Consider the following 72,089-nt stretch of genomic DNA (forward strand, 5'->3'; position numbering starts at 1 on the left):
AGTTATTTTTTTGGCTTTGATATATATATTAAATCTTGTATGTTGATCTCTAATTTTAAAATACTTATTCCATAATTTATCCGCATCAAAACAACTTGCAGGGGACTTTTTAATCAAATAATAAAAATCTTCTTTAGATATACCCGGAAATAATACTATATCGAATAATGTTCTTTTTAAATCTTTTGGTATAGATTTCACTGTTTGTACACATACAATAACATTAATATTGAAATGTCTTAACTTTTTTAATGATTTCATTAAATCAGTTTCTTTATTTTTTAATAACATGTGATTTGCAAAATCATCTAATATTAATAACATCATGTGATAATATGTTTTCCAATTGTAATAAGCTAATTTTAATGATATATATTTCAATATCTTTTCTTTTGAATTTAATTTATGTTTAAAAAAGATTCTTTCCAATTCCTCATTAATTTCCTAAAAGTTACTGTTAATATATTTCATTATTGAGTTATATTTTGAGATACGCCTCATATATTTGTTTAAAAAATCCAATAAATCGTTATCAGATATAGCTATAAGTTTACTATTTTTAATTAATATTTTAAAAAAATTTACTGTTTCATCAAACTTGTTACTTGTAGAACATATACATATTAACTCATAAAAAGGTTCATTAAATAATACTTCTTGTTGAGCTACTAATTTTAAATAAGTATAACTTTTACCGCTTCCCATAGGTGCAATGAATGCGCAAATACCGTTTTGTGCAAATGGATATTTTTCATGTATGAGTTTTATCAAAGCATTATCTAATAATATTATTTTTATTACTAATATTATTAAAATTGTTATCTATTTCTTTAAACTTTTTGTCAATAGATTCATATTTATGCTTCATTTTGTTAAAAATAAAAACACATCATATTTTTAATTGTTTTAATATTTTTTCCTCATATAAATATGGAATCATTTAAAAGTTATTTGTTAAGTGATTTTGAAAGTCTTAATTATAAAGCCGTAGATATTAAATTTAAACACTCTGAGAAACCTGGCTTTGATAAAAAAACTAAAAAACCTTATATTCGTCACAGTATATTGGTAAATATGAAGTTTTATAATCAAAACCTAAAATTATTAAGTGCTGTTAACATTAAATTTATTAATGATAAATTAGCTCCTGTAAGTGTCAAAAAATTAAAAAACATATCCCCAGATGAGTCTAATAATAAATTTATTGACGCTAAACAACATATTGTAAGTGAAATATGTAATGATATACAAAATAAAATTGATCATTCAACATCAAAAATAAATTCTGTCAATAATTATTGTCAAACATCTAATATCACATCTAATAAAACATCTAATAATGACCTCGAAAATGATGATATTATAAAATTTACTAAATCTAAGAAGAAATTTGATATGTAAATCTAATATGTGAGAATAATTTCGTATTTAATGATTTAATTCAATCAATATTTTTATAGGATCTTCACTATTAGAACATATATGTTTATATTTGTTATTAACATGATATATATACTCGTTACCGATGTTTTTACCGATCCAATTATCAGCTGATTTGATATATATTTCTTTAAATATATGTTCAATTTTGAATTGTCCTAACTTATCACCTATATATCTTAAATCCAATAATTTGTTATAATCTTTTTCAGATATTAATAAAGAATCAACTTTTGAATAATATACTCCAGATATTACACTTTTAATATGATTCATTTTATCATTAGAATTATTTAATACAGACTTTGCAAACTGCGGGAATGTAAAGTGTTCTCTATAAGGTTTTACTGTATATACATAATTATCGTTATGATCATTACATGATCCGACATCATTATATGATGGTTCATATTTAATAACGTAAGGAGCGAATTCTTCAATATATTTATCAACATTAGTCTTAACCTTTTTATTGAAATTAGGAGGTTTTCTAATAGATGAACCCCAACAGCTGTTCATCATAAATTTCAATGTTGTAGATAATTAATTATTGTTATTATTTTTGGCATTAATCCTTAAATTATATAATATTTCAATAAATTCTTTTATTTTAGTATTTTGACCTTTAAAATTACCGTTATTATCAGGTTTACCTATAGGTATTGATATTACAGATGACATATATGCTCCGTTTAAATCTATATAATAATACTTACCCCCATTGGGGCTAAGACTATCGGGATTACCTGTTAAATGTATTTGTTGCCAGATAGTTTCAGGAAATATACATTCATTACGTATTTTATTAGCAATATCACCTGATAACTCATATACATTATCAAAACAACCGTATTCATACATTATTTTTAACATTAAATCACTGTATCTGTAATAAGATTTTACATTGATATCTAAACCTAAATTATTAATAATATTTTGTAATTCATTTAACCTGTAGTTAACTTCATTATCATCAATATTATAACCAAATGATTTCGTACCGTGTTTCATTCTTTTAACAAAATCAGGTATATACTTCTTATCAGGAATATGTATTAATCTATAACTGTTATAAGATTTATTAATAGTTTTATAACTCCAACACAATTTATTATTAGTATTAATATCCATAGGTTTTAATAAATTATATTTTTTCATAGTATCAATTAAATAATATATAGATATTGGTTTAGAAGTATGTTCACCCGAAGGGTTCAAGCCAATAAATTGACGTTCTATTGTTTTATTTTTGTCATAATTTTTAATACTTTCAATTGATATATTAACAGTATCATTTAACATATAATGATTATCTATAATGATTAATTTTATGAGTTTATTATATTGTTTACCGTAATCTCTGTGAGTAAAACCTTTATTAGCCATATATCTTACATTGATATGTACTTTTAATAAATCTGATATATCATTTAATTGTTCAAGAGGTACTGTTCTGGTATTTATAAAAGATCTTAACATATTAATCTCATTATCACTAAATAAATTACTTGCGATAAATGATTGTGTTAAACAAAATTCATTTATATGTTCATTGTTGATGTTATTAAATATACCGTATTTTGTAAGGTCTATATCAGTAGTATTAATATATGGGAAGAATCCCGGATTAACTCTTTTTCCGTTTTTCAAATCTCTAAACTCAAACTTTATGAATTTAATATTTTTGAAAGTTTCTAATGCTAAAGTATTACTGTCACTAATATCGTCTTTTTCATTAATAATATCATATAAGAAATTAACTGTATTCATATTTCCGTGATAATAAGATATATTATTGTTATCGTCAATAATTGTCATCCTAATATCTTTATTAATTTTCGGTCCAGATGATTTTATAGAATATATTAATGCATATAATATATCTTTTTTGTCATTATTATTGTAAGTAAAATCTTTTTGTAATAATAACTTTTTAATTAAATCTTTAGTTATATTGTTAACAGATTTATTATGTATAGGTTTATCAATAGGTCCGTCTTCAGATAATGCCATATTATAATAATCATCGAAATAGTCATATTCACTGCGTTTATTATGTTTAATTTTATATTGTAATTGATTATATGACAAACTAACATATCTATTATTCATTTCATCATAAACCTTATATCTGGTTTTAGTATTTGTGTGTTCAAAATTATCTGGTAAAGTATAACCGTAATTATTAAACAATTCTATTACTTGTTTTGTTGTTAGTTTTTTGGGTATAATATATTATATTAAAATAAAAATAAGAAATAAATTTTATGAATAATCATTATATGAAGCTCAATGTTCATATGTTAATCCTGAAACTGATTTAACAAACTTTAAACTTATATGTCTTTTATCTATAAACTTCATTACGTCAGGAAAACTATATTGCAAATATTATAAGTCTCACCGTCTTTTTTAACGTATATTTCACTGACATAATCATAAGTATTACTTCTACAACAGAATGCATCAGTGTCAGCTTTTAACAACTCTACTTCTGAAGTATCACATAATAATTGTATCAATTTGATTAACTCGTCTTCATCAGCAATTATAATATATTTATTAACTATTAAGGGGTTATTCTCTATAATATCTAAACATTAAACTAATGCTTGTATTAATAAATCTTTGTCGTGAATAATGTTTTGTAAATTATTATTTAAATCATTAGCTGTTTCGACAGATCTGTTAACAGTAAGTTTATTATTATCAATGTTGTTGTTGTCAATATTTGGATCAAGATATTTAATTGAATAGAGATTTACTACGGCATTCACATTTTGGTTTGTTGTGGGGCTGTTGATATTAGTATCAACTTTTGCTAAAAATCCTTTTGAACAAGATAATACATTGGAATGAGGTACTGACATATTTTATTATATGTAAAAATATACTATTGTAATGGAATTGTTTGACTAAATTAAAGAATCAAAATATAAAAAAGTATTTACTATAAAACAAATGCCTTACATCGATTTAATCAATTTTTATATTGAGGACTTAGTAATATATAAATATGTAATAATTGCTAACAGTAATACTTTAAAAAAGTCTAAAAAATTAGGTTTAAAACCTTATGTTATACATGATAATGTTAATATGAAAATAGAAGAACCGTTAACAAATACGTCTAAAGGACGTTATATTTTAATGTTTGATCCTAACAAAAATGAAATAACTATATCAGAAGGCGAAGAAAAATATTAATTATAACAATATTAATATTTTCAAATTAGATCATATCGTTTTTTAAAATCAGAATAATGAATATTTACTTGCTTATTATTATTAATACCTTCCATATTAACAAATACATAATTTTGTTTAGTATAATTTATTTTTCATTTACGATAATTGATTCCGTTGAAAAAATAAAATATATCGATTTTTTTATCATAATAATAATTTCCAAAAGAATGGTTATTATAAGTATCGACTAAAATAAAATCGTCATCAATTTCATCAACATATTCACATTGATAACTTTTATATGATGATTTATTATTACAATTTTCACTATTAGAAACCCAACGCAGGTTATTAATATTGTTATCTAATTTATTATGATCAATATGATCAATTTGTGTTTTATTGTCAGGATCATCATTTGGTATAAATTGTAATGCAATTATTCTGTGTTTATAATATAATTTAGTATTTAAACAGCATCTAACATAACCGTGATCCTCATATTGTCTAATAATCCTTTTATTTGATTTCCTTCTAAGTTGATATGGAAATTGATTACATATTTCATAATCATTATCAACAACACATGTAAACCAATGACATTCAGTGTTCATTATTTATATAGAAATAGAACAATAGAATTTTAAATGATTTATATAGATTTTCTTTTAAAAACAATACTTTAAACATAATATATATAAAAACAATACTTCAAACATAATACTTTGAACATAATACTTATGAAAACAGTACTTTGAACATAATACTTATAAAAACAATACTTTAAACATAATACTTTGAACATAATACTTATGAAAACAATACTTATAAAAACGATACTTTAAACATATTATTTTTGAACATATATGAGCATGCGCAAATTCGCGCAGGCTTCTTTTTCATTATATTATTTTTAACGTATTATTTTTGAACATAATACTATAAACATATTATTTTTGAACATATCTACAAAAGCCTTATTTTATACACAATCAATATCACAGTAAATTAACCTTGAATTTATTGAATTTTAATGTGTGCTCTCTTGTACCCACATGTTCCCGGTTTTCAAACTTCATATGATTTTCATAGGGCAATTCGGCAAAGGGCAACATTTACAGTTTTATTTTTAAAAAGTAGTTTCTAAAGCCTCATTTTTGACGTATATATGCATAAAAAGCCTTATTTTTAGGGGGTTATTATTAAAAAATGCCTTTTAAAGACCCTGTTTTTAAGAACACTTATTTTTGATTAATATACAATGTGCAAAAAGTACGGTAAAATAGCTGAATTTATAATGTTTTTGGATGTTCTCCTTGTTCCTTCTTGTACCCGGGTCTGTAACATTACCTTAAGAGTTGAGGGCAAAGGGCAATTGGGCAACAAGCAATTTATTTTTGGGCAATTTGGCAAAGGGCAACATACATACATGCGGTAATTTGTATATATATTGTTGCCATTTTGCCCGTTGACAGTTATATGTTGACAGTTATATTGTTGACAGTTATATGTTGACAGTTATATTGTTGACAGCATACATACATACGGTAATATGTATATATATATGTTGCTATATGCTATTTGCTAACAATTTCTATAATAATATACTCTCATTAAAGAACAAGGTAAGTACATACAATAACAATGTATATATATATATGTTCTCTCCTGTATCTCATATGAGACCTTATAATTATAGAAATTGTTTATATATGCAAATAGCATTATCGTATGTATGTATATATTGTTGCCATTTTGCCCGTTGCCCCCAACTTTCAGAAGAATGTTGTTCCCCAAAACATCCGAGAACAGGGTACACGTCAAAAACATTATGAATTTAAGGTCAATCTACTGTAATATTGAACTCTTCAAAAATTCAACTTTTAAAACCTAATATTTCATTATTATCATGTAAGGACATATATTTTCAAAATTCAACTTTTAAAAACCTAATATTTCATTATTATAATGTAAGGACATATATTTTCAAAATTCAACTATCGAAAACCTGATATTTCACATTGTCATGTAAGAACATATATTTCAAAATTCAACTTTTAAAAACCTAATATTTCATCATTGTCATGTAAGGACATATATTTTAAAAATTCAACTTTTATTTTCGAAGCGAACGCGAGTGAGCTGAGAACACACACCGGAGCGAAGCGGAGTGCACAATGAAACAAGGTGGAGTTGTGCTGTGTGTGTGTACCTCAGGTTTATGATAAGACATAAATAAAAATGAGTCTTTTTAGTGATATATTATGTTTTCCCTAGTTACTATGCTTTCCCTATGCGTTCGTGTTGCCATATTTGGATATGAATTTTGTAATAAATTTAGACTATATAAGCTCACAATAGGTTCTCCTCTTAAGTATCTTTCAATCCAGTAAATCACCCGTGAAAATTCAAAAGCATGTAGCCTCTTGTAATGTTCGAATACCCATTCATAAGGGTAACGCAGTATATTCATCATATCTACTCCCATCTTCAAAAAACATATTGCGTGATACACACAGACATCCCATAGTATTATTTCTTCTGCATCCATATCAATATTCTCGAACTTTTCGATAGGTATGTAATGTAAGTCTCTTGGTTGTAATTGTCTTTCAGTTACAGAACCAGTGAACATAAATTCAAAGTCACCTAAAATGACATCTACATCGAACCATACCCTTGCATTGTAAGGCTACACTTTGTTAATAATAAAACTTTCTATGGTCCGGGGACCATAGTTTTCTTCAATCAAGCCCATTGGATCATAGAATCCTCTTGTGCTGAACCAGTCACCTTCGTCGTCGCTGTCGCTGCTGCTGTTCCGCTCCATTTATTAAAGTGAAATAAAAAATAACTGTTTTAACATTATATCAAAAACTCAGTGTCAGAAAATGTTATTCCATAGAATTTTTGAGACTAAATTATGACAAATGGGACGCAGGCGTTCTTAAAGGACGCCTGGGATTTGGCATAGTTTAGTTTCAAAAATTCAAAAACAATATATAAATAATATTTTATCATTCTTTTGACCAACTAGCGCATTTGCTACACCATTCATAACAGGTGTAGATTTATCTGCTATTTTAATTCCTTTTGCAATATCACCTGCATGACCAGGTAAATTTTCAATTCCAGGTATTTTCCCAACAGTATTTACAACAGGTTTGGTCACTTTATTTCGAACATTACCGATAAATTTACCGACTGGTTTGATAATTTTATCTCTGATCCGAGCACCTGCTTTTTTGAAACCATTTTTAATTTTGTTCCACAAACCCCACGCCATAAATTATAATTAAAATTAATTCATTGTTTTATTTTTTATTTTGTAGAAAGCCTTTTTATTGAATTCTGTAATATTTTCTCATTCCTATCTTTTTCTGTTACATCCATATATATTATTTTATCGTTAGGTTTATATGGTAGAATTTTATTTTTATTAGCACCTAAATTCCTTTCATGTTCTAACCATTTTTTCACATTTTTGTTAAATTTTTCTTGTTGTTCTTTACTTAACTGAGATTTTTTCAAACCTTATTTAATTTTATTCCAGACACCCCAGCCCATTTAAAAATTATGAAAATATTTTTTCATATTTATTAATGTATTATGATAATACGCAATCTAAAAATGAACAAAATAATCAATATAATGTTGGAGCTTATTTTGATCGTCTTACAGATTTAATTGCTAAAAATGACGGTACTCGTTCTTTTATTTTAAGAACTGAAGATTGTCATGATCAAAATGCACCATTTAATCAATCACAAGAAACTAGATTAAGAATTACTCATGGTGATCATATGATTTCACAAATTTCTGAAGGTTGCATTAATTTTAAAATTATGATAACTATACAATTATCAAATGCTATTAATTCTAGTAATTTACAAGATCCAAAAAAATTTGGCTAAAATATTTATAGGTTTTAAGAGTTCTAATCAATTATTTGGTCAATTACAAATTATGTCTAATAATATTTCTACTGGTTATCAACAAAATGAATGTTGTCGTGAAGGTTATTGTTATTATACAATTAAACCTTATGCTGAGAAGAGAACTAGAAAATATACACATTTTTTATATGAAAATGTTTCAGAATATTCTCAATCCGTTTGTGGTATCTATGTTAATCTGAAAACAATTGCAGATGGAAATAAACATGATATCGAATTTGAAATGAATCTTCCATTTGAAGATATATTAGCTTTACAAGCATTTGATTTATATCCAAATAGATTAGTTGGTGATATTGAATTAAAGTTTTATGTTAAACAAAATGGTTTAGTATGGTGTCAAGTAGACCCACGTAAAATTAAAGAAGTTGAAGAATAATTAGAATTTTCTTCTATTAATGCTACATTTAATAATTTATCTTTATTTACTCATGGTTTTACTCAAATTGGTAATTCTGCTAATATAACTACTACATTTAAATGTGATACTGAGTCTACTCATACTATTGATACATCATGGTGATCCTACACAAAGAAAACAATATGTAGCAGATGGAAATACAATTAGAACTTTCAATGAATGGTTAAATTCTGAAGTAAAAACAGTAAATTATTCAAAACCATTTGATGATCCAATTGTTCAATATAATCCTGAATATGATGACTTTAGGGCACGAATGATAACGGCTAATGATAACTTCGATAGAAGAGATACTGGTGTTATGAATATTTATAAATTACATAGTACTTCAAAAAGAAGGTCAGCAAATGCAGTATTTACTAGTTTACTTGTTATAGAAGCATATAATAAATTCACTGATCGTTTTATAGATAATAGTGAATATCTTGCAAGAATTAAGGGTTATTGTCCAATGCTTCGAGTATCTTGTGAATTATTTAAAAGATCAATTATTCCTACAATAGAAGTTCTATTACAACAACATAATATTTCAGATATTGCCACAGGTGAAAAATATAAAATGCCAGACACAGGTGAATATTATTATTCAACTGTCTGTAAAAAAATTGTTACTGATATGTTAGATGACCCTGATCATAAAGATAAAATGGTTGCGGCAATCAAAAGTTATGTAGAAGAAAAAATCGGTGTACCCCTAATACACTAGATGCTTAGTAAGTTAATAAACACAAATTTTTTAAATCATTATTTTTTTATGATCAAGATTAGTGATTTCTCATGCCATGTAGGGAAAAATAATACTGAATATAATAGTTCTAGTGCTAATTGTAAAGTTATCATTAATAATAACAATAGTGAAACACCAGCACATTATTATGAAGTTAATGAAGAAATACCAAAAATTATTACGAGAGATACTGAACTTGATACTGATAATACTAGTGGTTTATATAAACATATAGTTTTAACATTTAGTGCAATATTAAAGACAAATGATATGAAATTAATAGCGAATTTAATTGATAATAGTGGAAAAATTATGATTAATGCTAATGATTTAGTACAAGCTATGAGTACAATTTCAGAAATTGATTTTAATCAAGTTAAATTAAGTTATGAAGATTCTGATTTTGGTTGTTTAAAGCATGTAAATCCAATTAAAAAAGTTAACTCAATTAAGATTAATGGATATGATCTTAGTTCACAACAATATAATAAAGAATATAACACATTAATGGATAAATTCAATATTACATTAGAAATAGTATAAATGCATTAGTATCAGGATTTGCATACCAGTCATTAGTATCAGGATTACTATGCCAATACGGAATTTCGCCAGCAGATTATAACAGTTAACTGTTAAATACCTTGGCAAAGGAAACAATGTTAAGATTCCACGTCTTGAGTGGGGCGTTGGAATGAGCTATAAGCACATTCATGGTGCTTTAACTTTTGTGAATAACGTTAGAAATGGAGAAATTACTCCAACAAAATTTATAACTCATCGCTTTCATGAAATTGAAAAGGTTGAAGATGCTTTGATGCTTATAAAGGATAAACCAGCTGATTTAATTAAGCTAGTCGTTGAAATTACATACGATGACTATAAATAAAAAAAAGCTAATTTCAATTGTATGTATTTTTTCATCAAATATTTGGAAATTTGTGGAACATATATCAATATTTTGCATAACAACAAAAAAATTTTATTTTACTATTTTTATCAGTAAAATTACACTTTGTTTAATTACTACAAAAAATTCGTCACATCATTTAAATACAGATCAATGTAATATTGTATATAATTGCTAAAATTGCTTATAAAACGATAAATTTAAAACAAAATTCTTTATATGTTTAATTGAAGAAAAAAAGCAAATTGATTTAATATTTTACTTTACAAAAAAAGTTTTATCACAAAAGAAAATTTCATAAAATTATATATATAATATTTAATAAAAATGATTTCATCATCAAAATATTTAACCCCTTTTGTTTAAATGTTCTTCCACATATTTTTACCAAGAATTTAACAAATTTTTTATCTCTGAATTTCAGTGCTTCTTTATAAGCATATATAGGTACATAGCTTCCATACAATACGTAAATATGTTCACCTTTTTCCAGAAGGTACTTTGTCATTGTTAAATCTGTATGTAATATGATCCATGTCATGCGAATAAGCTCAAAAATTCTTCTTTCCTTTTAGTAAAATGTTTTTTGAATTCAGAAATATTATTTAAAATAAATGCAAAACGAATAGATTCATCATTTATATTATATTTATTGATATTTTTGAAGAAGCTTTTCTCAAGAGTTTGACTAAACATGTATGTTACCATAAATGTATTTTAGAAACAAGTTTACGATAGAGTTCAATATAAAAATTTTGATTGAAAATCCATTTCCTTTTACATGAAAATAAAGGTTTATAGGAATTTCATCGTCTGTGACTTTTAAATCATTCCCGATACGGGATTCACGAACTTTAATAAAATGAAACCCTGTCTGATTAACGGTTCCTAATAAGTCACCCCCAAAATTTTCAACTTTAACGTACAAAAATTGCCTTTGTTTGAAGAAGGTGCAAACTAATGGATTTACTAGAGTTTCCTTCTTCAAAATATCCCAATAACATTACTCCACAAAACATTTCATCACAATCAAAATTTGCGTTTAGATGTTGTCATGCACTTCATAAGATAAAAATATCTCAAAAAGAAGCATCTGATTATTTGAGCATTGATTTTCAAAACTCACCATCTAACAAAAAGCTAATTGAAGAAACACAGAAGAATATGGAAAAAATTACATCTGCGATTAAAGAACAAATGCAATTCATCAAACAAAATGGTGGAATACAAAAATTAACAGAGCAGCTAGAAAGCACCAAACAATTAAAAGAAAATTTAAAACAAAAAGAAAAAGAATTGGCAGATTTTAAAAAAATTCAAAAAATTGAACAAGAAATTGAAGAATTAAAAAAGCAAATTGATCAAAAAGCGAAAGACATTTCTAGGTTAAAATATGAGTTAGATCAGGAAAAAGAAAACATTGATGATAAAAATATAATCAGCCAATCCATTTCTCTTTTGGAAGAAGAACTTGAGGAACTAAAAGGGAAAGTACAAAATATGACCCAAAATCCCATCGAAATTGAAAATATAAATACTGATATTGATGAACTGTTCAAAGAAAAAGAACAAGAAATCGAAAATTGCAAAGAAATTTTACAAAAAATTGATCAAAAAATTGAAGAACTCAAAAAAGAACTTATTATAAATGAAGATGAACCACTTTTTTCTGTTGATGAGTTCCTTGCCCTGAAAAGCAATCTTGAGAAAATAATCAAAGAACTTGAAGAAAAATTAAATAAAGGAAAAGAAGAATTCCAAAATGAACTTAAGGAATTATTAAAACTGAAAGATTTAGAAATTGAAGAACTTAAAAATAATATAAATCAAAACAATGAAACATTAGAACAAAAGCAAAAAGAAATTGAAGAAAATAATAATTCCTTAAACCAAGAAAAGGAAAACATGCAAAAAGAATTAGAACAAAGCAAACAAGAAAATGAGGAATTAAAAAAAAAATTAAGTCAAAATGAAAATGAGTTAAAGGAATTAAATGAAAATAATAACGAACTCAATGAAGAAATTCAGCAAAATAAAGAACGAATTGAAGAACTTAATAATAAATTCGAAGAAAGCAAACAAGAAAATGAGGAATTAAAAGAAAAATTAAGTCAAAATGAAAATGAGTTAAAAGAATTAAACGAAAATAATAATAAACTCAATGAAGAAATTCAACAAAATAAAGAACGAATTGAAGAACTTAATAATAAATTAAGTCAAGAAATTAATGAATTCGAAGAAACCCAACAAGAAAATGCAGAGTTAAAAGAAAAATTAAATCAGAATGAAAATGAATTAAAAGAATTAAATGAAAATAATAATAAAATTAAAGAAGAAATTCAACAAAATAAAGAACGAATTGAAGAACTTAATAATAAATTTGAAGAAAGTAAACAAGAAAATGAGGAATTAAAAGAAAAATTAAGTCAAAATGAAAACGAGTTAAAAGAATTAAACGAAAATAATAATAAACTCAATGAAGAAATTCAACAAAATAAAGAACGAATTGAAGAACTTAATAATAAATTAAGTCAAGAAATTAATGAATTAGAGCAAAATAAACAAGAAAATACCGAATTAAGAGAAAAATTAGACCAATATAAAATGGAAAAAGAAAATTTAGAAAAAAAAATTTTAGATATTGCAAAGACTCAATTTATAAATGATAGTCTCGAAGAAGTATTGCAAAATAAGCAGAAAGAAATCGAAAACCTTAATCAAGAATTAAACAAACTCAAAGACAATTTGGATGAATACAAAGGAATTGAAGAAAATCTTAAACAAATTGAAGCAGAACTACAACAACATAAAGGAAAATTAATTCAGAAAGATCAAGAAATCGAAGATCTTAATGATGCGTTGGGAGAATTAGAACAAAAAAACAAAGAGCTCAAAGAAAAACAAGAAAATGAAGAAGAATCAGATAATTTACACAAAATCGAAGTGAATCAAAAAGATAAAGAAATTGAAGACCTGAGCAATAAATTTGCAGAATTAGAACAAGAAAACAAAAAATACAAGCAAAAATCAGAAGAAAATGAGGAAAAACTCAATGAATTACTTGGTGAAATAAAGCAAAAGGAAAAAGAAAATCAAAAAATTAAAGAACAAATGGAAATAAAAGAATTAGAAAAATTATGTGAACAAAAAGACAAAGAACTTCAAGGACTTAAACAAAAATTAAACAAATTGAAAGAAAAAGATAAAGAACTTAAAGATAAAACAGAAGAAAATGAAGTGAAACTCAAAGGAATTAAACAAGAAATTCAACGAAAATTTGACGAAGGCGAAGATATTAAATATGAAAACAATAAATTAACAGAAATCGAAGAAGAAAACAAAGAACTGAAAGAACAAATTGAAGGAAATGAATATGAAATCGAAGAAATACAAAAATTAATTGATGAAAAATCACGAGAAAATGAAAATGTTCATAATGACATCAAAAGATTAAACGAAATGAATCAAAATAACAATGAACTTCAAGAACGAATTGAAGAAAACGAAAAGGAAATCAAAGAATTCCAAAAATTAAATCAACAAAAAGATAATGAAGAAGATTTAACGAAAATAAGGGAATTGGAAGAAGCAAACGAAAACTTCAAAGGAAAATTCTTACAAACTCAAAACGAATTAAATGAATTAGACAACGAAATCAATCACAAACTTCAAGAAATTGGAGATCTTAAAACTGAAAACGACAAATTATCAGAAATAGAAGAAGAAACTTCGAAAGTTAAAGATCAAATGGAGCAAACAGAAGCAGAAATAAAAGAATTACAAAAATTAATCCAAGAAAAGGATCGTGACAAAGAACATTCAACTAAAATATCAGAATTAGAAGAAGAAAACAAATCACTTAATGAAAAGTTAGAAGAAAATGCCGAAAAACTCAATAAATTTGAACAAGAGATTCAAGATAAAGAACAAGAAATTGAAAATCTTCACAACGAAATTAAAGAATTAAAAGCAAAAGAAAACGAAAACAAAGAACTCAAAAATCAAATCGAAGAAAACGAAACAGCACTCAATGAAATAGATCAAGAAATTCAACGACGAGATAATGAAATTGAAGAACTTCAGGACAAATTAAAAGAAAAGGAAAAAGAAAATCAAAAAATTAAAGAACAAATGGAAATAAAAGAATTAGAAAAATTATGTGAACAAAAAGACAAAGAACTTCAAGGACTTAAACAAAAATTAAACAAATTGAAAGAAAAAGATAAAGAACTTAAAGATAAAACAGAAGAAAATGAAGTGAAACTCAAAGGAATTAAACAAGAAATTCAACGAAAATTTGACGAAGGCGAAGATATTAAATATGAAAACAATAAATTAACAGAAATCGAAGAAGAAAACAAAGAACTGAAAGAACAAATTGAAGGAAATGAATATGAAATCGAAGAAATACAAAAATTAATTGATGAAAAATCACGAGAAAATGAAAATGTTCATAATGACATCAAAAGATTAAACGAAATGAATCAAAATAACAATGAACTTCAAGAACGAATTGAAGAAAACGAAAAGGAAATCAAAGAATTCCAAAAATTAAATCAACAAAAAGATAATGAAGAAGATTTAATAATAATGACAGATTTAGGAAAATCAAATGAAAACTTTAAAGAAAAATTCGGACAAATGCAAAGTAAATTTAACGAAATACCAGAAAATAATGAAAATGAATTTTCAACAAAATTAACAGAATTGGGAGAAGAAAACAAAGAACTCAAAGAAAGATTAAAACAAAATGAAGAAAAACATGAAGAATTGCGCAAAGAAATCAAGCACAAACTTCAAGAAATCGGAGATCTAAAAACTGAAAACGACAAATTATCTGAAATAGAAGAAGAAACTATTGAAAATAAGAATCATTCAGAACAAATAAAATCAGAAATAGACAAGTTACAAAAATTGATCCAAGAAAATGATCGTGACAAAGAACATTCAACTAAAATATCAGAATTAGAAGAAGAAAACAAATCACTTAATGAAAAGTTAGAAGAAAATGCCGAAAAACTCAATAAATTTGAACAAGAGATTCAAGATAAAGAACAAGAAATTGAAAAATCTTCACAACGAAATTAAAGAATTAAAAGCAAAAGAAAACGAAAACAAAGAACTCAAAAATCAAATCGAAGAAAACGAAACAGCACTCAATGAAATAGATCAAGAAATTCAACGACGAGATAATGAAATTGAAGAACTTCAGGACAAATTAAAAGAAAAGGAAAAAGAAAATCAAAAAATTAAAGAGCAAATGGAAACAAATGAGCAAAAAGAAAAAGAAAAAGAAATCGAAGAACTTAAAGAACAATTAAAGCAAAGAAAAGAGAAACTTAATGAATTAGATAACGAAATTAAACAAAAAGACAAAGAAATTGAAGATCTTTACAATGATATCAAACAACTACTTGAAGCTGAACGAGAAAGCAAAGAACTCAAAGACAAATTTGATGAAAATAAACAAAAACTCAATGAATTAGGTAATGAAGTTCAGCAAAAAGATGACAAAATTGAAAATCTAAATAATAAATTAATAGAATTAGAACAAGAAAGCAAAGAACTCAAAGACAAATTCGAAGGAAACGAAAACGAAATTAATGAATTACAAAAACAGTTCCAACAAAAAGATAAAGAAATCGAAAATCTAACAAACAAATTAACTGAGTTAGAACAAGAAAACAAAGAACTTAAAGATGAATCTCTTCAATTACAACAAGAAAAAGAGAATTTAACAAATATTTCTTCATCGCTTTCAGATCGATATATTAAACTTTGTGAAATAGCGGGCGTTGATTATAATGATTTAGAAAATGGAATCGAAGAAAAACTAAAGAACGTAATGTCTTTGGAAGGAAATGAAGAATTCGATAATGTAATTGTTCGAGATGTTAATGATTTACTTGGTTCGTGCGGAAGGAATAAAATTATTCCAAAAATTAAAGAAAATTCGAATCTAATTAAACAAATTTCAGAATATTTCCCGAACATTGATCCAAATAATATTCCAAATCAAATTAGAGAATTGATTTTGGAAATTAATAGATTAACAAAGTTGTGTATGGAAATGTCGAGATATTCAAGTCGGATTCGATTACAAATGTTTGTTTCTATTTTGATTCTTCTCCTTGTTGCTTTCCAGAAATAAAAGCTATATATGTGAACATATTCTTTTTTATTTTAATATTCGAATCTGTTACATACAAGAAAAATCTTTTCTTTAAGAAGATTTTGCATTTTAACCCATACATGAAGTAAACGATCATAATACACTCAAAACATAACCAACACGATCGTTCACAATTGAATTATTTTTCATGGCAGCTGCCAAAAAGGGTCTTCTCTCAGATCTCCTTGGCATTACCGAAAATGTACATGCTCAGGTCAAGTTCTACCGTCAAGAGTTAGAAGCTAAAAGAAAGTTTGTCGAACACTTGACAAAAATTGTTGAACAAGAAGCACCTGAATTCGAGCAAACGATGATCGAAATTTCCAATAAACTCAATAGCTCACTTGACAACGAAGAAGCTCTTGTTGATGCATACGAAAGATTTGCAGAAGATTTTAATGATGTTTCTGCAAGGTTTGAGGTTATTTACCGTCTTTCTGAGGAAACTTCATCATGCAAACGTCATTTAAAGGAGTGTAGAGCCAAGGTTGAAAAAGCTAGAGCTGACTTAGAACTCGATGAACAAAAAGGATCACCAAAGAAGATAAAATTACAAGCTGAACTTGAAAAGGCCATCCAACAAAAGCGCGATGCTCTCCAAGCTCTTCAAGATAAGATGGAGGAGTTCATCCAAGTGAAAGTTCGATACAATAAATTTAAAGTTAGAAGGCTTACACATGCATACACATACCTTGGGAAGGTAATCCGATCATCTCTTACCGGCGTTTCAAGTGATTTAGAATCTGTTTTGAGCCAATCTTCTGATGCAAGATCAAAGATTGATTACACTATTGAAGGTAAAGAACCACCAAAACCAACTCAACCTGAAGAAACGTATAAGGTGCCAGAGGAAGAAGGCGTTCCAACCTTTGACGAAGCTCCTCTTGAAGAAGAACAAGTATCTCAACCAACATTTGTGGATGACTCTCCTTTTGCAGTACCAACCTTTGATTAAGGGTAAGGTTCAAAGGTCACCACAAAATTTTTATTAATTCTTGATTATTAAAATATCTTCAAACCAAATATCTATTTTTTGCGAATAATAATAAATATTATTTTTAAGTGACTGAATACATCGATGGAAATTGTTATGTTTTTTCATAGAAAGAAATATATTCAGTGATTAATAATACCCCTCACTTTTAATAAACATCAGAAAACAAAAAAATTTTGAAAAATGTGTTTCCAACTGTTAAACATTATACGAGAAACAATTTGGGAATTAAAGGATGGGAATTTTGATGAATCTGTTGAAGCGGTCAAAAAAATATATGATTCAAAATTTCCAAATTCTTTTATTATAATTTTTGCTCAAATGATTTATTCAGCTATAATCTCACGTATCAATGATATTGATTTATATTTTCAATTAATGAAAGAAATTCAAAATATAAATGATAAATTATATGATGTTTTTCTGCAATATCTTCTTCATTTAGATTCACAAGAATCTAAATATTTAATTGAAAAGATGATTAATTTAAACCTTGCTGATATAGATCTTGTTCAATCCAAAAAGTCCTTTTATTTTGCACATTATAAAATGTGTGTTGATATTAATAATCTAATTGAGAACAAAAAATTGAATATTCCATTTGCTGAAACATTTAAAGACAACATTGAAATACTTTCATACAATGATTGGGAACTTCATAAATGTTTAATTAATGCTGGAGTTAACACAAATGAAATATCAAAAATAATTCGGAATGATGAAATAGAAAAACTTCAAGAAATGTCAATACAATCAAATTTTAGTTTTAATCAGATAATTAAACCATCACTTTATGAAAAATGTTCTTTCATTAATCAAGAAAATGTTTCGTTGATTGATTTTGCAGCATTTTTTGGATCTATTAAATGTTTTAAATATTTACTTGTGAATGGCGCAAAAGTAGGGAACACTGGTAAATATGCTGTTGCAGGTGGAAACTTAGAGATTATTCATTTATGTGAACAAAACCATTCATCATTTGAAGGAGCATATGAAGCTGCAATTGAATTTCATCGAAATGATATTTTTTATTATCTTTATGATACCAATATTATTGAACATAGAAATTTAGAAGATTTAGCAAAGAATTGTATTTTATATAATAATTATGAAATTTTTCCATTTTTAGAAGAAAAAGGTTTAAAAGTTGATGATGAATTGATCACTGAAGCAACAGAAAGTGGCAATTTATATCTTTTAAAACATTTTCTTGACAAAAATAAATTGCCTTTAGAAATTTTGGCATCAGCTGTAAAATCAAGAAACATTGAGATTGTTAAATATGTTATTGATCGAAATGGATTTTATAATGGTGTTACATATATTTTTTTGTTATATTTAAGTTTTGTTTTAAGTAATTAATTTTTTAATTTTTTATATGGAATTTATTATAATTATTTAATACACCATTTTTATTTGCTTGTAAACAAGGTTGCGTTGAAATTGCGAAATTTCTTCTTAAAAAAAAGTATAGTAAAATAAATGAAAGAAATATTTCTTTATTGAATTTAGGATAAATTTTAAATTTTTAGTGTTTATAATGTATATTGTTTGCTAACGGACTTTATTTAGCATCAAAATATGGTCATATTAAAATGACTAAATTCCTTCTTAAGCATGATATTGAAATTACTCGACATTTTTATATAATTTTTTCAGAGATAATTTTTATTTTTTAATATTTATATATAATTTTTCATGATTATTTTTCATATTTTTTTCACCTCTTATGATTGCAATATATTTTGGTCATATGAAGATAATAAAAATATTACTCAAAGAAGGAATTTATATAAATGCTACTAGAATTTATTTATAAAATTTTATAGGGGAATCTAATTTTAACATTTAGAATTTCAAAAAAATATTTCAAAATAGTCTATATATTATCGCACCATTATTACTTGCAACTGAAAATAATAACATAAAAATAGTTAAATTACTTCTTAAGCAGAAAGAAATTGATGTTAATGTCAACAATACCAGTTTGATTTATTTGAAATTTATTATAATAATTTTATATTACAAAATAATACTTGGAAATTATTTAAATTATTTAAAACAGCACTTATGATTGCAGCTGAAAAAGGTAACACAGAAATAGTTGAATTACTTCTCGAACATGACAAAATTAATGTTAATGCTAAAGATATTTATTTGTTTTATTTTGGATTTATTTTAATAATTTTTTATTTCAAAATAATATTTAATAATTATTTAAAATATTTAAAACAGCACTTATAATGGCAGCTGAAAAAGGTTACACAGAAATAGTTGAATTACTTCTTGAACATGAAAGAATTGATGTTAATGCTCGAGACATTTAGTTTTATTTTGGATTTATTTTAACAATTTCATATTTCAAAATAATATTTGGAATTTATTTAAAATATTTCAAACAGCTGCTATGATTGCATCTAAAAATGGCCATGAGGAAATAGCTCGATTAATTCTACAACACTAATGAAAAGAAATTGATAATCAATGCGAATTACGTAATTTGAAATAGAAAGCGAATTTAATGAATTATTATTTAGAAAAAGAAAAATTTTAAATAAACAACATTTTACTTATAAATCTGAGTTTAAACTTATTGAGGTGTTAGAATTTTCCGTTTGAGATATTGTTTCGAGATATGCTGTTGATAAGTTAAGATATCTCTCTTCGACTCTATCAATTTTTTTAGATTCTTCAATGAGATTTTGAAGCTTGCGTTTTAGTCTCTCGTTTTCATCTTTTAACTCTTTTATCTTTGCTTGATTTTCAATATCGATTTGTTCTAAGCAAATAATTGCACGTTTAGTTCGATACGTATTTCCATTGGGTGTTCCTGCACTCATTAAAAATGGATCATAAAAATCATTTTCGAATGCAATTTTGTTTGCTTTCATCACGAACGTTTAATAATTCATTATGACGTTTAAATTTTAATGGAAGAAAAGAGAAAAACACAAAAAATAGGATCGAAAAGGCAAAAGCGCTCAAGAGGAAAGAATACAGAATCAAAAACAGAAACTACAATTCCAGTATCTTCAAAAAATGATTTCACAATAAGTGATGATCCAGAAACTTTTGGGAAAATTACAATGGAAGAAATGCTTGAATTATGTAGCTATGATACATCTAAGCCATTGAAGGAAATTCATAGAGCAAAACGACATTTTATTGATAAAATTAAATCAAGAATCCTTGAATATGCGGAAGAAATAGAAATAGGAAATAAAGAAGAGCAAAGAAGCTCAAGTGGTACTTTTTATGAATCACCAGAAAAAAACAATTTTGGGCAATTTTACAATTTCCTTCAAAATTCATCACCAGAAAGCAAAATTTCATTAACATCACAGACACCTCCACAAGAAATACCATCACGTACTAATACAAGAACGATTGTCGATGAAATCCCAAGTTCAACTCCAAAAGATTCATATCCAAGTTCAATCTCAAATAAGAATTTCGAAAAAGAAATATCACCTCCATCAGCCAAAAGTTATAACTCTGCCAAAGATCTTTCACCTATTTTTTATTCTCATGATTCAGATAAATCTATCAACAATAAATCGAACAAACCTTTTAACAAACCAGAACAAATTCTAAATAGCGAATCAAACAAATCTTTTCATAACAAATCAGACAAAATTGAATCGGACAAATCTATACATAATACAGAAATTGTACAAAATGAACCAAGCAAAGTAACAAAAGAAAATGAATCACAAAAAGGGAAAGAAAGCAATGCTAATCCTTTTGAACTTGAAGAAAATATTTTTGAAGTTAAATCGTTAAGTTCACAAACCCCAAAAAAGGAAAAAGTGATTGACAGCAAAGAAGATTTTCTACTTAGCAACGATGACTTCGGTGATTTTGAGTCATCAAAGTCATCATTTTCCAATCAAAATGGAGCTTCTGTAAATCTTTCTTTAATGTCTACAAAAGATAGCAATCCACTGTTAAAGAGAAGGTCCATAATTAATATGTTTCCTGAAAGTGGTGAATCGAATGGTTTCGATTTCAATGATCTTTAATGTTTTATTAAATAGAAATCTATTGTTTTTCAATTGTAATGATTTTAAGACAAGTACATATGAATTCAAAATTATTTTGTATGTTAAATATTTATCTTAAATAAATTTATTTGTCGGAACGCTTACTTTTTGAAAGAAGAAATTACGCCAGAACAGTTAATCCTCTGAAAGAAATTGACTATGTTTGTCAGAATTGACTTGGGAGTTGTTGATTCATTTAACACCGGACGATACACTTTTCTTGTAACGTGCAAGTAAAATGTCCCAAGAATCAGAAAACTCGGAATCGAGCGAAAAAGATATTCAAACACAAATTCAAGAACTTTCTAACGATGCAATGAAATGTACAATTAAATATGATTATAAAAAAGGGATGGAATTAATTCAAAAATCATATGATTTAGCAACTGATTTACCAGAAGAAATAGTCAAAGTCATTCCAAGGTATGCAGTTATATTATATTTAAAAAATCCCAATGATGAAAAAGCACTTCCAAATTTCAAATCAACATTTTTAAAAAGAGAAAATGGAAAAGAGCTATGGAAAGATTCAGCAAAGTATTTAATACCCGATTTAAACAAAGGCTTTAAAAAATTATCATTTTCCATCAAACCAATATTTTTTTCAATATACAATCCTTTTCCAGGTTTTGTTGATTATCTTAAAAATGAAGAAAGTGTTGATTTTGAAGTAGCTTTACGCATTCTTCAAATTGCCAAAGATTGCAAAGGAGATATCAAAAGTTCAATTATTTCAGATTTAGGAATTTCTGCATTTCTCCAAGTCCAAACGAAGATAGACAAAATGGAAGCCTCAGATCTTCGAGTTATAGATGAAAAGAAACTTCGTGAATTTATCACCATTGTTCGAAATTTTGTCAAACATAGTGATCTTAAAGTTGTCACACAATTTGAGTACACAATAGCATTACGATTCTCAGTATCAGAATTTTTATCCAAAGAATATGATGGTTTATTACGTATCAATTCCAACAAAACATTTTCTACACAACTTATTACTGACATTAAAAAGTATAAAGTTGTTGAACATATTTTAGACAATATGCATCATGACTTAGTCCATAACTTTGTTGAAATGTTATGTAAGTTATGGACATCTAATGAATATGATTCAACCGTTTTGGAGAAGTTTTGGAACTTATCCATTACACAACATTCACAAGAAATCGGCAAATTTTTCGACGAATGGCCGAAGTTAATCAACACGATTCCCAAGAACAAGATCAATGACTTTTGGGAAATTGTCAAGAACTCAAATTCATATCCATTACCCGTTTTAAAGCTATTAGAAAAGATTAATAATAAATGTGATAAAGAAACAATGGAAGAAATCTCAATTAAGTTATGGGACTCAGCGATTGATTCTAAAGATAAAGTTAATTATGTAACAACAATCATTGCTTATACATCACAAGAATCAATTAATGAACTTATTAACAAATGTTTTGATTTGATTAAACAAAAGAAAGAAAATGATTCGAAGTTTTCATTATTAATATTATCGAAAATATGGAAATCATTTAATGATGAAAACACACGAAAACAATTTGATATATTATTAAAGAAATGTAAAATATCAAATGATGATATAAATATATTATTTGAATTATTAATCAAAATTTCGGATTCTATAACACCACCATTAACAGAAAAAGAATTAATTTCGATACGTAATTTAATTGAACCTTTGTTTGGTATTAATAATGAATTAATATCAACGTTTTATGATAAAATGATAAGTATTAAAAAAGGGAAATTATTTCCTAAAGAAGAATTAGAATATATAATACAATGGTTATCAGAGAAGCCAAACATTGATTCGATGTTATTTAAATTCATCACGAATTTGTTCTATAAAATTAATAATATTAATAATGAAACAATTTTAAATAATTTGGATTTAATTGGATTTAATTCGATTTGGAATTTAATGTTAACAACAAATTTAACTGAAATTCCAATTTTTATTGTCGACTTATTAACGCGTTGTGATAATTCTGAAGCAACGAAACAATTTATCGAGAAATGCATACCAAAAATCGAAACTTTTGGTGTATTAAATTTATTAATACTTTTAATATCTAAAGTTGAAGATTCATTAGATTTAAATAAATATGGAATAAGTCGGAATTTATATATACCGGAGAATTCTTATATACATATTAACTTACAAGGTGATTATAATGAAAGAATTAAAGTCGTCTATAATATAACTGTACCAATATTTAAGACTTATGTATCAAGAAAATGTAATATTGAAGAAAGTAAATTAGATTTATTAATAAAAGGTGAAAAATTAAATGAAAAACATCGATTCGTTGATGATGAAACTATTACTATTTATATAAAAATGTTTGCTTCACCTCCACGTAAACTAAAAAAAGAAGAATTACCTTCTCAAATAATTAAAAACTCAGATGCTTATAAGAAATTATTTAAAATGATTAAAGTAGAACCAGATCAAACTCATTTACCTGAATATGCATTAAATTTATTAAATTACATGGAAACCGCCGAAGCCGAAAAATTTGAGAGCAATTCTGAGTGGAGCAAGTTATTGACATTGAAAAAGCCATATTTGTTAGTGTATCGTTTAAACTATTTAGCAAAATTAATTACAACACAACCAGTATCATTTATTAAGACATTTTGTAAGAAAAAAGGATATAAACAACTTTTAGTTATATTAGAGAACATCAATTATGAAATGTTTCATAACAAAAGTTATTATGATTTAATATTTTCGATAATTTCAATGATAATTGGGAAAACGCCACAAGAAATAAAGAACAAAACATATGAACAAATTAATACTAAAAAGTTAATTAAATCTTTAATAAAACATATCATAGAAATTAATAATAAAGATCAAAGTTATGTTATCAATAGTTTATTACTATTGATTAATGATATAACTAAAATGGATGAAAATATTATATTATCACAAAAACTATTTCAAGAATTTTTAGAGAAATTATTATTTAGTAATGTATTAACTATACGAATAGGAATTTCACGAATTTTATTATTAATTAATCCAAAGAAAATCGAAAATATTATTATCGAAAATATAGAAAAAGCTACAAAAGGTAATTGTTATGAATATTTTAACTTATTAAATTACATAATAAAAACATATGAAGATCCATTAAATTTATATAACTCATTAATGAAATTCTTAATGAAGAATTTTATCATTTATAAAAATAATTCGAAACTTAATTATAATGAAGAAGAAGATTATGAAGAATTACAAGAATCAGTTAATGAATTATGTGGTGATTTAGTTGATTCCACATTTTTAACAGGAATTATTAATGTTTTAATATTATTATTAGAGAAAATCAATGAAAAACAAATCAAACATATAAAGAAACATACATTATATATTATGAAACATATTGCATTTAATTTAAATCGGTATATATCACCACCCACAACAATATATACATTATTAAATATATTATTAAATAAAGAACCAAAACTTATTAAAGATATAATACCAATACTTAATGAGTTACATAAAAACACTAATTTTAACATGAAACAAAATATGATGACAACATTAACATCAATTAAAACTATAAAAGGTATCCAAAATATGGGTTTCACATGTTATTTAAATTCTTCATTACAACAAATATTTCGTATAGAAAATATTCGGAATTCAGTTTTATCTTATAAACCAAGTAAAGACATTGACATTGAATATAATTGGTTAACACAATTACAATTATTATTTGCAAAGTTATTATATTTACCTGTAAATGCTATAGATGCTTCACCATTTGTTTCTAACATGAAAAGTTGGGATGGAAAACCTATAAATCCTCATGAACAACAAGATGCTGTTGAATTTATCCAAAATTTATTGGATCGAATTGATGAAAGTTTAGAATCAAAACCTGTGACAGAATCAGTTAAAGGTATTATATTACATAAAGTTTGTGGCGTTGGTGTAGATTTCGAATCGAATTCCGAAGAATTATTTTCGACATTTCCATTAGAAATTAATGGGAAAAAGAATTTAGATGAATCTTATAAAGCTGTTTTAATTCCAGACACATTTACGAATTATAAAGCTAATGAAGATTTAGGTTATATTGATGTAAATAGTTATTCGACTATTAAAAAAGCCCCAACAAATTTAATATTCCAATTAAAACGTTTCGATTTCGATTTAGCGACTTTACAAAGAAAGAAAATTAATTCATTTTATGAATTTACGTTCGAAACTGATATTTCAATAATGTTAACAGATAATTCAAAGCCTTTAATATATGAATTATGTGGTATAGTAATGCATAGTGGTACAGCTAATGGAGGACATTATTTTAGTTATGTTAAAGATGAAATTACAAATGAATGGATATGTTGTAATGATTCAAATGTATCAAAATTAAATATTAAAAATATTATTAAAGATTCAGTAGGTGGTATTATTAATACAAATGAATATGATAAAAATAAAAAAGTTTGGATACAAAAACAAAAAGAAAATTCTCAATCTGCTTATTTGTTAATATATAAACAAAAAGATCGAAAATTACCAAATAATGATATCGAACCAATTACTTTAATGCCATCGATAATGTTAAAAGAATTTTTAAATTATCAAAAGACATTAATTTTAAACCAATTAATTAATGATAATTATATTTCTTTTGTTGAACAAATTACGAAAACTTCAAAAGATAAAATTATATATCAATTTTTGTTTGATTTTATCTTTAAATTATTTTCAAGTAATAATTTTACGCTTATTGATTCGACATTTGAATTTGTCATTAAAAAAATTCGAAATGATAAAAAATTTGCGAAATTTATAATTTCACAACATAAGAAAATCATTAAAACATTAATTGGTGGCATTGATATTTCTACACGTACTAATTGTTTACGTATAGTTATACCAACTCTTGAGAAATTAGGTAAAAAGAGCAAAGATTTCATTGAACAAATCTTACAAGATAAAAAGAAAATTTTAGGATATTATAATAAATTTGATCAAATCTTTATACCAATTTATATATATATAACGAAAATCGATTATAATCGAAATGATATACTTGAATGGATGTTTACATTTTTAGATGAATTACTTGAAGTTATACCAAATGATAAATTAGAAGAAACACTTTCTAAAATTAATTTATCATATTTATTTAAATCGATTTTATATTTAATCGATAAATTAAATATTGGAGATAAATATAAAGATAAAATATTCGAACCAGAGTTCATTAATCATTGGTTTATATCTCCAGCGCATTCATTTGATTTTGCTTCTTTAATGACATATTTCATGAAAGATAATGAAGAATTAACAAATAATTATTATAATTATTTAATCAAGACTAAAGAAAAGAAATCAATTTTAATGTTAGCTGCAAATTTCGCAAACATATTAACATTTAAAGATAACTATAGTATTGCTCGAGTAAATTGGTTCTTTACTAATATGATTGAAGATAATGAAGGTTATAATCTTACACAATTAATTAAATATACAACAACAAATTTACGCTCGAAAAAATCGGAATTTTCTTGTGAAATAGCTTTAGCAACTAATGAATTATGGTTTAAACAATGGATATTTAATAATGATGGAACTATTCGTTCTGCTACTGAAGATTTTATTTATTCATTGTTCCCAAATTATCCGAAATTAAATCAAAATTCAAGTTTACCTAAAGATAAAACATTTAATGATACTAAAGAAGAAAAAGAACAAATTAAAGTTTTGTTTAATTTGTTAATGACTTCAAATAAAAAAATGGTTTCACAATGTAAAGCAGCTTCATCAATATTAATTAACAAAAAAGCTTTTGATATACATTTATCTGTAGATACATATTTTAATTTATTAAGTTTTTGTGTATTTTATGGAAATTTCCAAAATGAAATCATCAAAAACAAAAATATTTTTGTAAATAATATAAATGAATTCTCGAAATTAAAGAATAATTTGAAATCTGGTATAACAAATGAATTAAAATTCTTTAATTTATTTAAATTTAAAGATTTCTTTGACGATAAAACAATTTCGGTGTTTTTGAATGCGTTACGAAAAGCGCCAAGTGATAATTTAGTTCAATATAATGTATTTGTTACATCGACATTTTTCTCAATTATTAAAGATATTAATATCACAGAGAATAATTCTAAGATAATATCAAAGTCGGCTTTATTAAAAGTAGCAATCGAAAATATTTCGGCTGATATTGATAAAGATTTAAGTAATTTAATTATGAAAATTACGAAATATTCAGTTGGAAATATAATTTCATTATATTCCAAGAAAATATTTAATAATTTATTATTAACGAAAGCAACAAATTATTATGAATTAATTATAAAGTTATTTAAATGTAATAAAGTTTATTTGGAAACATTTAAATCACAATGTTTAAGTATTTTAATCGAAGCTATTAAACGACAATTTAAACCAAATGAACAAAATTCATTTGTGAATGATTATGTTTATATTCTTTCGCAATTCATCGAAATATATTTGAATTATTATAAAAATAAAAATTCGAAGTTTTCCAAACCAATTCAATCATTGTTTGATTATTGGAAAAATGATTTCGAATTTTTCGTGAATTTGAATAATTTCATATTTAAATCAATTGCGAATCCGAATTTAACATCGAATTTGATTTCGATTTTAATGAATGTTTTAACATTTGATAAAACTTTCGCACAGAAATTAAATTTGATTCTGGAGAATAAATCAGAAGATATATATCTGAAAGTGAATAATGAAAATAAAGCGAAATATGCAAAATTCATTTTAATGATTTCAGCATTCATAATGAATCAAAATGAATTATTTGATGTAATTTTACAGGACTTAAATAATATTAACGAGTACAAAATTGTCGACGGAGATTTAATTAATGTTTATGTGAATGAAATTAAAAATATTTCAGATAAAGTGAAAACTAATGAGAAAAAAGTGGTAAAATTGTTGAAAACATTTTACGAAAATACAAATGAATTAATCGGATTTAAAGCGTCAAAAGAAATTGTCGATATGTTTAAGTCAAACGAAGAATTTTATGACTTTGTAACAAAGAAATTTAAAGAAATTGCTGATAATTATCTGAATGCTATTGCGATCAATAACGAAATGACTTACGGAGCGGAGAAAGAGCTGCTGAAGAATTTGGAAATAATTAAAGAAAACGCGGAAGAATTTGATGCGAAGTTTGATGTGGAAACAAAGAAAATTGATGAATGGATTCAATTGTTTGAAAGCTCAAAATTTAAATATAAAGACGATATATTAAATTTACTGAAATTTGTTAAGGAAAGGCTAGCATAAATAAAAAATCTTTTTATTGCTTTCTTTCTAACCTTGGTGACGTTTGCACGAACTTTGAGTCTATTTACGAGCTTTGCTGTATTCATGGATCATAAGAGACGTAATGGAATCTAAATCAGTAGAAGGCACGCATGGCCAATAAATAAATGATAAAAACTTTTTTTAAATCATTTTTCACCAAAAGTGACATGCCCAAAAGTGTTCAGACCGGTGTTTTGACTGGTTTATTTTTCCAGGGGTTATTTTTCTCCAAACTTTGAAATAAATTCACTTTTTGGCACATTTACATTGACACAAATATCAAATGTTGCTGAAGATCCATTTGCAGAAGATTTTAAAGAAGAACATTTTGTTAATATATAAATAAACATCGAAAATCCATTTTTTTTAATTAACGTGAAACAAATTCAAATATTTAATAAAATTCTCTAAATTTACATTTCATGGAAATGTTTCATTTGCAACACTTCAGTCAGTACTTGTTGCTCCATATGGAATATTTGATTTCCAAAATTTTTATCTAAACTTATTTTTAATATTTAATCTTTATGTTTGCTTTCATTGAAATTTCAATCTTTCGTTAAAATCAGAAAAAAATAATTTACAAAAATTTTGATTTTCCAAACTCAATCATATTGAATATATTTGATTAACATTATTTGCTCCATAAGTATGAAAAAACATACTTTCTTTCATTCCAGTAAGACGTTAACGTCACGTTTAAACTGTGCTACAGTTTTTCTGAATTTTTGGGAGTTAATTTTTTGTATTGAAATTAACCAACAACCCATTTATTCTTCAGAATTTTGAGGGCAACGAAATCTATTTCTCTCTGTTTTTGAGTCGGATTTGGGGTTCTTGACTGTAGTTTTCTCCTGAACAAGCTTGTAAAAACATTTTTAGAGGGAGTATTGGAATTAGTTGACCAAAAATTTTAAGGTGAGACACATCTCAAGAGTATATTCAATCGGTTTTACGTGAAATACATGAGGATTGAGAAAAAATTGAAAAAAAAATCATAAGTTTTTTTTATTTTTTATTTTGAATACTGCAAAGCAGTCATGAGGCGTGACATTATGTGGGTATAACAGCAAATCTTTCTGTTTTTGTTATGGAATTTTACTTGGCCAGTCCCTGAAATGTGACGTGAAACAAACCAACAGGAAAATTAACCTAGAAAACGATAATTGATAATTGTGGGGGTCGAACGAATTTTTTTTTGAATTATCTCAATTATCAGAAATAATTGTTTGAAAATTTCGATAAAGTGAGCTCACCTCAGTAATTGAGCGAAATCAATTCAATTATTTGAATAATAGTTAGAAAAGTGTCATTTTCATGCAAGTCAACGTGACTGTACATGGTAACATGCCACCAGAGGCAATGAATGATATGATGCAAGACATGGGAGACATGATGGGCGGAATGGGCCACGCAATGGGACATGCTATGAAAGCTTCTGCTGAAATGGCCAACGATCTTGCTGAAGTTCATGGCGAAATCATGCATGATATGATTAAGCAAGGCAAGAAAGAATTAAAGAAGGCTGCTGGCTTCATTGACAAGAGCAATAAGATCCGTGTTGAATTAATCAACCCAACAGGTACTGGCTACTATGTTGGTGGTGATGTTGTCCGTGGTAAGATCCATTTGAACTGCCTTGTTCCATTTGCATGCAATGGTGTCATCCTTAAAGTCAAGGGTTATGAAAAGGTTAAATTCCAAGAAGTCGTCCAAGAAAGTACAGGCGAAGGCGAGAATGCTCATATGGAGACCAAGTTCAAGGAATTAAAGGAATCCAAGGAATTCTTCAACCAAACCCTTGTACCATATCCAACAGCAGGCATCATTCCACAAGGTGCATTTGAATATCCATTCGAATTCCCACTCCCACTCAACTTACCAGGTGTATTCCATGAAAAGGGAGGTGACTGGAAGGCTGGTTCCGGTTGGGAAGCCAAAGTTGAATATAAGTTCATAGCCACAGTTGACGTTGCATTCCTTAATGACCTTAAGGACAAAGTCAAACTTATCATTAATGAGAAGTTTGACCAAACAGTCCGTCCATCCTATGCACACGATGAGAAGAAGTTCCTTATTGGCGATGGAAAGATCACAGTTGATATCAACCTTGATAAGAATGCATACTTCCCAGGTGAACGTGTTCTTTGCAAGCTCCAAGCCAACAACACGTCTGCCAAGTGCACGCGAAAACTTGTTCTGAAGGTATTCCGATATGTTCATTTGAAGGCTGCAGGAAAGAGCAAAGATATCGAGACACAAGTCCAACGTATCCACTTCCCAGGATTTGCACCAAACTTCTATGGTGTTCGTTGGCTTCCATTCTATATCCCAGTCAATTTACCACCTTCAACAAAGAGTAACTTCATTGACTCATACTACAAATTCATTGTTTGCTGCGATATCCCAGGAGCTATTGACTTAGAAACACCATTAGATGTTCGTATATTAGCTCCACAATTCCTTTACTCAGAATGCCCACCACAACCAGCCGAAGTTCCACCACCTGAAGATGTCTCATTCAGACCTCCATGGGAAGATGAAGATGGTGTCACCAACTGCCACAACTGTGGTTGCAAGTTCTCCATCATTAAGCGTAAGCACCATTGCCGTCACTGCGGTAAAGTATTCTGCGAGAAATGCTGCTCTAAGAAGTCAACCATTCCCAACCTCGCCTATCCAGAAGCAGTCCGTGTTTGCGATGCTTGTTACCCACTTGCACAAGCTGGTGGAAATTACTACCAAAAACCACCAGACCAGTAAATTAATATAAAGGTCAGGTTAACCATTTGAACTTTTTCAATCCTTTTCTGATAAGTGTTAAGAAAAATGGCTTTCTGGGGCCGTTAATTCTGTTTATCAACTATAGATCTCTGAAAATTGAATTGACGCCGTAACTTTTGAATGTGTGTTGTCTTGTGGGATATCCCACACAAGAAGGAGCATTACATAACGTATCATTAGTGACTCGTCTTTTTGTTTTTGACGCGTGTATTTTTTGGAAAAATTGATGAAGAAATCATTTTTGGATCTCATAAACGGTCGTAGTTGAGTTGCAAAGTAAAGCATTCATTCGAATCCTTTCGGTCAGCAAACACAAATTTATTTGCTTTTCTTTGAAAATTCAGATTCGTTCAAAAAGTGTCATTTGGATGTCTCTGCAAAATCTTAATAACAAAGAAGATTTCACATACGAATCTCTTTCTTTAAGAATCAACGCTCTTAACAAGCAAGTTGCTAAAACAAAAGAAGTTGCCAACGAACTTGAAGAAGTAGATGATGTACGCAAAAACATCCGACTTCAGAGGACTCAAAATGACAATAATGTCAAATTTAAAACATATATGTCAGCTTTTAAAAAGCTCAAAAAAGATGATCCTGATAATCCTCTTGAATCAACCATTGATTCACAACTTGATTCATTAAAGCGAACACTTGAGCAAATCAATAAGCAAATTAAGCCTATAGGAGATAGGCATAAAATTCTCGAAGAACAACAAAAGGAAGCAGCTGAAGAACAAAAACAAATTGAAGCAGAACAATTAAAAAAATCCGCTGCACAACTCGAAGAAGAACAAATGGCAGCAGACCGTGAGTTTTTGCAGAACCAACTTAACGATATTGCTGAGACTGCCGCCATCATCAATGAGGGTACACATCAAGTCGACAACCAGATTACTGCTGACCACGAAAAAGTTGTTCATATTGACCAAACAATCGAAGAGGCGAAGCAGGAAATGATCGAAGGTAATAAAGATCTCGAAGTTGCGGAGGCAGATCAAAAGGCCGCTGGATGTGGCTGTGCATGCAACATCTATTAAGGTCATATTTCCGCACCAAGTCTGTAGTAAATAAACAGGAAAAGTTCATGATGCTATTTATTGATTTTGAAAATCGCATCTTACTAAATTTTGTTTCCGCTTTAACAGTTTTAGTGACAAAAAAGTAAATTCTTCATTGTTTTGTGTAAAAGATTTTCACTATTCCGAAACTCAATTCCATCTTTTATTGAAACTTCAATGCATTTAGCCCAACAAATAAAAAGAGCATTGTTCACTGAATATTGAGCCATTTTGAATGCTAAAAAAGGTTTGCGATCGAATCAAAACAATTGATCTAAAGGTTGCAGAAAAGCTCCACAAACACTTCAGTTTTTGAATATAAATACGATGATTTTTCATTCATTCGATTCTATCGTTGGGAAAGGTTTCCATGATGAAATGAATCTAAAAAATTTTAAATTCAGGATGCTCAAAGCAAATCCTTAAATTTCAATTTTTATTCATACTTTCCCTACTTTCCACCAAACTTTTCGTTGAGTGATTCTGCAAGCATTCTTTGCTTCTCTCGAATTTCTTCACTTGCTGTTGGACTTGCCTTTGAGTATGAAAATATTTCCTCCATTTTTCCGACATATATATACTTAACCTTATCCATAAAGTTTGCAGCGTTTTCTTCGATCAATTGTCCAACATTGATCAAATGCTCTAATTCATTTCGTGCTTTTCCATACATTGACTTATGATCGGAAATTCCTCCTGACAATGTAATTGGCTCTCCAAGGCCTGTGCCAAGATCGCATTGAAGAAGAATCGAAGAAATCATGTCGTAAACAAAAGTGCCATCGGGTTTTGATGTCACTTCGATGACATCGCTGCTGTTTATGGAACCACTGATGCGTGTATTGTCGCGAAGGGTGGAATCAATGTCCTTTCGCACAAAAACGCCAATACCAAAAGTGTCTTCTGATATCTCCCATGTATAAACAGATAAAACACCTTCAACAAAATAGAGTTTCTTATAAGCTTCAAACCCATTTTGAGCCATCTCCTCAATTTTTCGGAGATTGGGTGGTGGAACAATACCATCTGGTAAGGGTGGAATGTATTGGTTAGAAAATGGTGAGCGAAAGCTGTCACAGTCTCTGTTATAATCACATTTGATGAACTGCCGATGGGATACTGGATCGGTTTCGATTTGAAGTGGAATATCAACTGTTGAAAATAAATCATCAATTAATTCTGGATTAAGGCTACAGACCTGTTTCATCTTTCTTTCAATGTCCTTTGGTTGAACATGACGAAGTAAATCATGAGCAGCTTCGCTTTGAGTTTTGTAACTCATGTTTGATAAAATAAAAGTGCTAAATAAGTTTTTTTCGGTTTGATAATGCCGATAGAGACGAAGATGTCAGGAAAAAATTTGGTTCTCAATATTTATAAAGATTAAAGAGTTTTTAAAGAGAATTTTGGAGGTAACTTACATTATTCATTCAAAAAATTCTATTATGGATATTTCTTGAAATTTTACAAAATTGTTAGCAAAAATGTTGGAAGAATCCTATTCTTTTATTTAGTATTATTAATGTAAAAGTATTTTAATGTTTATACTAAGCAAAATTTATTTAAAAATATAAAAATCATTTACAAAAATAAATTTCGATAATGAAACCACAAAAATTAAAATTTTGCCTCTCCATTTGAATTTCTTATACATTTAAATCAGGGTTTGAACATGCGTAAAAGCACTCAAAACATCATTTAGAAAAATTGAAATTCAAACTAGATATCTCGCATTAAAAATTGAGCAAAACTCAAAAAACCTACACAAACAAAATAAAAGCAATGCTCGCACTAGTAATTACTAATTTGCTATAAGCAGTATATGGTTTAAGAGAAGAATAGAGTAAACATTTTTACTCACGTTTATCAAGGTATATGACCTCGAGGCCTTGTGGAATTGACTCTGTAACAAGTTGGACGAACTTTGGTTGTTTGACTGTTAAGGTATATAAATATCTTGTTGTCCTGAGCTTGAACTTTGTATCACCGTTCTTTACTTTTTTCACCTTAACCCACTTTGCATCTGGGCGTGCAGCAAGCTCGAGGAATTTACGTGGGGTTTGGACTGATTTTGGCATTAATTGGAAAGGTCGACCAAACCGCCGTAAAACCGATTTGAAAGCGGTTTGAACTTATGGGGCGCCCCTTCGAAAAAATATTTTAAAGCTTTCCAATCACCAAAAGTTAAGGTAGAATTCAACGATATTAATTCACACATAGTATATATTCTTAAATGTATTACCAAATATTTTTGGAACATGACAAATCACTTTCATAATAAAATCTTCTTTAAATCGTCTGCTTTTAGTGAAACAATAGGGTTTCATGTTTCTATTTTTTTTACATCTTCGTTATGTTTATTTTCTGCCAAGTTTTTATGTTGAAGCCCCAAACCAAGATTTAACTCAGTCTCAATTTTATCAAGCAACCCAAAATTACGATTGATAAATTCATCCATTTTTGTTTCCTGTGATTTTACCGAATCAACAAATACTCCATAAAGTTTGTTGAAAGCAAATTCATTATAATACAACTCAATGCAATTATAAAGTATATCTTAAAATCAAGATATATCGTTAAATTTACGATTACAATTTAAAAATAATAAAAAAAATTATGTTTGTAATAACATCATGTTTTTCTAATACAATGATTTTGTATTTTGGAAAATGTCATACCTATCGTATGGTAAACCGTGACCTCTTTTCTATGAGCTTTTCAAAAAGTTGATGATTTTTTATAACAAGATTCAATGACATCTTCAAAAAATTTGCCAGAAATATTTAAGGTGGTGTGAAAAAATTGCCATATGGCATTTTTTGTTTAACTGTTTTTATATTTCACTTAAATGTTTTCATCTGATGATGACAATGACCAAAAAGAATTAACTCTTTTTGGATGTGAAGAAGCTACTGTTGCTGCCAAGCTCATTGCTGATGGTGCTGATGTAAATGCAAGAAACAAAAAAGGAGAGACTGCTTTGTTTGATTGTGATAATGTTGATGTAGCTCGTGTTTTAATTAACGCAAAAATAGATATAAATGCAGTTAATGAAGAAGGGGAAACAGCTCTTTTTACGAACAGATACAATTCAGACTTTTCACATCTTCTAATTAAATCAGGAATAGATGTTAATGCGAAGGATGAATCATGTAGGACAGTTCTCTTCAAGATCAGAGATACTGATACTGTTCGTCTTTTAATCAAGAAAGGAATTGATGTTAATGTTGTAGATAAATATGGAGAAAATGCCCTCTTTGGATGCAGAAATTCTAACCTTGCACGTATTCTTGTTAAAGCAGGGATTGATGTTAAAATCAAAAATAAAGATGGGGAAACACCTCTTTTCAACTGTTCCGATTGTGAAACAGTTCGATATCTTATCAAGAAAGGAGTTGATGTCAATGCAAGAAGAAAGGATGGGAAAACTGCCCTATTTGGTTGTGATGATACAGATACAGCGCGTGCTTTAATTGAAGCAGGAATTGATATCAAAGCTAAAGATGAAAATGGTAAGACAGCTCTCTTTAATTGTGATGATCCTGAAACAGTTCGATATCTTATCAAAAAAGGAATTGATGTTTGTGCTAAAGATAAAAAAGGCCAAACAGCACTCTTTAACTGTCGAAATAGAACAATTGCACGTCTTCTTATAAAGAATGGCATCGATGTTAATGCGACAAATAATCGTGGGGAAACAGCTCTTTTCGGAAATGATGAATATGAATTTGCAAAATTACTCATCAAGAAAGGAATCAATATTAATGCTAAAAACAACTCGGGTGAAACAGCACTCTTTGGTTGTGATTATGGTGCAGCGCTTATGCTCATTGAATCAGGAATCGATGTTAACATTAGGAATGATCAAAATGAAACTCCTCTTTTCGATTGTTCTGATTTTGATGCTGTTGAACTTTTAATTAAATCTGGTGTTGATGTTAATGCTCAAAATAATTCTGGGGAAACCGCAATATTTAATTGTGGAAAACATAAAATCGCAAAACTATTAATAGATAATGGAGCTGATGTAAAAGTAATTAACAATGAAGGAAAAACGCCATTATTCACCTGTCATAACCTAAAGGTTATGAAATTATTAATTGAATCAGGAGTTGATGTTAATGTTGTCGATAGCAAAGGAGAGAATCCATTGTTTTCATGGCTTGATAATAAGGAAGCTAAATTGTTAGTTGAATCAGGAATTAATGTTAAGATAATAAATAACGATGGAGAAACTCCTCTCTTTGATTGTTATGAATCAAAGGTTGCAAGGACTCTTATAGATGCAGGTGTTGATGTAACAGTTAAAAATAACAAAGGAAAAACAGCATTATTTGAATGTAGAAAACCTAAAATTGCTCAAATGCTTATTGATGGTGGTATTGATATTAATGCTAAAGACAAATATGGAAGAACAGCATTATTTGAATGTGATAAATTTAAGATAGCTAAAATGATAATTGAAGCAGGTGCAGATCCAAAAGTAATCGATAATGATGGAAATACATTACTTTTCAAACATGACAAACCTAAAATTGTTAAACTTTTAATTGAAAAAGGCGTTGATGTTAATGCCAAAAATAAAGATGGTGAAACAGCACTTTTCCATTGCGATGATAAAGATTCCGTCAAATTACTTATTGAAGCCGGAATTAATGTTAATGAAAAGGATAAACATGGTAGAACAGCACTCTTTGAATGCAGGAATAAAGAAATTGCACAATTACTTATAGATTCTGGAATTGATTTTAAAGCAATAGATGAAGATGGTAGAACAGCATTATTTTCCTGTAATAAGCAAGTTTCAAATGTGCTTATTAAAGCAGGCATTGATGTTAATATTAAGGATAAATATGGTGGAACAGCTCTCTTTAAATATGCAGGAAAAAGTACTATAAAACTTCTTCTTGAAGCAGGTGCTGATGCAACTATTAAAAATAAAAATGGAGAAACACCATTGTTTTATCAAAATAATGAAGTATCATTTAAATTACTCATTGATGCAGGAGCTGATCCTAAAGCTATAGACAAGAATGGAAAAACAGCGTTATTCAGCATTGGCGACTCTAAAGTCATTAAGCTTCTTATTGATAGTGGTATTGATATTAATGCTAAAGACAAAGATGGAAGAACAGCATTATTTTCTTTTTATAGAAATAAGCCAGTTAAAATGTTAATTGAAGCAGGTGCAGATCCAAAAGTAATCGATAATGATGGAAATACATTACTTTTCAAACATGACAAACCTAAAATTGTTAAACTTTTAATTGAAAAAGGCGTTGATGTTAATGCCAAAAATAAAGATGGTGAAACAGCACTTTTCCATTGCGATGATAAAGATTCCGTCAAATTACTTATTGAAGCCGGAATTAATGTTAATGAAAAGGATAAACATGGTAGAACAGCACTCTTTGAATGCTCTGATGTAAATATCGCACGTGCTCTTATTGATTCAGGAATTGATATTAAAGCACAAGATAACAAAGGTAGAACAGCTATATTCAAGAATAATTCAGAAGATGTTGTATCATTCCTTATTAAATCCGGAATAGATCCAAAGATTAAAGATAAAGAAGGAAAAACAGCACTCTTTGGATGTAGGTATGCTGATGTCGTCTTGATCTTAATTAAGGCAGGCGTAGATCCTTTAGAAAAAAGTAACGACGGACAAACAACTATCTTTGGATCTAATGATACTTGTGTAGTTAGTCAATTGATTAAATATGGAGTTGACCCTAAGGTTAAAGATAAGAATGGAAGAACAGCCCTCTTTGCTTGTCATGATAGTGACGTGGCAAGTTTACTTGTTAAAGAAGGAAATGATGTTAAAGAAAAGGATATAAATGGAAGGACAGTAATATTCGGATGTAAGAGTGTTGATTCAATTCAATATTTCATTGATTCTGGTGTTGATATTAATGCAAAAGATAACGATGGAAAAACAGCTTTGTTTGAAAGTAACCTCAAAAGATATGTTGCAAAATATCTCATTGAAAAGGGAATCGATGTTAATGCTAAAGATAAAAATGGAAATACTGCACTCAAATATTGCACTGATTATAAGACTGCAAAGGTTTTAATCAAAGCTGGTATTGATAAAGAAGCAGTAAATGAATACCAAAAAGAACATCCAGACTTTAAGATCAAAAATTAAGTAAAAAAAATTTAAAATTTTTTTTTTCTGGGCGAATAACGTAAATCAAACTTTTTCAGTGCACTGAAAATTTTTTGTTGTTTTTGTGAAATCACTTCATTTTTTGCCAAACAATGCAAAAATTCTATTAAAAAGTCATCACTTCACTTCAAAGATTATGGATATCGAAGATGTACAGATCCTTACAACGCCAACATGCGAACAACGTTGCATTCGTGAAAAAATCGCTCTTCCTGTTCGTGAGAAGTTAACTTCTTTCGAAATTCCAACACCACCAACTGAAGATGATGTTGTTTCTGAGGCACGTCGTTGTATTTAATGCTCTGACGCTCCTTGCTCAAAGTGCTGCCCAACTAACCTTGATGTTAAAGAATATGTTCATGCTGCAGCTGCAAGAAATTGGTATTATGCTGCTAAGATAATATTATCTGCTAACCCACTTCCGCTTTCTACTGGTATGCTTTGTAATGTTAGAAGCACATGTCAAGGTGGTTGCAATCTTAGAAAGACAGCAGCTGGTCCAATCAAGACAAACATGATTCAAGTTCATGCCGTTCGTAAATTCCGTGAATTTAATATCCCACCACTTGTTCCAGCTAGCATAGGCAAGAAAGTTGCAGTTATTGGAGCTGGTCCATCTGGTCTTTCATGTGCATCTTTCCTTCGTAGATTTGGTATTGATGTTACTATTTTTGAAAAAGAAAGCTTTGCAGGTGGTATCATGATGAAAGAAATTCTTTCATTCAGAGTTCCAAAGGAAGATATTGACTTCGAAATCGAACTTGTCAAACAAGCTGGTGTTGAATTTCAATTCAACAAGAAACTTGGTGTTGATATGACAGTTGATTCACTCCTTAAAGATGGTTACAATGCAGTATATCTTGCATTCGGTAAACCAGAATCAATCAAGCCACCAATGCATAATGTTGGCGCAATTGATTGGGCCGATTTCCTTCATGACCTTAATGGAATTCTTAAGTTTAAGAATGGAAAACAACTTCCAGATTGGAAAGGAAAGAAAGTTTGCGTACTTGGATCTGGTGGAACAGCTGCTGATTGCGCATCTGCTGCATCACGTCTTGGAGGAGAAGTTACAATTGCATGTTTCGAAGACTTTAAGAGTATGCCAGCACCAATGGCCGAAATCGAGAAATTATTACACGAAGGTATCGAATTCATGACACTTGTTCAAGTTACATCCATTGATAATGGAGAAGTTAAGTTCGAAACAGTTGAACACTTAGAAGATGGTACATATAAACGCCTTGGAGAATTTATCACTCGTAAATTCGATGAAGTTATTGTCGCATTTGGTGCAACAATGAAAGAAGCACGTAAGAACATTCCAGGAGAACTTAATGTACAAAAAGTTGAAGGTTATGATAATGTATTTGCAGGTGGTGATATTTGCAACACTATTTCTGTTATCGAAGCTGTTAATGATGGTAAAGTTGCAGCAGGTAAAATTGCTGACTTATTTGGTATCAAAGATCCAATTCCAATGTTCACAACCGAAGTTGATAATGTATCACTTGAAACCGAAATTTGTGGAATTAAATTCCCTAATCCAGTTGGTATTTCATCTGGTGAAGTATCAGCTACATATGAATGCGTCCGTAACTCATTACTTGCAGGTAATGGTTGGGCTACAACGAAGACAATTCTTTTATCAAAGGATCTTCAAAGAGATAATGATATGAGAATTGTTAAATGTGAAGATAATCCATTCCATCAAGGATGCTCATTCATGAACATTGCTATGATGTCAGAACATTCTGCCGAATATTGGTTCGATGCCGTCCGTAAACTTAAGAAGGAATTCCCAGACAGAGTTATTGTTGCATCAATTTCAGCTACAGATAACAAAGATGATTGGCATGAAGTTGTTAAGCGTGCATGCGAAGCAGGTGCAGATGCATTAGAATTAAACCTTAGCTGTCCAAATGAAGTACATGGTAAAGGTGGACATAAAGGAGGATTTGATAGTGAAAACAAGATAGGTATGGCATTAGGCGTTAGTCCTATCAATGTCAAACGTATTGCGGAATACGTCAAAGAAGTTACAACAGTTCCATTCTTTGTTAAGATCACACCAAACGTTACATCACCAGTAGACTTAGCTAAAGCAGCTTATGAAGGTGGTGCTAATGGTGTTGCAATGATTAACACTGTTGCAGGTATATCCAGATTCTTCCCAGATGGTACACCATTACCACAAGTTGGTACCAACAAGTTTGTATTAAGTGGTGGTTTATCTGGTGAATTAATCAGACCAATTGCCTTAAGACAAATATCTAAAGTTCATTTATCCAATGAACCAATGCCAATCTTAGGTATGGGTGGTATTTGGTCAGCAGATACTGCTATGCAACACTTATACGCTGGTTCAAGTGTATTCGCTTTATGCTCTGCTACAATTCGTTATTCATATGAAATCACACGTGAAATCCAAGCTGGACTTAAGTTCTTACTTTACGCATGGTCACGTCCTGACTTAAGATCAATCTTAGGTAACTACAACAGTGATATGATGACATTACCTCATAAGGTACCGAAAGTTACCGACACTAAGCCAGATAGGTCTGTTCCAACATTAGCGGAAATGAGAGGCGCTGGTTCAAAGAGAGTCGTACAAAGAGAATCACTCGATGCTTGCTGGACAGTCAACTCAAAGATTGACCATTCCATCTGCGTTAATTGTGGTAAATGCGCTTACACTTGCAGAGATAATGGTAACATTGCCATCTCGAAACAAGCTGATGGAACTTGGGAAGTTGATGTCAACAGATGCGTTGGATGTGGTGCATGCGTATCCGTTTGCCCACTTCACGCAATTAGCTTAGTTAAGTCTCCAACTGACAAGCCATGGCACTGGAATAAGGAGTAAAATTAGTAAACAATCTTTGAACAAAAAAAATTTTCATACAAAAAATTGTTTTTATGCGCAGTAAATTAACTGTTCCTTTGAGTTAACAACACATATGTCCCATCTCTTCTTCTTCTTCTGGTTCGGAATTATCATCGAGGCGAATTGTGTCAAGATCACATTCATTTGCAATAAATTGAAATAATTCCACAACTCCTTCTCCCGTTAAAGCAGATGTTTCAAGATACGTTACTGCACCAATCATTTGTGAATACTCTAATGCCCTTTGGAAAGGAATTTTTCGGTGATCACCAAGATCAATTTTGTTGCCAACTAAAACTTTAAGAACTTTTTCTGGAGCCTTTTCTTTTAGCATTTGATCCCATTCATCGAGTTTATCAAAACTTAGTTCGTCAGAAATATCAAAAACAATAATTGCTATGGAAGCACCTTTAAAGTAAAGTGGAACCAATGTTCGAAAATATTCTTGTCCAGCAGTATCCCAAATGCAAAATCTGATTGTATTACCTTCACTGTTTTCAAAAGAAAAATCAATGTTAGAAGCTCCAATTGTCGATGATGTATCAATGTCAAATGTACGCTTTAGTGCACGATTGAGTATACATGTTTTACCAACACCTGATTCTCCAATTAAAATCGTCTTGAAACCATGTCTCATTTAGTTCAAAAAATGCCATAAAGAATGGAGACCGTTTACACCGTTTTCTGGGCAACCCAAACTTGTACGTTATTAATATGAACAATTCAAGAGCTTTAAAATTTAATATCAGCAAAAAATTTAGTCAACTTACAAAGGTTATACAGCTCTTTTCAGCCCAAATTGAAGATAGAGAATTTCAAAAAAGTTATCTTCATGATTTATATGATCCTCAAATTAATGAAATAATTAAAAATTATCATACTGAAATAACAGAATTAAACGAAAAAGCTAACAATGAAAAGGAAGAAATAGTTGAAAAGATTAATAAGTTATATTTTTCAAAATTTGATACATTAAAAAATGATGCAAAAACTTTTATGGATGGTATCAATCGTACAACAGAACAATTTGAAATCAAAATAATGAATGATTTATCCGATATCAAAAAACAAATACAACAAATTATTAATTCTCTGGGAAACAAATCATATGCATTAGATAAACAATGTGAAACAGCAAAAGATATGATAAAGTCGGAAATATCTGAATTGAATCAAATTTATAAACAAGAGTTGATCAACCATGATAAGGAATCAACTAAGAAAATGAATGCTTTAGAAGAACAATCAAAACAAAAAATTCAAGAATTAAAAAATGAGCATGAAAAAAACATGAATGATATTCGTAATGCATTTCAATCACATGGAAGATTTCCACCTAATTTCTTAGAACAATGTAAAAAACAAAAAGCACAAATTCAACAGATTAAGCAAAGCCTTTTATCAATAAGTCAAAACGTAAAATCTTTAATTGAAGCTCGTAAAAATGGATCCGCCAAACTTCGAAATGAAATGAAAAATCTTTGTGTTGAAATTCGTAACATATTAAATTCACATCAACAGAACATTAACCAACTTGATATAGATATGAATAATATGAAAGAATCACATAAAGAACAAATACAAAACTTAAAAAGCAAAAAAGAAGAAAAGATCGAACAACATAAATTAGAACTTGAAAATATGAATAAATTAAAAGAACAACAAATGATTTCTTTTCAAGAAGAATATTCAAAACGTATGAAAGAACTTGAGTCAACAAATAATTCATTTGATTCTTTAATGAAATCACTTAACGAAGCTCATGAAAAAGAATTAAATGAACTTAGTAATAAACATCAACAAGCAGTAAAAAATGCAGAAGAAAAACTTGATCAATATCATAAAGATATATTAAATCTTCAAGAAATGCAGAATAAAGAATTAAAAGATATGAAAGAAAAAGAAGAAAAAATACTTTTAGATAATAAAAATAAAATTAATGAATTAATTGAATTACAAGAAAAAGAAATTGAAAAAGAAAACAATGAATTTGAAAAAATGATTAAAGAACTTCAACAAAAAATCGAAATTTGTTTGGAAGGTGATAACAACGACACAAAAAAGTACAAAGAAATAATAAATGAATTAAAAAATGAAAAGCAAAAACTTATTAATGATCATTCACAAGAAATTAAAAAATATGAAGAAGAACATAATAAAAAAATAACAAAACTTCGAAATGATTATGAAGAAGATTTAAATAAGAAAAAGAAATTTAATGAAGAACAAATTAAGGAAAAAACAGAAAATTATGAAAACGAAATTAATGAATTAAAAAAAGATTTTGAAGAAAAAATTTCTAAACAAGAAAGTGAATATATGAAACAATATGAAACTGAAATTAATAATATAAAAAATGAATTTAATGATAAATCTAAAATTAATGAAATTAATACAAAAATGCAAAAAGAATTTGATGATAAAGTTAAAACTTTAAATTCAATTAATGCACCTGATATAAATAATGATAGTTCAATTAAAGAACTTAATGAAATACAAAAAGATCTCGAAAAACAAAAATTAGATACTTTAAATAGCATTGAACAACAAAAAAATTCATTAAAAAATGAATGGGATGAAAAATTTAAACAAGAAAATGATCGACATTCTTCTTCTTGTGTTGATTCATCAATTAGTTCTGAAATGGAACAACAAAAACTTAATATTATTCAAGAAATCGAAAAAATTCAAAACGAACAAAAAGAAAATGAGCAAAAATTAAATGAAATAATTTCACAAATAACAAATGAACATTTAAATAAAATGGAAATATTGAATAAAACTCTTTTTGAAAGTCAAAATCAAGATGAAATCTATAAAGTTGAGAATGATATTAATCAAATTAAATCCCAACATATACAATTAAAAGAAAAAATACAAAAACAATTTGAAGATTCTATAAACGAATATAATAAATTAGAAAAAGAAGAAGAAGATTCATTTCAATTAAATAAAGCGGGAATATTAATGAACACTGAACAAGAAAAATTCAATTTCCAAAAATCTATTAGTGAAATAAATGAAAATATGAAAAACAAACAAATGGAACATGAGAAAGATATAAAAGAAATAAATTCAACATTACAATCTAAAATTAAACAAATGAAAGAAAGTCATATTAATGAAATGGATAAATATATTAATGAATATGAATCCCTCAAAATGCAACTTCAAAAAAATGGAGAAAACTTTAAAAATAATATTGAGAGTAAAAGAGCACAATATAAGTCATCATTAGATGAATACTCAAGGACAACAAATTCTGATCTTACAAAGAAAAAACAGGATTGGAATGTAATGTTAAACTTTTATGATGAAAAAATTTCCGTTCTTACAAATAAAAAACAAGAAGCAATCGATAAGTATAATGAGCGTCCTCCAAGACAAAGTGAAATTGATACAATTGAAAGACTTAAAAATTTGTTACAATTAAAAAATTCTCAACTACAAACTAATTTAAAAGAGATGACAGAATACAGAGCATTATTAATTAAGCAAGAAAAAGAATATAATCATAGATTTGGAAATGGACCAAGAGTTGGTGTTCTTACGACAAAAAAATCACATTAATTTTTATTGTTATTTTTATTAATAAAAATATTATAATAAAATTATTTTCTAATTTAATTTAGGATGGACACAAATGTCCATTTCTTGAAATTTTGTCCACCGGCGATAAGAAACTGCGGGTTTCGTGGGCAAATGTTCTCTTCATTAACCCGTTGACCAAAAATTTTAGGGTGAGACACATCTCAAGAGTATATTCAATTGGTTTTACTATTATTATGAAATACATGAGGATTGAGAAAAAATTGAATAAAAAAATCATAAGTTTTTTTTTTATTTTTTATTTTAAATACTACAAAGCAGTCATGAGGCGTGACATTATGTGGGTATAACAGCAAATCTTTTTGTTTTTGTTGTTAGCCGAATTTAAACAGTAAATTTTCAGAATAACGATAAATATTTTAAATACCATTCAAACTTTCCCATTTCTGACCACCAGGTTTTCAGAGTGTATTGTCGATGTAAAGTACTTATTTGATTCAATCTGATTTCGAACAAACACGTTCAATTTTCGGAATATTGCCCACTTGAGGTACAAAAGATTCACACACAAAATTCGGTTTTGACCAAAAAATCCACCCTAATTGAAATATTTATGTAATACTAAAAAATAGTTATCATTTAATATTTATAATATATTACCATGACAATGCACAAACTTCCTTTTTTATTTTTTTTCGTCCTCTTTGAGAGCAAAAGATTTTTTATATGTTTTAATTATATTTCTCATGAGAATTGTGAATGCTTCTGTAACATTTTGAAAGTTTTTGATCGAAATTTCAATAAAGTCAACACCTGGTTTTTGTGCAAGCTCTTCTCCTTCTATGTTACACATCTTGAATCTTTTAGATCAATTTGATTTCCAATACAAATAATGGGTACATTGTCGAACCTCCATTCATTAAAGCGTATTTGAGTGACCTTTTACCATCACTTTCAAAAATTGTGATGAAAGGGGCAAAATCTTCCATTTGGTAACCGTTGGCATTTTTAAATCTGGATACCTAATGGGAGGATCTCAAAGTACACCTCCTAAAAGCTCCAAATCTCCACAAAGGCCATCAACTACTCAAAGCAAGCCATCAACAACAACTCGACAACAAACAACTTCACCAAAAAAAGAAGATATAATTTCACAAATTCCTGATTTTTCTTTTATTCATAATAAATATCAAGAGATTAAATACCATCAGAAAAAAACTGAACTTGATTCTATCGATATTTCACCAGATGATTTGTTTTTAATTGCAACATTACTTCCTCAGTTTTGCGATTCTCCTCATGACATGATTCGTACAGCAATCAGGTTTTCTACAAACAGAGCAGAACGTAGTAATCCCGATAATTTTTCGCAATTTGAGTGTAATCAAAACATGAATTACTGTCGAAAAGTTGCAATAAATCGATGTAAAGTACGACGCAAAATACGTTCAACTCCCACAATTAATTTACCAACGCTTCCATCTAAAGATCATTATAATGAAATATCAATTGACAATATCATTTCATTTTTAAAAGGAAATTGGGTTCATCAAAATGAGCAACTTCTTCAACAAATGAATTCTTTACTTATTAATCTTTGTAAAGGAGCCATGACAACACCAGATATTCAATCAAAAGAACGATTTCATCAAATTATATCGGGAATATTAGGCAATGATTTATGTGAAATGTTATTACCACAAGAAGATTTTGATTTAGAAAAAATACATCAACAGAATATTGACAATCTCAAAAAGATTGAGGAATCACAAAATGGAATTTCATTATCATTTGATTTAACATCACCAGCGTCGACAATTAAAATCGATTCTAATATAGTTTTACGACAAGGAATGTGTAGTGATGGCACATTTTTATTTTTATTAACCAAAACAAAGAATTTAATTGTATATCCAATTTATAAAGGATTAATCATTGATGAATCAGTTGCAAATTATTTATTTTCATCATTTGATATTGATGATAATTCGATAATATTTTGTTCTCAAAAACATTTATATATTAAAACGAAAACAAAAGTTTATCAAATATTAATTTCTGATATAACTAAAAGTTCAATTACTTATAATCAAATTAATAATGAAAGGTTTCAAAATATTGATAATGCATGTTCAGATGGAATATCTTATATTATTAATTATAAAGATCATTCACAATTAATTATTAAAGAAGATAAAGAACAAAGACTTTATAATGGTTTACCAGATATTCACTTTGAAAATGGAATAATATTTTTAACAAATGGTAAATATCAATGTTTAGCAGGATTAAATACAAATACATTTTTCATTATAAGTTATGATTGGTCAGAAATAAATAAATTTAATCTATTTTTCGAAAAAATTAATGAACCAATAGAATCAGCTACAATTAATTCGATTCATGACGTAATATTTGTAGCTACAAAAAATGAAAATGATACAATAATTTCTTCTTATTTAATGTATAATTCGAAAAATATTTTATGTAATATTGAGAATATCAATTTGATCCAAACTGATAATATATATGAACGTTTTGGGAATTTATTATATAAATTTATGATAAAATTATCATTTTCAAATATAATTCCTGAAAAATTATATGTTAAAAATGATAATTTTATGAATGAATTAAAATCATTAATTAAATTTATTGAAATATTTCAAAAAAACAATGATTTATTTAGAGCTCTTTTACTTTTATTTGATTTAAATTTAAGGAAATATCAAAATGAAACTATAGCACAATCAATTAAACCAATTTTATTAAATCAATTAATTGATAATAAAAATAATCAATTAACTAAAAATATAATTTATGGAGTTATATTTAATAACATTGATTTATTTTATAATGATGAAAATTTAACAAATGAATTCCTTGATTTAATTAAAAATATGATAAATAATAATAATAAAGGAGAAAACATTAATAATATTTTTATAGATTGGGCACTTAAATGTTTATGGAAATCGAAATTTATAACAAAATTAACAATTAATACTGAAATATTCATTGATTTATTTGGTAATAAATGGCCTAAAAAATCATGTTTAAATAATGAATATTCATCATTAATTGATTTTTTATTAATTTATCAAGAAAGTTTAATAGATGCATCCACTGAAATTATAGAAAATGATCCTTTAAACTTTAAGAACTCAAAAATCATTGATAACTTATGTAATTATATTAAAATTTTATTATGTGAATTCCGTGAATATCTTTTTGAACTTATTAAAACAGAACATGATATTAATCAACGAAAAATTAATTCGAATTCAATCATTTATATGTTAATTAGTAATTTTATGGCTTTAGCATCACCAATAATTAGTTCAAGTAAAATTGCAACAAGAATTATTGATGATACAAATGAAATCATCAAATTCTTAAATGATTGTTTCATAATGTCAGAAGAAACAAATACATTTTTACAATATTTTGATATGATTTATACTTATGCTATAGCTTGTTTAATTAGAGGTGGTTCAATATATCAATGTGAATTAGATTATTCATGGCTAATTAGAACTAATTTTAAGAAGAATATTATAATTAATGATAATGTTAATGAAGATAATTTTAATGAATATATTCAAGATCAATCAATACGTGATTTTATTATGAATGAAAATAATCCAACAATACAATTTCTAGAAAGAAAGAATATGAAATTAAAAACAAAAGCTACAAAATGGATTAATAAAATATTAATAGTTACAGTATGTCATCAAACGAATTTATTAGAATTATTTATTGAAGAAAGTTCAAATAATAATTATATACCAGAAATGAAAGATATTATTAATAATTGGGTAACTACCTTAAGTAGTAAATATATATATTATAAAAGAAATGACATTAAAAAATCTCAACAATTCTTAACAAACTTAATAATATTATTACAATTAAATCCTTCATATAATAATTTCATTTCGAATCCTACTTTTCAATCCGAATATTTACAAAACCTTAAAACATTTATATTAAATAATGATCCATTTTTATTTGAACAAGTATTAAATGCATTACCAGAAAGAATTGAAAACATATTAAAGAGTTTTAATAATTTAAATATATTATGTTTAGATATTCAAAACAAATTCTTCCAAAGAATTATTATCGATGGGATTTCAAGAACTGAATCATTCCAAAGACTTGGTTATTTATTATCATTAACACATTTAGATGAAAATAATTTAGATATATTAAAGACATTTACAAATACTTTAATGGAAATGATTTTAAATTATGGACAACTTTCATGTTTAGAAGTATTATTTACAATTTTAGGATCTTGTAAAAGTTTACATGAATTTGCTATTGATGTAATGAATAAATTAACACCATTAATTCAAACTAATAAAGATCCAATATTTTATACTGTTGCAGGTTTAGCTAATGAAACTAAAACAATACCGGATGAAATATTTAAACCAGATTATTATGATTTTAATAATTTAATTATGTTATCTGCTTGTAAAAATGGAATTTGTAATAACTGTACATATGAAATAATCTTTCATTATATACTTCAAGATGAAAATTGGATTCGAAAAATACCAAATGTAAAATTATTCTTTAAATTGATCAAGAATTATAATAATTATGAAAAAGCATCAGAATATTTAACATGTGCGTTTGGGTGTATGCATAAATGTTTAACAATTTCTAATATTAATAATTTAAATTCATTTGCACAAATAATTTATGGATTTAGAGATTTATTAAATCAAGATACAGAAATTTCAACATGTGTAAAAACTATTTTAGAATCAATAACTATTGAATCTAAAATCACAAAAATTTTATTACTTTTTGCTATAATATCTGCTGATTTAACTGAATATGATTCGATTTTCATATTTCGAAATGAAGATGGAAATTGGTTAAATATTAAAACTTCAATGTTAGATAAATCTTGTTTATTAATACCTATTACACCAACTAATAAATTCATTAAATTTAATAAAGAAAAATATTTCGAACCAATTCAAGAAATAGAATTAAATATTAATAAATCAATTGATTATGAAAGTATATTATCATTTTGGGATCGTTGTATTAAAAATGAAAATCCTTTATTATATAAATTTTATATCCAAACATTAATAAAATATATAACTGAATTAAATATTAACATTGAAATTGATGAAATTTCTAAATCTTCAAAGCCTTATATTAATTATAATAATTTATATTTAAGACAAATTGATCTTAAAAGGAAATTTGATCAATCCGAATATTTAACACATGAATATAATAATATATTTGGAAGAATTGATCAAAATAATTGGACACATTTATATTTATATAATATAATGAAATTTCAACATTTATTTATGCATATATTTTGGATTGATGATGGATTTATAATTATTAAAGATAAAAATAATATTTATCTTGAAATTAAATCAGGTTTACATGAAATTATTTATAATAACAATGAAATAATTCATTTCAAAGGTGAAATTTATATTAATACATATAATGAAATTGGTTTAATACAAATTAATGAAATTCCATTTTATGTAAATAATAATGCAACAATTGAATTTGTTATTAAATCACCACAAAACTTCATATTACAAGAAAATAATTTCCCTGAAAACATTGGAAATATTTCATTAAGATTAAATGAAGTCCAACAAAACATTATACGTTATAATAATAAAATTAATTGTATTGAAGATACTAATGCTAAAGAAGATAATTATACATTTGATATTCAAACTCCACGATTAAAGAATAATATAAATGAAAAAATTAATCGCGAAGGTTATAATGAATTTTATTGTTCAAGTTCTGATTCAATACAAGTTGATAAAACACAACAATTTTTAAGTTCTAAATTAACAATTGATTATTTACAAATTAATAATGATATTAATATGAGTAATCAATTAAAGAACATTTTAATTGCTCAAGTTATTATAAAGAATGATAAAGCATTAAATGATATTACATTATTATCATTCATTAGATCAGCAGTAATATCATTAATTGGATCAGAAAATCAAAAGTTTGTTAGTGATAAATTCCCTTATAATTTAGAAATTGGATTTTTCCAAAATTGTTCAAATGGTTTATTACAAAGTAAAAACATTCAAAGTATATTTTTAGCAACAAAAATATTACTTAAATCAAATAAATTCTTAGATATATTAGGAAAAGATTTAATTAATATGGCAGGAGATATTAAATATCATAATCTTTTATATAAGAAAGATTTAATATATATTGCGAAAGATATAAATTATGAACCTAAAGATAAAGATTTTATTATTAAATTTGCTGATGGTTCTAAAGGAAAAATTATAATGGATGATTCAGGTAAATGGATGATTAATACCCCAATGATATTTTTGTTTTTATTATGGATATTTATTGAAAATTGTAATACATCAGAACAAAGAATTTGTGCTAAACTTTCATTAATTAATTGTTGGATAATTGAATCACCAATGATCAAGAAATATTTACCCGAATTTATGACATATCTTCAACGGAAATTAGAATTTTATCCAAGTGACTTTAATCAAATATATATTAATCATTTAACATATTTAATTTCTACAACAAGAAATGAACAATTAATCGGATTTTATGAATCAGAAAAGAATTATTTATCATTAAAATTAAATCAAAACATTAATAATAATTATATTAATATTGATGAAATGAAGAATAAAATGAATCCAAGTTTATTAAATCATATATTACAATTAATGAAGAATTATAATAAATTAGATACATTTCCTTATTGGGATTTATTACCAATATATGAATCAATCCTTAAAACTACAAAATATAAATTATATCGAGAAGATTGTCCATATATAATCAATGAGAATTATATCGAAATTAATAATCCAAGTAATGAATCACTTTTATATATATTTTATTTCCCAAATATAACAAATTTAAATGTTAAAGTTAGTGATGATAAAGAACAATTAAATAAAGGAATTATATTACCATTCGAAAAACATGAAAATAAAAATGTTATTCAATATATATTAGAATCAAAACAAGTAAAATATATATATACAAATCAAAATAAAATTAATGAATTAAAAGTTAAAATAGAAATAATTCGAATATTAAAATATAAAGAAGAAATTAATGATCAAAAGTTCCAAAGTTGTATCCAAAAGTTTGCAATTGATTGGACAGATAAAGATACAAATGAATTATTAACATTATCATCTGATTATGATATAAATAAAGAAGATTTTAATTGGCTCAAAATTAAAACTCTTCAAATGAAATCATTAATACGGAAATTTGGAATTATTACATTACAATGTAAAATTGCATGTTTATATTTAATTAATTCGACAATAAATTTATTAAATGAAAGTTCTTTAGAACATTTCCATTTAGGCGATGATGAAATGCGACGATTAGCAATTGAAAATTCGAATTTATTACAATATCGAAGTCGATTATTTTTATTTAACATAACTACAAACTATAATCCAATTAATATTTTACAATTTTTAATAAATCCAATAATATTAGATTTAGAACGAGCTAAAGATTTTCTTAATGGTAATTCTAATGACTTAAAAGATAGTATGATATATCAATTATCTAAATATACAAAAATGTTTAAAGAACGATTTGTATTACCAGTTTGGGGTGTTAAATATAAAGGTTCAGAAGCTGTTGATGTTAGTGGTGTTACTAATCAAACAATTACATTATCTACTGAATCATTTACAAACATAAAATCAGAATTATGTATTATAGCGCCAAATTATAATGGTTTAATTGATGAAAATAAACCAGAGATAATACCATATCCTACAAAATCGACAAAAGAAATCGAAGAAATATTTTATACATTTGGTATATTATTAGGTTCAATAATTCGATCATCAATGCCACAAGAAATATTATTCCCGAATTTCATATGGAAATTTTTAAGTGGGAAATCAATATCGATGAATGATATCTATGAAAATGACGTAAATTTGAAAAATGAAATTCTTCAAATTAAAAATGGACAAATTAAAGATCATTTATGGAATTATAAAGATTGGGATAATTCCATTAAATTCATAAATGGATTTCCGAATGATAAACCAATAACAATTGAATCCGTTGATATATATGAGAAAATTGTTATTAGTTTACGAATTAAGTCAATCGAAAAATGGCTTTTGTTAATACGAAATGGATTTTGGTATAACCAAAACATTAAAGAAACAGCATTCTTAAGTGATGGGTTATTAAAGTTCTTATGTTGTTTCACTACAATTGATATCCAAGGAGTCGTAGATCATTTGCAATTCGAAGGTGGTAACCCACAATTAATCGGATTCTTGGAAAGTATTTTGATGAATTTCTCCGAAGATGAAATGAAAAAGTTCTTGTTCTTCACAACTGCAATGCCTTCACACCCCAATTTTAATTTTGCAAATGATTACAGAATTAGAGTGGTGTTCAATGATAACCCAATCATATATTTGCCGGCGGTACATACATGCAGCAAAACAATAGAAATGCCTGAATACCCGAATTTGAAGATGATGAAGGACAAGTTGATATTGGCAATGAGCCAAGGCGCAGGTATGGAAATTGCATAAAGAAATTGTTTATAAAATATTTTTGTTCAAAAGTTTCTTCCGAACATATAATTTGAATATTATCAAAAACCTCAAAACTATGACTGATATTTTCGATTATTTTCTTAGAAATGGAAATTAACCCAATATCTAGCATCAAGGCATCAAATATTAACACTGAAATCAAAATGCGTGGTGTTATTGTTAGGATTAGCAACGTAACGAAGAATAAATTCAGATTACAAGGATATGATTCCAATTCAAATGATTTCCCGAAATGCATCCTCTGTTCGTATGACAAACTAGTTGATATAGAAATTTACATAGAAGACTATGTTGAAGTTGATGGAATTGTTAAATCCAATCAACAATTGAAGGAAATTTATGTTGAGGTGAAGAGTGTGAAAATTATTACTAAAGAAGAAGCAGATATTCACCTTATTTCAAAAATAAATTCGTTTTTTAACCCAAATAATTTACAAATTTTAATTGATGATACAATGTCGGGTATTGTTGAAATATTATCTAAAAAAGCTTGTGAAGATAGTTTTAAGTTAGTTCGAAAAAGATCAATAAAAGAAAAACGATTAACATTATTTTGCAATCAGCATAAAAATTATGGAAAAAATGATGATTTAAATAGTGGATGCGAGTTTAAAATACGAATTGGCTCATATATAATTGATAATGAAAGAAAATACCATGTTACAAGTTTCAATTTACATCACGATCATTATCTTAATCCATTTATATATGCTCATTTAGCATTAGATGATAAAATCCAAAAATCAATATGCAATATGCTAGATATTGGGATTAAACCAAATAAAGTTTTACAATTTATTTCTATTCAATATGGGGTTACATTGTCTCGATAACAAATTAATAGTATTTATTTTAAAAATAAATAATTAAAATGTCATAATAAATATTTAGAAACTCAGGAATTAATTGATTATATGGATTCAATTGGAAAACGATCATTTGTTTTTCAGAATGTAGATGATGAAAATATTATTTATAGAAAAGCAGTTGCAACTTTCACTAAATATGAACTTCGAGACTTATCTTTATATTCTGATTTTTTTGCAATCGATCCAACATTTGCCAGTTTGACAACAAATTGGTCTATTATTCCTCTAACAGTCATTGGACCTGAGAGAGAAATTAGAAGTGCAGGTATAATTTTCACATATTCGTTAAAGGCCGAAATCTTTTATTGGATATTAAAATTAATATGCACTGAATTTCCAAGTGCAGGAATTTTACAAACAATTTGTTCTGATGATGATGTTGGTCTTGATGGAGCATTTACTTTAATACAAAAAAGGGATGATAATGAGTTAAAAGAAAAGATCAATAAAATACAGCGTGTTATTCGTTTTTGGCATAAAATGTCCAACTTTATTCAATATATGAATTCACAAAATCTTCCTGATGACCAAAAGTCTTATTTAATAAATAAATTTCGATATATGGGAATGACAAGAAACAAATCTATTGCACTATCAATTTCTCAAATTTCTAAATATTTAGAAGATAATGTATCAAAAAAGTTGAATTCAATATGCAAAAGTCTCATTAATAGTTTTACTTGCGGCTATAATACTAGTTCAATTGCAGAGTCATCAAATCGTCAACTAAAAAACATATTACCAGATAGAAAATTAAGTTCAAAAGAAGTTCGTTTATTTATTACTGAAAGTCATCAACAATCATTTAATGAAATAAAGTATATTAAACAAGTAAAACCACATAAATTATAAGAACCAAATGTAATCACAATTATGTCAAAATTAAATGTTTCTAAAGCAATTGCAGAAGCGATCGCAGGATCATGGAAAAACATCAAAAAATTAAAAGGAATGCTTTTTTGTGATGATTATATATTTAATGAAGAATACACATTAAAAAATGGAGAAAAATATTCTGAGATATTTAAGGTCCATGATTTAATTTGTAATTGCAATAAACAATTACAAGTTGGTATCCCATGTTCACATATAATTAATGTTCTAGAAATGAATAATTTAAGCGTAATAGATAATATTAAAATAGCAAACAGATGGGTACTAAATCAGCGAAACTTTATTTATCATCATGAAGGTTCAAAATATTTTGAAGAAATTATCTATAGAATCACACATTTAAGTCCTCAAGAAAGATTTGTTTTATCTCGGGCAAAGAGAACACCATTATATATGAATTGGCAAGTAGAAGTCAGGATAAATACGAAAAAGCTATGGCTTCTTCAGATTCTCTAGAAAAAGAACTAAATAATGAATCAATAGAACAGATTGCTACTGATGAAATAGGAATTAGAGCCGGAAGAGGTAAAATTAATAGAAATACGAAAAAAGTTAATCCACGTCAATGTCTCATCTGTTCAAAGCCGCATAATACAAAAAGATGCCCCAGAAGAGGTGAAGTACTTAAATTTGTTCAAGAAGGTGGCTCAATCTTTGGATTAAAGCATTGTTCAATATGTAATCAAACTGGGCATAATTATAAAAAATGCAAAGCTAGAGAAGCATGGTTAGAAGCTATTCGAAAGGGCGAACTTACTCCAATTGAATAAATTTGTTTTGCTTAATTTTATTTGTATTGTTTTTATTTTATATGATAATTTTGTTATTTTGTTAGCTTTACATAAATACGTTTATATCAGTACTGATACTTTTTCAAAGAGGGTGCTATTTGTTTATATGCACCGTGTGCTCTGGAAATGTACCCTTAGTTCAAAATATATAAAAGTGACACATTGAATGGGAAACAGCAAGAGCACAATTGCAAACAAAGAAAATACAATTACAAATAGTGACAACAAAAATGTAAACAGCAAACACGAGAACGAATGGGAAACAATACAATATATGAAAGATATAATTTTTAATTTAAACAATGAAAATATTGTTCAATCTGCAGAATCAATCATTAACAAATTTGATAAAATTTATCCGATTTCTTTTAATTTAATTGTTACTAAAATTATTTATGTAATTATGGTTATGCGAATGGATGAAATTGATTTATATTTGAATTTTATCAAAGAAATTCAAAAACTGGAAATGGGATTTAGCACAAAAATAGACATTTTTGATATATATGTACATGATCTTCTTGGTGAAAGAACACAAGAATCATATTATCTTCTGACGAAAATAATTGAAAGCGATTTACTTGATCAAAAAATTATTCAAAACACAACGAATTCATATTTTATGCAATATATGTCAGATAAAAATATTAAAAAATTAAAGAAATCATACTGGAATTATGTCGCGAAACATTATGAAGAACTTTCAAATAATAATTGTGAACTTCATAAGAAGTTAATTAAAGCAGGAGTTAATCCAAAGAAAATCGCAGAAATCATTCGAAATGATGATATCCAAAAACTTCAAGAAATATCATCACAAACAAATTTTGATTTTAATCAAAAAATTAAACCATCACTTTATGAAAGATGTTCATTTATTAATCGGTATAATGTTACATTAATTGATTATGCAGCATTTTTTTCTTCAGTTAAATGTTTTAAATTTTTACTTATGAATGGTGCTAATATTGAAAATTCAGGTAAATATGCAGTTGCTGGTGGAAATGAAGAAATTATCCATTTATGTGAGCAAAATCATTCATCATTTTATGAAGCATGTGCAACAGCAATTCAACTCCATAAAAATGATATCTTTCATTATATTTATGAAAATAAATTAGAAAAGAATTTATTAAAAAAATTAGGGAAGGTATGTATTTTATATCATAACTATGAAATTTTCGCATTTTTGCAAGAGGAAGGAATGGAGATTAATAAATCCATTATTAATGAAGCAGCAAAAGTTGGAAATATTTTTCTTGTAATATATTTCCTTAAATCGAATCAAATTCCAAAAAATATTTTAGTTTTCGCTTCAGAATCCAGAAATATTGAACTTGTTAAATATGTTTTACAACAAAAAGGAATTGATATTAATGCTAAAGATATTTATTTGTTTTGTTTAAAATTTATTTTAATAATTTTTTATTCCAAAATAATATTTGGAAATTATTTAAATTATTTTGGACAGCACTTATGAATGCATCTGAAGAAGGTTATACAGAAATAGTTCAATTACTTCTTGAACAAGAAGGAATTGATATTAATGCTAAAGATATTTATTCGTTTTATCTAATATTTATTTTAATTATTTCATATTTCAAAATAATATTTGAAAATTACTTAAATTATTTAATACAGCACTTTTGAGAGCATCTTCAAAAGGATACATAGGAATTGTTAAATTACTTCTTGAACAAGAAGGAATTGATGTTAATGCTGAAAGTATTAATTTGTTTTATTTGATATTTAATATATTAATTTTATATTTCAAAATAATATTTGGAAAATATTCAAAATATTTGAAACAGCACTTATGGAAGCATATGAAAATGGTTATATAGAAATAGTTAAATTACTTCTTAAACACAAAGATATTGATGTTAATGTAAAAGATTTTTATTTGTTTTATTCTATATTTGTTTTAATAATTTAACATTTCAAAATAATATTTAAAAATTATTTCAAATATTTGAAACAGCACTTTTGAGAGCATCTTCAGAAGGAAATATAGAAATTGTTAAATTACTTCTTGAAAATAAAAGAATTGATGTCAATATTAAAGATATTTTCTTGTTTTGTTTAAAATTTATTTTAATAATTTTTTATTTCAAAATAATATTTGGAAAATATTCAAAATATTTAAAACAGCACTTATGAATGCATCTGAAGAAGGTTATACAGACATAGTTAAATTACTTATTGAACATGAAGGAATTGATATTAATACTAAAGATATTGATTTGTTTTATTTGAAATTTAATTTATTAATTTCTTAATTCAAAATAATATTTGAAACTTATATAAATTATTTGAAACAGCACTTATTAAAGCATTTGAAAATGGTTATATAGAAATTGTTAAATTACTTCTTGAAAATAAAAGAATTGATGTCAATATTAAAGATATTTATCTGTTTTATTTAATATTTATTTTAATAATTTTATTTTTCGAAATAATATTTGGAAATTATTTAAAATATTTAAAACAGCACTTATTTTAGCATCTCAATGTGGTCATATAGAAATAGTTAAATTACTTCTTGAAAAAGAAGGAATTGATATTAATGCTAAAGATATTTATTTGTTTTATTTAATATTTATTTTAATATTTTGAAATTTTAAAATAATATTTGAAAATTATTCAGATTATTTAATACAGCACTTATTTTAGCATCTCAATATGGTCATACAGAAATAGTTAAATTACTTCTTGAACAAAAAGGTATTGATATTAATGCTAAAGATATTTATTTGTTTTATTTAAAATTTATTTTAATTATTTATTATTTCAAAATAATATTTGGAAATTATTTAAATTATTTAGAACAGCACTTATGGAAGCATATGAAAAAGGTTATACAGAAATAGTGAAATTACTTCTTGAACAAAAAGGTATTGATATTAATGCTAAAGATATTTATTTGTTTTATTTAAAATTTATTTTAATAATTTGATATTTCAAAATAATATATGGAAATTATACAAAATATTTAAAACAGCACTTATATTAGCATCTGAAAAAGGTTATACAGAAATAGTTAAATTACTTCTTGAACAAGAAGGAATTGATATTAATGCTAAAGATATTTATTCTTTTTATTTGAAATTTATTTTAATTATTTATTATTTCAAAATAATATTTGGAAATTATTTAAATTATTTAGAACAGCACTTATGGAAGCATATGAAAAAGGTTATATAGAAATAGTTAAATTACTTCTTAAACACAAAGATATTGATATTAATGCTAAAGATATTTATTTGTTTTATTTGATATTTATTTTAATAATTTTATATTACAAAATAATACTTGGAAATTATTTAAATTATTTTGGACAGCACTTATGAATGCATCTGAAAATGGTTTTACAGAAATAGTTCAATTACTTCTTGAACAAAAAGGTATTGATATTAATGCTAAAGATATTTATTTGTTTTATTTAAAATTTATTTTAATTATTTATTATTTCAAAATAATATTTGGAAATTATTTAAATTATTTAGAACAGCACTTATGAATGCATCTGAAAAAGGTTATACAGAAATAGTGAAATTACTTCTTGAACAAGAAGGAATTGATATTAATGCTAAAGATATTTATTTGTTTTATTTAAAATTTATTTTAATAATTTGATATTTCAAAATAATATATGGAAATTATACAAAATATTTAAAACAGCACTCATATTAGCATCTGAAAAAGGTTATACAGAAATAGTTAAATTACTTCTTGAACAAGAAGGAATTGATATTAATGCTAAAGATATTTATTCTTTGAATTTGAAATTTATTTTAATAATTTTATATTTCAAAATAATATTTGGAAATTATTTCAATGATTTAAAACAGCAATTTTGCGTGCATCCAATAAAGGTTATGCAGTAATCGTTAAGTTACTACTTGAACAAGAAGGAATCGATATTAATGCTAAAGATATTTATTCGCTTGAATTAATATTTATTTTATTGATTTAAAAATTATTGGTAACATTTGGAAATTATTCAAAATATTTGACACAGCACTCATTAGGTCATCTTACAAAGGTTATACAGAAATTGTTAAATTACTTTTTGAACAAGAAGGAATTGATGTTAATGTTAAAAATGTTTTCTTGTATTATTTAAAATTTAATTTATTAAATTCTTATTTTAAAATAATATTTGGAAATTACTTAAATTATTTTATACAGCACTTATTGCAGCATCTATTAATGACTTTATAAAAACAATTAAATTACTTCTTGAACATGAAGGAATTGATATTAATGCTAAAACTATTTATGCATTTTGTTTAGAATTTAATTTATTCAATTAATATTACAAAATAATGTTTGGAAATTATTTAATTTATTTATCACAGCACTTATTGCAGCATCTATTAATGGTTATACAGAATTAGTTAAATTACTTTTTGAACAAGAGGGAATTGATATCAATGCTAAAACTATTTATGAATTTTATTTAGTATTTAATTTATTAAGTTGATATTTCAAAATAATATTTGGAAATTATTTAAATTATTTAAAACAGCAATTGTGTGGGCATCTGAAAATGGTCATACAGAAATTGTTAAATTACTTCTTGAACAAGAAGGAATTGATGTTAATGCTAAAACTATTGATTTGTTTTATTTGAAATTTATTATAATAATTTGATATTTCAAAATAATATTTGGAAATTATTTAAATTTTTTGACACAGCACTCATTTTGGCATCTGAAAATGGTCATACAGAAATTGTTAAATTACTTCTTGAACAAAAAGGAATTGATGTTAATGCTAAAACTATTGATTTGTTTTATTTGAAATTTGTTATAATAATTTGATATTTCTAAATAATATTTGGAAATTATTTAAATTTTTTGACACAGCACTCATTTTGGCATCTCTAGAAGGTCATACAGAAATTGTTAAATTACTTCTTGAAAAAGAAGGAATTGATATTAATACTAAAGATATTTGTTTGCTTAATTTAAATTTTAACTCGATAATTTAAAATTTATAAATAATTTTTAAAAATCATTTAAATTATCTAGCACAGCAATTATATGGGCATCTTTAGAAGGTCATACAGAAATTGTTAAATTACTTATTGAAAAAGAAGGAATTGATATTAATGCTGAAAATATTAATTTATTTTTTTTGATACTTATCTTAATAATTTTATGTCTCAAAATAATGTTTGGAAATTATTTCCAATATTTAAAACAGCACTTATATATGCATCTGAATATGAGCATACAGAAATCGTTAAATTACTTTGTGAAAATGAATGTAATAATTTTAAAGATATTTATTTAATATACTTAATATTTATTTTAATAATTTTAACCTATATAAACATAATATTTGAATTTTTTTTTTATTTTTTTCAACAGTGTTTATTGCAGAATCTGAAAATTGTCACCGGAAGTGGGCAATTCTGACCATCGTTTTTCATATCACAGTTCATTATACAGACACAAAAGTGCTGTCAGTTAGTGAATAAACTAAACAATTTAGTTATTAAACAAAAGCCATGTTTAATTTCATTATCTGGTTTCCCATCAATATTCCCAATTGACGCCCAAACACCACCTAAAGCTGCATCATATATTGTATGGAAAAATCCTTATTTCTTGACTATTATATAATGGTCATGTGAAATTGTGTCGCAATCTTTCTTATATGAATTGAAATCAACGTTTTTACAACAACTCAATCAAGATCGTTCGAATTTATATCATTTGCTTATGACTGTGATTACGAAGATTCTAATGATAATATTCGCATCTATAATTTTTCCAACACATGCTCATGCTGTTATAAATCTTAATTATACTATTGAATGTTTATGGTCAATCGACATCTTAGGTTGCGAAGAAGTCCATGATCTTCTCATCCTAAACTATACACATGATCGATATGATGAAATTTTAGAATTTCTCCTAAAAAACTTGGTGACATGGAGGATGAGTGTAAAAATTATTCTCACCATGACTCCTGAAGAACATTACTGGAAATGATATTTCACACAAGCATATAATGATTCACTCGAATATATGAAACAAGTTGACTTGTCATATTATAGCTATTTAAAAATATCTAACAATGGTTTGACACTTAAAAGCCAGTGGCTCCAACCTAATCATGCTTATAATCAATATCCAGGTTACCACACAATTAACATGGACTATACATCTTCTCTCATGACTAGTGAAGAGCAAGAACGTATTTCTCGTCAAGAAGTTGATAAAATGTTTGCAACAGGTAATTTTACCGGATATCGTGCTTACAATGATCTACACACCGATTACGAAAAATTGGTTGTTATTTGGTGGTGGATTAGTGATAATGTTGAATATGCCGGGATACTACAAAATTGAAATTCAGTCTATACAGCACTCTTCTTACATAAAACTGTATGCCAAGGCTATTCAGCTATATCAACACTCTTCTTCAACCGCGCAGGCGTTGAAGGCTTTTCTGTAATTGGAGTGACGACGAGTAAACACGCATGGAATTGGGTTCATCTTGGCGAAGATTGGTATGCATTCGACAGCACAGATTATCTAGAAGGATTGTTCTTAAAGGGAATCCAAGCTGAATATCATAAGAAAAATTATATTTATACAGGTGGTGAATTAGAATGGGGTTTTCCAATGACTGATGTTGACTATAAGTATCGGAAAAGTATTTATATGGAACCTTTTGATAAGCCAATATTATATCAAATGGAAGCAAAAGACTCTGGTAGAATCGGATCAAATCTTAAGTGGACATTGAAAAATGGGCTTCTTACAATAAAAGGAAATGGACCAATGCGCGATTTTGAAAACGAAACACTTGTTCCGTGGAAGAATTTCTTCGATGATATTACTGATCTTAAGATTGAAGAAGGTGTTACATATATTGGTGCTTATGCATTTTATAATGTAAAGCAACTGACATATGAAAAATGCAAAGATAAATTGGGATCAGTTCAATATATTGGAAATAAGGCATTTTCTGATTATGAAGCAACCTTTAAAGATAATGCATTAAGGATAATTAATAATTTAAAGTTTTTAGATGAAGAAAATAAATCAAATTACATTACACAAATTTCAAGTGCAAACTCACAGGAAGATACAGATAATATTGATGCAGAAGCAAAAGCTGCAGCAAATAAAAATGAAGAAGCACAAAAGACATCAGCAAAGAATAAAATTAATAATTTGTTTTTAGAAGAAGAAAACAAAGCGAATTACATTACACAAATATCAAGTGCAAACACACAAACAGAATTAAATGAAATTGTTTCAAGTGCAGAATCTGCAGCAAATGAAAATGAAAAAGCACAAAAGACATCAGCAAAGAATAAAATTAATAATTTGTTTTTAGAAGAAGAAAATAAATCAAATTACATTACACAAATATCAGATGCAAAATCACAAGAAGAAATAAATAAAATTGTTTCAGATGCTGAAGCCATGTCAAATAAAAATGAAGAAGCACAAAAGACAACAGCAAAGAATAAAATTAATGAATTAAAGTTTTTGGAAGAAGAAAACAAAGCGAATTACATTACACAAATATCAAGTGCAAACACACAAATAGAATTAAATGAAATTGTTTCAAGTGCAGAATCTGCAGCAAACAAAAATGAAGAAGCGCAAAAAACTTCAGCAAAGAATAAAATTGATGAATTAAAGTTTTTGGAAGAAGAAAACACAGCGAATTACACAGCACAAATATCAAATGCAAACTCAATTGCAGAATTAAATGAAATTATTGCAAAAGCGCAATCACAAAATGAAGAAATAAAATCAAATAAAAAAGAAACAGTTCAAGAAGACATCGGAAAGTTGGAAAATTTGGGCGATTTGCAACAAGAGTATATCGACAAGTTAAACAATGCCACATCAGAACAAGAGTTTAATCAGATATTACAAGAAGCAATTGCCAAAAACGAGGAAATGAAATCAAATGGAGGAGATGACTCCAAAGGTAACACCAACACAGCAGTGGCCATAGCTGTTCCTGTTGCTATAGTCGTAATTGCAGTTGTTGTTATTGTCATTGTTCTTGTCGTCAGAAGAAAGAACAACAAAGAGAGCAGTGGTGAAAAAATATATGAACTTTAAATTTGCTGTATTTAACAAACAGATCCGGAATTGCATTTAATAAAACTAAATAAAATCTCTGTATTTTTCAAATCTATTCTATGGTGACAAGAATACTTTTTCCTTATGAATTAATTCCAAATATATCCAAAAAGAAACGAGAAATGTATAACTTGTTAAACATATTTTAGAACAAAAAGGAATTAATATTAATATTACTGATATTTGAATAACAATCTGAAAATTCTATATATATAATATATATATTATTTGGAAATTATTTAATTTATATAGCATATAAAAATAATTAAATTACTACTCAAACACAAAGACATTGATATTAATACATAAAAGATATATATTTGTTTTATTTAAAATATATTTGGAAATTATTTAAAATATTCTATACAATGCTTACAGTAGTAACTGATCGAATTGACACAGAAATAGTTAATATACTTAAAACATTGAAATAAATGAAATGTTTTAAATTTTTATGAATCAAATTTAGATGGAATTCATCTTAAAGCTTTTTTTAGTATTTGAGAATTTATAAATAAAAACGGTAATTTGCCTTGAAAAATTTTTGTATATTGTTTTAGAATTTTGTTATTTTTATAGGTTTTCATCAAAACTTTTATATGTTTCATTATGTTTTATTGTAATCTCTTTATCATCTAAAGCATTTAAAATTTGTTCAAATACAAAATCATTTTGAATAATTCCATCATGATTAAATTGCATTGAGTTACTTTCAAAATTAAAACATTTTACATTTTTCCAATTTTCACAAATCCTTTTTATTGAATATGAAGAAATTGTTCCATCGCCTTTATCATAAATTATTTTAGGTGATTTATTCCAACCATTTTTAAAATCCATTTGATATCTCGTTTTAATTCCATCATTATAAAACAAATAAACAGGAATATCTTTATCAATTTCTTTTGGAAACTTAGTAACAAATCTATTCCAAGAATGTTTTAACATTTTTATATTATTTCCATGAATAATTCCATGTTTGATCATAAGTTCCAAAAGTTCAAATGATTTATATTCTTCTTTATTAGGACCAAAGATAATTGTTTCATTACCAAATACTTCAGTATTTGGAATATGAATATGAAACGCTGGCCAAGATTCCATAAATTCATCAATTAATTTTAATGGAATAATTGGTTCAAAAGAAAATTTTTTGGTCCAAAATTCATAAAAAATGGATGGCGATCCTGCAAAAGATGGCGCAAGGAATACAACTTTATGAATATGTTCTCTTCGCCATTCAGAACTTGTAATTTCAGTAAGAAAATGATGAAGAACAAAACATCCTTGTGAAAATCCAAATAAATCGACTTTCTGTTTGGATGATTCAATTAGTTTTATTAAATCATCAAAAAATGTTCCAGGAAAAACTGGAACATTACGAAAGTCATAAGGAATTGGATACAAATCTTGATGAAGGGTATAGTTATGAGAATAAAGGAAATTAAGAAGATTGTTAAACATACCATAAAACTTTTTGATTTTTGGAATTTGGATGATTTCTAAAACTGATTCATTCCCACCAAAATCATGGGGATTTAATTTGATTTTATTTTGTGGAAAACCATTAGAATCAACTGTATTTGTAATAGTTTTAAGGAAGCAATTATGAAATGGAGGCACAAGCATTGCAACATTCACCCAAATTAATTTATCATCATATTTTTGTGGGCAATAAAATGGTAAATTTGTTTCATTTGCAGTAGCGTAAAGTGTAGATCCGTAAAGTCCAGGTAGTACTAATAAAGGATTTTTTGAAACCGCAAAACAAGCAAAAATTAAGATCAAACCAGATAAATCTTTTTGTACGTTAAATAATTGAATTTAATCTGATCGTTTTCATTTTACGTTTCTAATAAAATTGTCTCATTCCTAAAACTAAAACTAAAAAAAATATGATAAAATACAAATATTTATTTCTTTAATCCAATTGCGTTACGGCAATTCTTTACATCTTCTTCCATTTTCTCGTTACTTTTCGCGATGTTATTTTCCCACAACACGTTAATTAATTCGCAACAATTTACAATTAATTTTCTAATTTTATTTCTCATTTTCATTATATCCTTCGGCACATTCTCCAACTCAACATCGCACATACAAATCAACTCGAAAAATGGATATTTTCTTTTGTTTGCCACTCGACAAACCTTTTTCATTCTATTAATCAAAGGCTGCACATCGATTTCTAACACACATTTACCCCATTTTTTACTTTTCTCATTATCCAAAGGAGGCAAAACAGCTTTAATTTCATTAATTTGTTTTTTAAATGTATTTACAAATTCTTTTAATTTGGAAATGAAAAATTCGAATTTTGTTAAATTTTTGATATTCGTTTGAATTATATTCGATGAGTTTGTAATTGATGGAAGCGAATTATCAATTATAAATATAAATCGTTTAGCGTAATCATTATACCAATCATTTATATTATTTTCATTAATAATAACTTCGATATAAAACGTATTAACATTTAAAGATTCTAAATCATTAAAATTATATTTCAGTTTTAATATTTGTGTTACATTATTATTATTTTCTAATATCGGAATTTTATCTTTTATAAGATTTTTATAATTGTTTTTATATTTATTACTTTCGACACATTTAATAACATTTAATTCACGAGTGAAAATCCGAATGAATTTGATGTTCGGTTTGTAACTTTTTGATAACGCATCAAATGATTGGCTCACTTTTTGATATAATATTTGAAGCAATTCAAATTTTTGATGTTTCTCCAAATAATCGAATAAGAACTCAGTGCATTCATGGATAACAAAATGGAAATTAGCCTTTTGGCATAAGTCCATCGCCTTTTGCAAGTTTTCACTTATCGAATCTTCCGTAAATTCTTTACTTTCCATTAACAAATAATTAAAATCATTTGTCAATTCCGATAAATTAATTTTTGGTTCTTTCTTTATAAAAGGGAATTCACTTATTCCATTTTTAGGTATTCCATCGATTTTTATATTCATTAACTTGAAGACTTCGCAAATAAAACCACAAAGTCTCCATTGCGTTATGAACGCAGAAGTTATATTATCTATTTTTAGGTTTAATTCGACGAGTTTCATATAAATTCTAGCTCTAACAGATGGGAAATCTTTATAATCATTATATGCCAAATCCAATAAATTTTGTATTTGGATTTCTACGTTTTTATTATTCATTGCATTCATTATTTTATTATAAATTTCTTTTACTGAATTTTGCGATTCATTTAAATAATCAAAAAACGAAATGAAATTCGAATTATTAAATATATAATAACAAACAGAATATTGTAAAGATATTGTACATCTTAAACTATTATTATTAATTTTATTTTCCAAATCTATTAACCATAATAAGAACCCAATCGAATCGTTACGAATTATTTGTAATTTACGTTGAGTTAAAGGAACAATTGAAGAAATTAATTGAAATATTATAACATTTTTATCATTAAATATTAACTTTGTATAACGCTCAACGAAGAATATAATAGTTCTAAATATCACATGAATTATTTCAGGGATTTGTTTTGGAGAATCTAATAATTTCAAGAACAAATTAAATATACTATGTAATGCTAATGAATTTACCACTGTAACTTGTTCATAAAATCGAATGAATATTAATATCCTTAAAGTAATTTCTTGTGTACATGCGATATTATATTTCTTTTGTAAATTTTCATCATTTGTTTCAAAGAAATAATTCGTAACTAATGATATCATTTTCGGAGTCGATAACATTATTAACATATCTAAAAATCGTAATTGTGTATCTGAAGATAATATATTATAATATGATATAAAACGTTTTGTATTATAACTTCGTAATATATATAATATTAATGGAGTTAAAATGAATTTATTCTTCACATGTGGTAAAAACGAATCATAAAATGTAAAGATAATTGATAAAAGAGGTGAAAATATTTCGACAATTTGATTCGCTGTTTCTGGCGTTGAAAACTTTTCGAAAGTTGTCGAAAGTATTGATAATGAATCGATTGCTTTATTCACCGAATCTTTTTTATTTTCGATTAATACATTTGTTAATGTTTTGAAGTATAATGAAAGTAATGGTATATATAATGATATCGAATTATATTTTCCTTCATTATTCATTGGGAATTTAATTGTCGATGTTAATACTATTGAGTTTACATATGAAATGTCTCCAAATATATATTCATATATATCTAAGCGATCGATGTCTTTTAATTTACGAATATATTTAAACGTGATACGAAATATCATAAATGGATTAAAAAATAATTGCAAACGCTCAATTAAATTTCCTGACGCTATTTTCATCTTCTCAATTTTATTGTTATTGTTCGAACTGTTGATGAACTCAGCACATTTATCAAATAATTTGTTGATCTCATTCTCATCAAAGTAATTCTCATTACACATAGACTTAAAAAATATTAAAAAGAAGAAAAGTGGCATATCTGTAATCTGATCAAATGAATTTATGATCTTACTCAAGAGGATCTTTGTAAACCCCTTTTTACTGGAGAAATAATGTTCGATCCAAACTTTGACAGTATCAAAATATTTTTCATTTTGAATTATATCAATTAACAGTTGAAAGTTTTCAAGCGTTTCGATTGTGCTTAAGTTAAAACTTAATAAAATCGGAATGTAATTACTGTATAATGGCTCGTTAATATCGGGAACTAAATGTGGTTGAAGTAATGAGCTACGAATTCCTTTCGGTGGACATATATAAAATGGAAATATATAACTGTAACTTAATAAACATTTCGTTCGCTTTAATACACTTTTGGACTCAAGTCGAACTTTTTCATTCGATTTCCATTTCGTCAATGGATAACTTCCGGTGAATGTCTGTTTGACTCGTTTACCCTTTAGGATGTTGACTTCAAACGAAATTGAGATTTGGTCTTCATATAATGGAGACAAATTGAAATTTAACGAATTTGGCAATCGTAAATGTTCATTGATCGGTAATGTACACATATACACAGTGTTTTCGAGTTCAGTAAATGGCTCTAAGTTGTTTTCCGTGGGAATTTTAAGCATGATTTTGATGGAAATAAAATACTTTTCGGGATGATGAAGTTTCTTTAACTCAATATCAAGCTTTATGTTATGAAACGTTAATAACGTGGATGGATAGTATTGACTACATGAGGTAATTCGTGTTATGTTTTCTTTTTTGGGGTTTTCTGTGATTTCGGAGGAGAACGTTAAGGAAATTCTGGGATTTTCTGTACAACCGTTTTCGATGTGATGACGAACTGTTTGGGTTCGGTCAAATGGAACCCACTTAGGCTCAATAGATGTTGTTTTTGATGAAAGCTCAGAATAACCAATGCTAAAAGGTGTGGGAGTTGCTTCGTCTGTTTCTTGAAGAAAAATTGATTTATAAGCTATAAAAATTATGGTGACTTTGCCATCGACATTTGGAAAAGGTAAAATGATTGATTCAAGACACTTACTAGGAGTTTGAAAATGTGCAGCATTACTGGGTACAAAACGAATTGTTTCTGTAATTGGTAATTTATTATATGAAACATAAAAATCTATATATGAAAATTGTTGATTATTCAAGAATTTGCACTCAGTTGGTTTGATTTGCATATATAATATTTCAACTGGAGGCCTTGAAAAATCACATCGTTTTGAATTTTTTGTGTTATCATTGATTTTATAAATTGGCATTGAGGAATAATTAACAAAAACAGAATTATCATCAATGGATTTTATAAAATCCTGAGGAGTACTAGTATTTGGATTAAATTCAATTTCGTCAATATCATCATCGCAAATTAAATTAGTTAATTTAATTTCATTTGGTTTAATTTCTGTTGGTGGTGACATATCATATAATATATTTGATGATAACTCTTTTAGCCAAGAAGCATTTGAAATATCAGATGTATCTAAAAAAGTTGTTAATGTTCCAGCCGGCATTTTTTTAATACGGACACGAGATATGTTCATAATGTTGTCATACCTAAGGGTACCTCTTTTATTGGATCTATCATGAACATTGAGCATTCCTTTCATTTCGGCTTTATACAGAATTAAACGGTCGCAATGATGCTTTGTCCCAAACAAAAGAATCCTACAAAATAAAACAATAATAATGTGTTTATTCAATTAGAGTTGCCATCTTTGCCATTTCAGTCTGTGGAGTGAAATCGCTAAGATATTTATTCATTTCAAAATTCTCTTTCGTAACAAGATCATGAACAAAGCAGTCAAACGAAAGGAAAACAGAACTAAAAACGGATGGAAGGATTTTCTCGAGAATATCGACAGAACGAAGAAAACAATCATTTAAATTAATATACTTCCTTTCTCGCTTATCGTATTCTGGAGTTCCTTGTTTAGCATTATCCAGAAGTATTTTGTTCTTTTTGCGCTTTTGATCGATGGCTTTAATCTTTTCGATCCTTTGTAAACAATTATTTAATGGTGCAATGCATTGAATTGGAATTTCGGATTTGGAAAAGCCTTCAATGATTGCCGTGGAATTGTTGAGATAGTTTTTATATCGTTCAGCATTTGCAAAGTATGGAATACAATCTGGAGTTAAATCATTAGTAAATGCTGAGACGGCAAGATGAGAAGAATTACTAATCTTGAGGATGTTTTCACATAGTTTGTTTAAAGAATTTTTAAGATGTTTTATTTTTGAGGTAATTGTATTTAGTTTTTCCATATGAAGAACATAATCAAAGTCTTCATCATCATCGCCCTTGATTTTTGTCATCTTCATTGCTGAATGAAGTTCTAATGTAAGTTCTTTTTTTGCTTTTTCGAAGAATTTCTCCATCAGATCTAAACTTTTTGATAAGAGCAATTTTTACTCATCTCCAATCGTATTTTATGGGCACCCCAAAGATACACGTTATTAGTTTTAAACGGTCGTTGATTTCTTTTGAAGGCGTACTAGTATAAAATTTATATAAAATAAAAAATAAATTTTGATAATATTATTATCAATAAAAAAAGCATTTGTTGTTAAACAATTATCAACTAATAAAATTAAATTTTTTTACGAAGTATTTGAGAATCATAGAAATAATCTTTTGATATGTTTTCATATCATATGTAAGAGATATTTTCATTATAAATTATATATGTAAGTTACC

General features: G+C 26.8%; 14 protein-coding genes across 14 annotated transcripts; 10 read left to right on the forward strand and 4 right to left on the reverse strand.

Annotated features, from left to right (window-relative positions):
- Positions 1 to 13,247: 13,247 nt before the first annotated feature.
- Positions 13,248 to 15,731, forward strand: GO595_002550 (viral A-type inclusion protein; the record flags this gene model as incomplete). Its single annotated transcript, XM_067915472.1, has 1 exon — positions 13,248 to 15,731. One exon carries the CDS (start codon positions 13,248 to 13,250, stop codon positions 15,729 to 15,731), a length of 2,484 nt encoding a protein of 827 aa, XP_067777245.1.
- A 172-nt stretch (positions 15,732 to 15,903) lies between these two features.
- GO595_002551 (A-kinase anchor protein 9) lies at positions 15,904 to 16,794 on the forward strand (the record flags this gene model as incomplete). Its single annotated transcript, XM_067915473.1, has 1 exon — positions 15,904 to 16,794. The coding sequence occupies one exon, from the start codon at positions 15,904 to 15,906 to the stop codon at positions 16,792 to 16,794; it is 891 nt and encodes a 296-aa protein (XP_067777246.1).
- A 169-nt stretch (positions 16,795 to 16,963) lies between these two features.
- GO595_002552 (uncharacterized protein) lies at positions 16,964 to 17,770 on the forward strand (the record flags this gene model as incomplete). Its single annotated transcript, XM_067915474.1, has 1 exon — positions 16,964 to 17,770. One exon carries the CDS (start codon positions 16,964 to 16,966, stop codon positions 17,768 to 17,770), a length of 807 nt encoding a protein of 268 aa, XP_067777247.1.
- Positions 17,771 to 20,739: 2,969 nt separating this feature from the next.
- On the forward strand, positions 20,740 to 21,831 carry GO595_002553 (uncharacterized protein; the record flags this gene model as incomplete). Its single annotated transcript, XM_067915475.1, has 1 exon — positions 20,740 to 21,831. The coding sequence occupies one exon, from the start codon at positions 20,740 to 20,742 to the stop codon at positions 21,829 to 21,831; it is 1,092 nt and encodes a 363-aa protein (XP_067777248.1).
- A 259-nt stretch (positions 21,832 to 22,090) lies between these two features.
- GO595_002554 (Clan CA, family C19, ubiquitin hydrolase-like cysteine peptidase) lies at positions 22,091 to 24,030 on the forward strand (the record flags this gene model as incomplete). Its single annotated transcript, XM_067915476.1, has 2 exons — positions 22,091 to 23,334; positions 24,027 to 24,030. 2 exons carry the CDS (start codon positions 22,091 to 22,093, stop codon positions 24,028 to 24,030), a joined length of 1,248 nt encoding a protein of 415 aa, XP_067777249.1.
- Positions 24,031 to 30,520: 6,490 nt separating this feature from the next.
- Positions 30,521 to 31,966, forward strand: GO595_002555 (FYVE-type zinc finger-containing protein; the record flags this gene model as incomplete). Its single annotated transcript, XM_067915477.1, has 1 exon — positions 30,521 to 31,966. The coding sequence occupies one exon, from the start codon at positions 30,521 to 30,523 to the stop codon at positions 31,964 to 31,966; it is 1,446 nt and encodes a 481-aa protein (XP_067777250.1).
- Positions 31,967 to 32,355: 389 nt separating this feature from the next.
- Positions 32,356 to 33,024, forward strand: GO595_002556 (uncharacterized protein; the record flags this gene model as incomplete). The annotated part of the gene is made up of 1 exon (XM_067915479.1): positions 32,356 to 33,024. One exon carries the CDS (start codon positions 32,356 to 32,358, stop codon positions 33,022 to 33,024), a length of 669 nt encoding a protein of 222 aa, XP_067777251.1.
- Positions 33,025 to 33,496: 472 nt separating this feature from the next.
- On the reverse strand, positions 33,497 to 34,327 carry GO595_002557 (F-actin-capping protein subunit beta; the record flags this gene model as incomplete). Its single annotated transcript, XM_067915480.1, has 1 exon — positions 33,497 to 34,327. One exon carries the CDS (start codon positions 34,325 to 34,327, stop codon positions 33,497 to 33,499), a length of 831 nt encoding a protein of 276 aa, XP_067777252.1.
- Positions 34,328 to 34,898: 571 nt separating this feature from the next.
- GO595_002558 (ribosomal protein L38e) lies at positions 34,899 to 35,123 on the reverse strand (the record flags this gene model as incomplete). The annotated part of the gene is made up of 1 exon (XM_067915481.1): positions 34,899 to 35,123. One exon carries the CDS (start codon positions 35,121 to 35,123, stop codon positions 34,899 to 34,901), a length of 225 nt encoding a protein of 74 aa, XP_067777253.1.
- Positions 35,124 to 35,893: 770 nt separating this feature from the next.
- Positions 35,894 to 39,199, forward strand: GO595_002559 (ankyrin repeat protein; the record flags this gene model as incomplete). Its single annotated transcript, XM_067915482.1, has 1 exon — positions 35,894 to 39,199. One exon carries the CDS (start codon positions 35,894 to 35,896, stop codon positions 39,197 to 39,199), a length of 3,306 nt encoding a protein of 1,101 aa, XP_067777254.1.
- A 157-nt stretch (positions 39,200 to 39,356) lies between these two features.
- Positions 39,357 to 42,086, forward strand: GO595_002560 (putative dihydropyrimidine dehydrogenase; the record flags this gene model as incomplete). The annotated part of the gene is made up of 2 exons (XM_067915483.1): positions 39,357 to 39,507; positions 39,688 to 42,086. 2 exons carry the CDS (start codon positions 39,357 to 39,359, stop codon positions 42,084 to 42,086), a joined length of 2,550 nt encoding a protein of 849 aa, XP_067777255.1.
- Positions 42,087 to 42,168: 82 nt separating this feature from the next.
- On the reverse strand, positions 42,169 to 42,744 carry GO595_002561 (small GTP-binding protein; the record flags this gene model as incomplete). Its single annotated transcript, XM_067915484.1, has 1 exon — positions 42,169 to 42,744. One exon carries the CDS (start codon positions 42,742 to 42,744, stop codon positions 42,169 to 42,171), a length of 576 nt encoding a protein of 191 aa, XP_067777256.1.
- A 20,131-nt stretch (positions 42,745 to 62,875) lies between these two features.
- GO595_002562 (DUF1542 domain-containing protein) lies at positions 62,876 to 64,939 on the forward strand (the record flags this gene model as incomplete). The annotated part of the gene is made up of 2 exons (XM_067915485.1): positions 62,876 to 63,161; positions 63,255 to 64,939. The coding sequence occupies 2 exons, from the start codon at positions 62,876 to 62,878 to the stop codon at positions 64,937 to 64,939; spliced, it is 1,971 nt and encodes a 656-aa protein (XP_067777257.1).
- Positions 64,940 to 71,083: 6,144 nt separating this feature from the next.
- Positions 71,084 to 71,770, reverse strand: GO595_002563 (uncharacterized protein; the record flags this gene model as incomplete). The annotated part of the gene is made up of 1 exon (XM_067915486.1): positions 71,084 to 71,770. One exon carries the CDS (start codon positions 71,768 to 71,770, stop codon positions 71,084 to 71,086), a length of 687 nt encoding a protein of 228 aa, XP_067777258.1.
- Between the last annotated feature and the right edge of the window lie 319 nt (positions 71,771 to 72,089).

This window comes from Histomonas meleagridis (genome assembly GCF_020186115.1).
Source record: "Histomonas meleagridis strain 2922-C6/04-10x chromosome Unknown contig_199, whole genome shotgun sequence".
In the NCBI taxonomy this organism is placed as follows: domain Eukaryota; phylum Parabasalia; order Tritrichomonadida; family Dientamoebidae; genus Histomonas; species Histomonas meleagridis.